Source organism: Solanum dulcamara, chromosome 4 (assembly GCF_947179165.1).
Source record: "Solanum dulcamara chromosome 4, daSolDulc1.2, whole genome shotgun sequence".
Classification (NCBI taxonomy): domain Eukaryota; kingdom Viridiplantae; phylum Streptophyta; class Magnoliopsida; order Solanales; family Solanaceae; genus Solanum; species Solanum dulcamara.
In genome coordinates, this window is record NC_077240.1 from 28,183,037 (window position 1) to 28,250,959 (window position 67,923).

Here is a 67,923-nt window from a genome sequence, read left to right on the forward strand (position 1 = left end):
CCCCCTCCCACAATCCCCGTCCTTTTTTAAAAAAATATTTGTATAAAATATTTTTAAAAAATTCTTATTTCACCCCTACCCACTCCTTCCTAAAAAATATTATTATTTTTATTTTTTAAAAAAATAAAATTATACCTACCCCATCTAACCCCCGCTCTTAATTTATATTTTTTATATATTTTTTTATTTTGTGTTAGATATGTACATATATTTTTAGGGAAATATATTTCTTACTTGCTTACCGAATATAACAGAAATAAAAATTTTATTTTAAGAAAAGTTTTGCAGCAAGTAAAAAATACTTTTCTAGAATCATATGTATATATTTAACACAAAATGAGAAAAAAAATTGTAAGCGGAGGGTTAGGTGGGGTGGGGTAGATTTTTTTAAAAAATAAAAATAAAAATATAGAAATTATTATTTGAAGGGGGAGGGGGAGATGAATTAAAAAAAAAATTAAGAGCTTTTATAAAAATAATAATTAATAAATAAAAATAAAACTAAAAAACTAGGGTGGAGGTGGGGGTTGGGGTATGATGAGAGAAAATGATGGAGTGAGGTAAGAAAAATATTTTATATTTTATTTTATAATTTTTTTGGAGCGGGAGATAGTAATATTTTAACCTTTAATTTTAACTAATTTTAATAATTTATTTAATTTTTATTAAGGTGGAATTGTTTTGTCCATGTGAAAGAGACTAAGAGAGAGTGCAATACACACACCATGATGAGGATGGAATAAAAGACAGACGTGTGCTTCTCAAACTAATAAGTGATAGTTTAGATATGAAAATCACACTTCTAATAATTTAGGAATGAACTCAAAAAAGAGAGATAGTTCAGATGTGTTTTTGACACTTATCACTTTTTAATATAACCCAATTCATAATATTATTTCATCTACATTACAAACATCAAGATAAAATTAATTAAAATTTTCCTTTACCTCTATAATTATTTTTTAAAAGTATAAACAAATTTTGTAAAGTTTTGAGAAACTAAATTAAGGGGTAAATTTGCAAAATTATCCTTCTTATTTAGGAGATTTCTTAAAGAACGCGTAAAATGAGACAAAGAAAATAATGTATAACATAGAAAAATTAACTTCTTAAACTTCATACACATTCAAGCAGTGTTATACAAAATAGGACAATAAATATGTAATATATTGTAAAACAAAAGCAATATAGAATATGAAATATAGATCAAAGATATAGAGAGTAGAATGTAGAGATCATATTATTCAAATGTCTTTAAGTGTCTTGCAATGGTGAATGACACTCCTATTTTTAGGTTGATAAATCACTCCAAAAAAATTATTATTTTAAATGTCCAAATCAATAATACATTCTTATCCAAAAATAGTTCATAGAACCTAGGAAATATATATACATGATTGTAAGTAGTTCATGTATTAACTAAATGGACAATCCACTCATTCAATTGATTTATAACATATATTTCCTCTGTTTTAAAAAGAATGACCTAGTTTGACTTGACACAGAGTTTAAGAAAATACAGAAGACTTTTCAATCTTGTGGTCCTAAATTAAAGTTATGTCAAATATACCAAAATATCGTTTAATTTTGTGGCCTTCAACATACCACGTGGAAAGTTAAAATTAAAGTATTGTCAAAAAAGGAAATTTTATCATTTTTGTTGGTATATTATGAAGAATAATTTGCTATTAATAGTTCTTGATTTCTTTGTGGGTACACCATTACCAAGATCATTCACTTTGTATGTCTTACAATGATTTTTAAAATATAGTGTCCACGATTGTATTCTGAATGAACACCTTTCAATCTTATTAACTTTTCCTGCAAAATCATTTCTAAGATTATGAATCATAGACTATGACCTCTCACGCATAAAATGATTTCTCCTTATCAAATTGATTTTATTAAAGAAAGATCAATTACTGACATATTCTTTTGACACAGAAGATGGTCCATAACACCAATCACGATTAGGGGTGCAAAAATCAAATCGATTAATAAATCGAATAGAAAAAAATATTATTGGGTTATTGCTATTGAGTTTTGGGTTAATAGATTTGTAATAATTTATAAAAAAAAAAGATTTCGGGTTAATATTGGGTAAACTGCTAACCCATTAAAACATATTTAATTTATTACTTTATACCTACATAGATTTAAATATTAACATCAATACCTTATTGGTTAATATTATTGCCCTTTAGCCTTCAATTCACATTATTGTCTTAGTTCTTTTTATGTGTTGCACTTGTATAGTTCTTTTCATGTTAGTTACTACTAAATCTATTTTATAAGCATTACATAAGGTTATGTTATTGTCTTGTCGTGTCAAATTGTTGGAGAAGGCATATAATTATTTTATGAGTATTTTTTTATTGGTTAAATCGAAAACTGAACCGTTAAGGACCAAATCCGTTAAGCATTCCATGAGGTTATGTTATTGTCTTTTCTTATTTAAAAACTAAAAATCGATAAATCGAATCGATAATATATAAAATCAAACCGAACCAATCGATGCTGTCACGATCTAAATCCAGGTGTGATGGCGCATGTCCTTTCCCACCGGACAAGTCAGCCTAAAAACCAATATTTTACGGAAAATAAAATGGAAACAATTTAAATAGGTACATAAATAAATCAAAAGCGGAAGTCTTTTAAACTTAAATAACCCCCAAAAACTGATTGTCACATGTACAAGCTACTAAAATGGAACTGGAATGCAAATACAAGTCTCAAGTATGTTTTTGACTCTCAAGTAGAGTAAAACATAAAATACAGAAATAAGAGGGTCTGACGGATGTCAATAGCTACCTCTCTCAATCTCCTAGAAGCCTCAGATAATTAGAAAAGTGAATACTCACTGTCTGGATTCAAAACTTATACAAGTGTAGAAGAAAGGGGTGAATACCAAACAACATGGTACCTAGTAAGCCAACTAACAAAACAAAATAAATCTAATAGTATACACGAACTCCTTTTCAATCCAACCGAACCTCCATAACTACAACCTGCACAGAAAATCAGCCAACCTAACAGTTCATACTAAACAGTTCAAATAGTGTCCAAAATCACAGCTCAACCTCACAAATCGTAACTTACAAATAGCCATAAGTCAAGTACAAGTATCAAGTTCACCGCACAATATATACAGGAATGTATATGCACACTCAATGATCGTGCAAGTTTGCAACCGCCGCAAAGACTTCGGCATCATAATCACGTCGGAAATGACCTCGGCATCACTCATTCCCACAGAAAATGACCTCGGCCTCACAATCATGTCCATCTAATCACAGTGTTCCAGAACAATATACAATCAACATGCTCACACATGTAATGAGGAAAATGACAAGTTTAAACAATCCGCAATCACTATGAGGCTATCAAAGTATTCCAACAAATACACATAGATAACAAGATCACGACATATCACAGTTTGAATCACAACATTAGCACATAAAACCTTTTATTAACCCCATCGATCAATTAAGATTAGTTCACGAAATAATTCAACTCGTAATCTCGTCCCTATTACTTTCCAACACATACGAGAAAGGAAATTCAAAATTCTACAAGATTAACAGAGTTTTAGAAGTTCACTTGCCTTAGTCAAAATCACGATCAATCAATAACGTGAGCCTTCCCCTTCTGAATATACTCTGAAACACCATAATCTAGTCAAGTAATGATTCACAATAAAAAACCGAGTGTATTGACACCAAAAATAAGAAATTCGGGAAGAAATGTCAAAACGGCTCAAAAATTCAATTGTGAAAACGAGGTCTAAATTAGGAAATTTTTGGATGAAAACGTTTCTCACAGTATTACGAATCTATTGGTGAAAACCATTTCAAAAAAGGAGTTTAAATCAGATCATAATCACCATTTAAATAATTTTTCCAATATTCTTGAAAGACCCCAATTTCAGCAATTAAAATTATCAAACTTTAAGTTAAAATCCACAATCAAGCAATGGGTTATGAAGATTATGGGTTAAAATCACTTACCCAATAGGTTTGCCACAAAAATTTCCTTGAAAATCGCCTATCCAAGCTTTCCAAGTTCGAAAATGGAGAAAATGGGTCTAATTCCTGACTTTTGGATAGAACATTGTTCAGGCTATAATTACCCTTTGCGATCACAATGAACAATATCTCGCGATCACGAAGAGTCAATGGGTCAACTCATTAAATCGACCCTCGCGATGGCGACTAACATCACTCGATCATGACTCTCTTGGACACATAGCTTCGTGATCGCGGTGCCCACCATGCGATCGTGAAACACAGAAAAATTACCTATGCGATCGCGACCAACACCCTTCACGATCGCGATGAAGAGTGCGTCAAACACCAGAACACAGCAACGCATAAAACTCCTTAAGTCCAAGTCCCGGAGTATACCCTCGGGATTCGTTCAAAATATTGAGCACACAAACCTTATATGCTACCATACTAAATTTGATATTTCGAACTCAATGTAGCAGTCGAAATTTGAATTTGAGGTCTCCTTGACCCACAATCCAAAAAGTCGCAATTAAACTAATTCTATGCCTCAAAAGACCAAAATGCCTTCGGAGCTTCTGAAAAATACATAGGATCTTTCCCTAGGCCTAGAATCATCTCTCGAATCCAACGAAGTCATCGGAATTTTATTCCAAACAACCGATCATCGAATGTTGACCAAAGTCAACTCTATGACCAAAAACTCAAAGATTTCCAACTCTACACCTCAATTCCACGATATAACCCTGAATCTGATTCCGTCAACTTGCTTTGACCAAATTCAACATTATGGAGCTAATGAAATTGACGAAATTTCATTCCGAGACCTGAAACTCCAAATGACCTCAAATACCACTTTTAAGTAACTTTAAGCCTCCAAAACTTAAAGCTTATCAAAAATCTCAACTTTTCAAGGGATCTCACGAAACCGACTTCGGATACTGATCAATTATGAGTCGAGACAGCTATCATGAGGAGTAAAATGATCATTTTACAAAATTATCAAAATTTTCCTTTAGGATCATTACAAGTGCACACCTCTATGTATGACACATAAAATGTTGTTATGAAACTTGACATGATAAAAACGTATGATAGAGTGGATTGAGAGTATATGAGAATAAATTAAGAAAAATAAAATTCGTTGAAATATGGATAGACAAAGTATGAAGAATCATTACCAATATGTGGTATTCTATCAATTTTAATGGTTAAGAGCTCCTTCAAATCTACTGGAAAGCATCAAACAGGGTGATCCTTTATTTATTATTGGTGTTAAATTTTTGTCAAGAGTGATGATTTATAGGTACAAAATGAATTGAATTGACTTCATTGATGAAGAATAAAAATTGTTGCGTAAGCTATTTGTAACTTGCTTGGTTGCAAGTTTATTTTATTACAGCTTATGTAATTGTATAAACTTATCTAATTGCAAACTTATCCAATTACAAACTTATCCAATTGACTATGAATTTAAATGAACATTTGTTTTCCTTCTTTTTTTGTTGCTATTTCTCTTTCTCCCCCCTCTTCCCCCTCCCTTCTTTTCGCCCCATTTTTGTTGCTATTTCTTACATTTTAGATGGCTTCAATATGAGGTGCATAACTTCTCTAATTTTTAGTAATTGAACATAATTACTTTAGTTCCACAAGCTTATTTTGGATATAACTCCTCTATTTCATACTAAATATTAGTGTAAAGTAATTTATGATATTTTTTAATAACGTATAGTTCCAAATATTAATTGAAACAGTTTTGTTCTTTTAATAAATTAGAGAAGGCCAATTCAATTGTCGAAACACCAAAATTTCAATGAAGAGGTACCAATAATGTCTAAGAAATAAATTACTTATTAATATTGTTATCCTAAAATTCTCTTGATATTTATTAAATTGAAAACTTTATTTAATATTTATCTTGAACTTTCAAATTTGACATTATAACAAAGTAAATTATACCAAATAATTTCTTTTTAGTCCTCTCACCCACCCAATCTCCCTCTACCTAGAAATTAAAATGGTTCAATTGCACTTTTATTATTTCTCTTAAAGAATCATTAGAGTACATTAAGCATTCCACAATATTACTAGATAAGGTGAGTCATTGATTCGGAAGGATCCAACATTAATATAGGGATAATGCAAAGTATTCTCTGGTGTGACACCTTCAATCAGCTAAGTCGATTGCGTTTGAACAATATGTGCATGCCACATGTGTAATTATTATTATTATTATTATTATTATTATTTTTAAATCTTTTTTTATCTTGTATTTAAATTAAGTTAATACTCATAGATTTTTTTTAAAAAAAATTGTCTTGTATTTAAACTTTTTTCTTCTTATTTTTACCTTCATTCATTATTTTTTCTCTTTTTTTCTATTAATTTTATTTATTCTTTTTATTTTCTTTGTCTTTCCTTTTTATTTGATTTCAAATGCTTTGTATTTAAAATAATTTAATTTCGGACGGATATCAAAATAAGTGAAGAAAATCAAATAAACATAATTAAAACAATAAAATTAAAGGACACTTTTTTTTTAATTTAAAAAATACTTAAAAAATTAATTAAAATTGAAAAGATAAGAAACTAATGAAAGAGAAAAAAAATAAAAAATTTAAAATGAGGAAGAAATTAAAATAAATGTGTAAAATTTTTGCATTCATCATTTGCCTTTAAGAAAGTATGCACACTCTCTCTATGCCACATCAACATTTATGATATATTTATTCCGTTTTAAAATAGTTTAGGCGAGGTAAGAAAATCCTAGTTAAGTTATAGTGTGTCACTGAAATTTTGATCATAACTTAGAAGGTACATAGCATTATCCCATTAAAATATTAACATTGAATTTTAACAATATAAAAAGTCACATCCAAGTTACACATGGGTGCATAAATAACAAAATCTTCTAAAAACTAAAATTTTGTAGTTTTTTCCTTCCAATTTATTAGTTCTATATAAATATTATGTGCTAACTAATCTCCTTAATAAGAGATTTTAAATTCAAGCTCTTGATGATTAAAAAAAAAAGCGTGTTGGAAGCATTGTATCCACAACTGAACCTTATAATATATGAATTCAAATTGAATTCAAATTTATATCAAATCTCTGATAAAAATTAAATATGAAAGTGTGCTAAGTGAAAGTCAAAGGATCATAATACAATATGAGTTAGTCAATTCCAAGCAATTGCCACAAATTACGAGTGTTATCTCCTTCATGTCACTCTTTTTTAGTCCAAATTATGACCTCTTTAGTCTTTAATCAAGATTAAAAGATGTCCCAATTTAGCAACCAAAAGAGTATAGTTATTTATTAAATTATATATCAAAACAGAAGTAACTATATTTTTCTTCAAGTGTTTTAGAGAAAACAAATAAAATCAAACCAACCACTTTACCAAATAAATACTAAATTATCAGTCCTAATCCAAAATTCTCCCCCAACCACTAGTCGTTTGCAAAAATCTTTGTAATATAACTGTAAAATCTAGTGAATATATTCCAATGGGCAGTTGTGTCCTTTTCACCCCTAAAGAAGAGAAAATTATTAATATGATCCCCAAAGTTTTATGGACAGAAATTTTCCAATCCAAATTTTCCTATTGCCCCTACTCTCTCTCTCTCTCTCTCTCTCTCTCTCTTAAAACTTGAACAAACAGTAGTAGAGATATTCCATCTCCTTTCCCTTTTCTCTCTTCGTGGGTGTTTCCAAGATCTGATTTTTACTCAATTTCTCTCTCTAAAAATTGTATCTTTAGCATAGTTATTAACAGTTTCCAATCTTGGCATTGTTGTATGTGCATTTCTAGATCATTGACAACTGTTGTTTGTTTGTTGAACTTTTTTTTATTTAGTGGAGTACTTTCATTTACAGCTATATCCCAAATTTGTTGTCATATAGTGCCACCCACAATTTCCTTTTTTTTTTTTTAAAACTCATATTGGATCTTGAAAATCTGAACAAGGTTTTCTCATATTTGTGCTGACTGTTCCTGAGATTTGGAGTTGTTTTTGGGGTTTTGACTGCAAGATTGTTGGTGGGTGTTGTTTGAATCTGATCATTTCTGTGGATACTATTGGGTTTCTAGGTATACTTTTTGATCCATAGGTGGAAGTCAACTTGGTTGAGTTACTTTTTGGATAAGATTCTTGCCTTTTTTGCTTATTGCTAGCTGTGGTTTGTGGTTTTGATGCTTGCCACCTGAAGTATGCAGCCTGATCAGCGAAAAAAAGTAAGGGTCTTTTCGAATTTGTAAGCTTAGATACTAGTTGAAGCTATAAGTAGTATGGTAGAATCAGTTTACAGTACTAACCTAGTTGTTACAATCACTTAGATTTATTGTTCATTTACTGAGTAGTAATGGTTTTGATTGTGTGTTATTATTATGCCTTAGAAAATCGACATAATGACGTGATCTTTTGATTGACAACCAATTTAAATTTGGGCATCAGTTATCTGGTTTAGGACATTTGGTTGGAGGATTGAAATGTTGTGAGTTGTATGATTTTAGGAACCTAGGTAAGCGGTGACTGGATCTTCTTTTCATGCTTTGATATGTGGTGAGGTTTAAAGCTAATTGACATATTAAACCCATTTATCGAGCAACAGCTTTGGAGTGAATCAAATAGTTTAACTTATACGGTTTTGATCAAAAGGGTTTGATTGAATTGCCCATAGCTTATGCAGGTTGGAATAGCATAGCTGCACACTTCATACATTCCTATTAAGAGATAATGTGTGTAGCAATTGAAGTATATTAATAAGATCCATTTTTGGCAGGTCTTATAACCCATCTTATGAATTATAATATGAATATGCAGGGGTCTGGAGATGTAGATTTCTTTACTGAATATGGTGAAGGGAGCCGATACAAGATAGAGGAAGTGATTGGCAAAGGTAGCTATGGTGTAGTATGCTCTGCATATGATACCCATCTAGGGGAAAAAGTTGCAATCAAGAAGATAAACGACATCTTTGAACATGTCTCTGATGCCACACGTATCCTTCGTGAGATCAAGCTTCTTAGGCTTCTTCGGCATCCAGATATAGTGGAAATCAAGCACATATTGTTACCTCCTTCTAGGAGGGAATTCAAGGACATCTATGTTGTCTTTGAACTCATGGAATCTGATTTGCATCAAGTCATTAAAGCAAATGATGATCTGACGCCGGAACATTATCAATTTTTCCTTTATCAGCTTCTTCGAGGGCTAAAATATATACACACAGGTTGTATGCTGGCTACAAGATTGTGCTTTAATTACTATTGATTTTCTTCTACAAAGGACATATTTATGTACTTAGACATTTATATAGCCATATTAGGTGCCATGGTAGACTCCAATCCATGATAATTTTCCCAATTCTAACAATGCCTCTATGTTGGAATATTATGCAGCCAATGTCTTTCACCGTGACCTGAAACCCAAAAATATATTAGCAAATGCCGACTGCAAGCTTAAGATCTGTGACTTTGGTCTTGCAAGAGTGGCCTTCAATGATACTCCAACAGCTATATTTTGGACTGTATGCTTCTTAATGCTCTGGCAAAACTTTCTAACTTCGAAATAGTTCTATTAATGAGCTTAGGAACATGTGACATCTAACATCACGTGATTATTTGTTCCTGTAGGATTATGTTGCCACGAGGTGGTATAGGGCTCCCGAATTGTGTGGATCATTTTTCTCTAAGGTGTGAATATACACTTTTCTGCTTAAGATAATTATTCTGATTTATTGGTGAATTACCTATAATTTTCTTCATTTTATTGTGATAATAGTACATTCTAAGACCAGTTTATTGTGACTCGTCCTCAGTATACACCAGCAATTGATATATGGAGCATTGGATGCATATTTGCAGAACTATTAACTGGGAAGCCTCTCTTTCCGGGTAAAAATGTGGTGCACCAATTAGACTTGATGACCGATCTGTTGGGCACACCATCTCCAGAATCCATTGCCAGGGTAAGTCCCTACTTTTACCCTAGAACTCAAGATGTTCTACTCTGATGGTTTTGTGGCTAATATATGGTCGCTTATGTGCCTATAGATAAGAAATGAAAAGGCTCGGAGGTATTTGAGCAGTATGCGTAAGAAAAAGCCTGTACCTTTCTCCCATAAATTTCCACATGCAGATCCCCTTGCTCTTCGTTTGCTAGAAAGGATGCTTGCTTTTGATCCTAAGGATCGTCCTAATGCAGAAGAGGTACAAATACACTATGTATGTGTTTCCACAAAGTTGCATTATTTGTGACTCCAGCTCCTAACTGGACCTTTTTCCTCGTTCAAAATTCAGGCTCTTGCAGATCCATATTTCAGGAATCTGGCCAAAGTGGAAAGAGAACCTTCTGCTCAACCAGTTACAAAAATGGAGTTTGAATTTGAAAGGCGAAGGATAACAAAGGAGGACGTGAGGGAGCTGATATACAGAGAAATTCTTGAATACCACCCAAAAATGTTGAAGGAGTTCTTAGAGGGGCAAGAACCGACAGGTTTCATGTACCCAAGGTATATTTGTCTCAAACTGAGTTTTTTTTTTTTTTAACTTGTGTATTGCATGGATTTCTCCGCATTCATACCTCTTATTTCCATGTACATGGCAATGTGGTCATAGCACATCTGTATATTACGTTTTAAGTTCCAGTATGGCAACTTAGGTGGCATGGTCACAATTTCGCGTTTTTCCTTAGAAAGGTGGATAGAGTTGAAAAAGTTTCTATACTTCTATTTAAGCTCACGTCCTTTACATGAAGTCTTCTCCACTGTTCTCTTTCTTTCTTCTGTTTTCTTTCTGCTATTTTCTTAGTTAATTGTAGTACTGAACAGTGAACTCTTCCATTTGGTATGAATGAGAACCTCCATGTTTTCCTTTGCTTAAAAGTTAATTAATCCATGTAGCTCTGGGGCAAACTGCTTTACAAGCATTCTGAATCAGGGCAGATTTCTCGTTAGGAACTCTTAACTTCATTTCCTTGTTAGTCAAACTTTGAGAATTCTTTTAATGTAGGATTAATGGGAGTGATTCTGGTCTTCTTTTCTTTGAGGTAGAAATGGGTCAATCTAGATTTCTTGTACTCTAGGAAGGTCTTGGAATGAAAGCAACCCCATTCCATATGACGGTATACTTTTTATTTTATTTTATATTTAAGGTACTTCATCTGGATCTATAAACTTCTCATACTTGGATGTGGTAGCATCTTGATCAACCCTCATTCTGCCGATCACATATATTATGATTCATCTGCCTGATAAAAGAAAATATCATGGTTAGTCTGACATTAGTTGAGAAAGATGTAGCCAACTTTAGAAGCTTACAAACAGAGGGGAAATATGGCACTTTGACTTAAGTTTTCTCATTATCTCAAGAAGTTGTACTTGATACTATCATAGGCATGTCCAAGAATGACTGGTGTACAGTGTACTTGGTTCTCTCCTTGGTCAGTCATGTCAAGCTTATTATCAAAAACATGTTCTATTATCAAGCCTCATTCAGGCTGCTTTTAACCCATTAGACAACCTTCGTCTAAAAGAAAACTATTATTTCTGGCTTAATTGTGTATGCATGCTTAGCAAGCTGCATTACAAATTTATTGAGTGGGGCAATGGGTGAATGAGAAAATTTGGTGGCAATCATAATATTCTGCTATGGTACATATCAGTGATCACTTAGTCCTATGTCAGTTAGCTCATTATTACTTATAAAAAGTCATAATAGGGTGCTGTTTACTGTTGTTCCTTTAAAGAAACAGAATTTGGTTTCATTGCGTGACTGGAGCCAAAATGGATTACTGATAGTTTCTTGTGTCGCTCCCCAGTGCCGTTGACAAATTCAAGAAACAGTTTGCATATCTTGAAGAGCATTATGGCAAAGGAGGGGCTGCTGCTCCGCCTGAGAGGCAGCACTCATCATCCCTACCTAGGTTAGTCTCTGGCAGTCATGCTGGTTGATCAAATTCCTTTCTCTTTTGACCATTTTTTATTCTTGTCCAAGTTTTTCCTATAAAAGGAACACTCTGCAAGTTTTGGCTATCAGACGTTTCTCAATTACTGCACAACTTTAGCCACTGATAAATTTTAGATACAGGGCTTGTGTATTATATTCAGACAATTCAGTGCAAAATTCCGTTGAAGTTGCAAATGATCTTTCTAAGTGCTCTATCAACGAAAGTGAGAAACCAAATGTGGACCGGAGTTCAGTGATCCCCATGACAAGGCTGCCTCTCCAAGTTCCTCAGAATGTTCAAGGTTTGATTTCTCTAGTTTGCTAACACTTCTAGTAGGTTCCAACATTTGATCTCTTTTCATATTTCAAATGCTGGAAGTATGTTTTCTGATAGTAGTACTAATGTTTCTCCTTTAATTGTTGCCATCAATATTCAAATGATTTTATTTCGCCGAGTGTAGTATTCAGCTTTCCTCTTTTGATTGTTGCCAGCTAGCATTCCCTTTTCGTATTGATGATGGTGTATGCTCTCATGACTATATTTTTCCATCTGCATTATGGGGAAAGACATATTGGGATGCTGCATTTCCTTGCGAATTTGTTAATGAATTAGCATATGCAAATGATTTGTTGGATATCAACATGTGTAAAACCTGGAAAATACAGGTTAAAATTTCTGTCTAACCAAAATTGTGAGCACAGAAGTAGTATTCCCCCTTGTCTCTGGTGACAAGTTTTCCTTTTGGAATGATCCAAAATGTTTAATATACTAGTATTTATGAACCTTTCTCATACTGTTTAAATGTGAACTTGTATATATTAATGTTTTTCTCCTACTCCAAAAATGTACAATTGAATCACTTGGAGTAATCCTATTCGTTAGTTAATAATGTGTAATATTAGTATAATTTCATGGAATTAGCATTGTTTCAAGGACTGAATTTTCTTTGGATGTTATATATAATTTTTATACTGTTTGAAAAAGATACTTTTGAAGTATTAGATGTTACTGAAGTTTGAAGTGTTAGCGCATTATATTTAGGGGGTTGTCAGATGTTTGAGGTGATTTAGGTGTAAGTTTGAGGGGGGGAGGGCAGGGAGAGAAAGAGAAATATCTCTTAAATATGATTAAAAGAGTATACGGTCATTAAAAAGGAAAAATGTCTCTTAAAAATTAAGTCCACGATATTAAAAAGTCTTCCATCACACTGTTCATACTTCTTCTTTTTGAGGCATTTTTTCTTTTTAAAGACCGTGTACTCTTTTAAGACATTGAAATTTCAGTTTTAGGAATTAGCTCAAGACCTCTTCCATTTCTTTCCTTCCACAATGTTATATAAGACAGTGTTGGACCACAGCCCATAGCTTGTATGGAGTTTCCCATTTTCATTCCAGCCAAAGATTCAATATTAACATGTACGGAAGACATTGGCCCTGGAATTCCGTTAAATATAATATTAGGTTCTGTTTGGAAAGCCACCTGATAATTGGAATTGGTGTAATTACTAGGGTAGTACTTAGTAGCCTATTAATTACACAACCTAGTAATTACTATGATCTGTTTGTTTACCATAATGTAATTATAATGTAATTATAAGTATACTGTTTGGTTGCACAAATGTAATTACAAGGTTATATTAAATTTTAAAAATAAAAATTGATTATCTAAACTTAAAATTCATATTAGACAAATAAGGACTTTTAATAAATGATATTAAATTTTTGAAAATATATTAATTAATAAACATACGTTCTTACTAATATTATAAAAAATAATTAATTTATATTTTTTAAAATTAGTATATTTTTATTAAATTAATCATAAAAACTAAAAATACAAGATTTCTTTGAGCATCATGAAATTCATGTTTGACAAAAATATTAATATTATAAATAAGTCATAAAATTATTTAAACATTTCACAAAAAGATAATCTATCAAATCTAACTAAAAAATAAATGACTTGCAATGTGAAATATCAAGTCAATACTACTAAAATAAATGAAATTGAAAATATAACATAAGTTCTAAATTCAAAATAAATTTTTTAACATCATACTTCTAAATTCAAAATAAATTTTTTAACATAATACTACTCTTATGTCAAATTTCAACACAACGTACATAAATATGATTTAAAAGAAAAGAAAAACGCAAGCCTATAACTTTATTCAACAATGACTTCTACTTAAATTTAAAAATTAGAACACTAACAAAATTATGCTAATGAAAAAAATAAACATAGAATTAAAAAAAGGGTAATGCGAAAAATTGCATGGAATCACATGAAGTAGAATGAGAGCGAAATGAAATATAAAAAATAAAAAATAAACAATATATTTTTAGAAAATATTAAAATAATAAAAATAATGGGAATATAAAATAGTAATAAAAATAAATTAAAAGAAAAAAATTAAAAAATAATATACAATGTAATTACACCAATTCACAACCTCCCCCTGAGAATTGGAGAGTGTAATTACCCCCTGTCAATTTCACCAAATTACTTGCTTACCATGTAATTACATGGCCAACCAAACATGCCAGACAGTGTAATTACACCCAATTACACCAAATCCAATTACCAGAGTGACTTTCCAAACAGTCCCTTAGAGTTTGATATTAACAATCCTAATTTCATGCCTAGCCTAATTGTGTCGCATAAAATGGGACAAAGGGGGAGCAATTTCCTTCGTTGAAGCTCCAAGTAAATCTATTGATGTCCTTCTGTGTAAAAAAATCGAGGCATTGCCATCATCAGTTGTAGTAACTTAAATAGACAATGATGGGAACTCAAATTTAAATCCCTGGTGAAAGTGGCACTTGTGGATTCTTTTGATTTGTCTAAGCCTTGGTGAGTAGAGAGTTATTGGTGCCTATTTGACAAGAGATAACAAGTACCTGATGAATTAGTCAAAGTGAATGCAAAATGTTTTGATCACCATTGTTGTGAAAAAACAAGATGAGATCATCAGTCAAAGTGAATGCAAAATGTTTTGATCATCATTGTTGTGAAAAAACAAGATGAGAGTGGCCTCTGTGACAGACAAGATGAGAGAAGCGAGACTGAGATGGTTTGGGCATGTGCAGAGGAGGTGTGTTGACATCCCAGTTAGGAGGTGCGAGCGGTTGGATTTAGGAGTTATACGAAGGGGTAGGGGTAGACCGAAAAAGTATTGGAGAGAGGTGATTAGACAGGATATGACGCAATTTCATATCACCAAGGACATGACCTTAGATAGAAAGGAGTGGAGGTCGCATGTTAGGGTAGAAGGTTAGCAAGGGTAGAATGTTGTCTTGCCCTGTGACGGTTTAGGTTTGGTCTTAGGTCTAGGCATGCCAGTATAGTTGTATTGTTATTGCCTTTTGCTTATCACTTTATTTTGCTATTGATATTGTTCTTGTCTTGTAGAATTTGCATGATATAATTTGTATATATACTGTTGCTCTCTCTTTCTTTGGGACTGATAATTTTGAGCCGAGGGTTTTTCGGAAACAACCTCTCTATCTCTATAAGGTAGTGGTAAGGTCTGCATACATTCTACCCTCCCCATACCTCACTTGTGGGGCTTCACTGGGTATGTTGTTGTTGTGAAAAAACAAAATAAAAGGTGCGCTGTTCAGTAAATTTTTCCTTGGAAGTTGCCTCTTGTGAGCATCTTGCGTATGAATTTGTGATGAAAGTGGTAATCCTATATGATGGAAAGATCAAGTATTTGAGTTATTGAGAAAAACAAATCAAGTTTCGTGACTGGCTGCAGTGGAGACCGCTGAACAAGAATCTAGGGATTTCCTTTACTAACATAATCCACAACCTGTTTTCAAGGCTTCCTTATGTCTTTCTTTTCTGCGATAATTAAGTCTTTTGGTTTTAGTTTTTCCCCAATTTGGGAAACATAACGTCTTTTTTTAGGTTCATTCTATCATTTTTTTTATCAGTAAATAAAGGAATTTTGTTAAAATGATCAGCACTAAGTTGGTGATGTTTATGACTTCATGTACATCTAGAAAGCAAAAGTATAAACTAATACAGAGAGGAACCTATGAAGTCTATTAATGATTCTGTTTCCGTACATCTTCCTCTCTAACCCAAATGTACAACAAAAGTATACAGTTTACAAAGCTCTAATATTCTTGCATTTTTATACACCCCATGAGTCACTGTCACTGTCTAAGTGAACCCGTGTCCATGCCTTGTCATCTGTATTAGTGCGCCACTCTATTTGTAGCTCATTCTGAATTAACTGAATTAACTCTTTAAAGTGTAACTTAGGATTGCTATGCTGACAAATTCCATGTCATGTTCTGTTCTTTTCTGGCTCATTAATCTTCTTATAAATGGAAAACAGATATAGATAGGACTGATACATGATGCCCTAGTGTGCACACACTTGTTGTATAGATGAGATACATTGCTATTAAGCGATAATAGGCTGCTTTAGAACTTAGTGCCATTACTATGTTATTAAGAGGAGGATTTGTCAGCAGGTGGTGCTGCAAGACCTGGGAGGGTGGTCAGTTCAGTGTTGCGCTACAACAACTGTGGAGCAGCAGCGACAGCAGCAGAAGTCATTGAACAGCGAAGAATTGCAAGGAACCCTGGCGGTCCAACTCAATATCCCATTTCCAATACTTCATACCCTAGAAGGCATCCCAGCTGTAAAAATGAAAGGGGTGAAGATAGTACTGAAGTTTCAAACGGGGTGCAGCCAAAACCTGAACAGTACATAGCAAGAAAAGTAGCTGCAGCGCCAGGTGGACCTGGTAATCAATGGTATTAAATTTGGGATATCTGATCAGCCATGTTACACTCAACTTTCCACTTTCCTAAGGATGGTTCTCATAAAACACCACCATATGCAAGCTAATTTGACTGTCAGCCATAATTTTCTCAAACAAGGCCAAGTTCAGGATTGCTTGGTAATTGACACGGGCACTTGAAGAATCCCAGTGTGATTTTGGTTGATTGGTGCAGACATCTATGTACAACTCGTTACTTATATTTGTCCTCTGAAGTTTAAAAGATTCGGCATGGATTCTCCTCCATTGGTAACTCTTGTTCTGTGATCTCGATAGAAATGGAAGCAGTGATAAAGATGGATGTTGGTAGCTGATGACACGAACTACTACTGATATCAGTTTCCTCTACATGTTTCTTTGTTCGTTTCCCTTCTCCCTTCATTCTTTGCAGAAAAACTGTAGAGACGCTTTATACTTATGTTATGACTAAGACATTGATGATCTTAACGTGTAACCTGTAACATTCTTTATTAAATAAGGACTTCTATGTTTTTGATCTTCCTGCACTCTGTTGTAAAACAAAAGAGGGACATGAAACTTTTGCTTGAATGCATCATCCATTCTGTTACTTATCTCTGCAACATCACTCTTCTTCTGGATCCCTCCTTTCGAGCCATTGTTAAGTTGGATCAATACAACACCAGATATGTTGCAATGTGGATCCCTCTCTTAGTCAACTAGAACTTTTGAATTTATGTAGGATTGGCATATTCAGATCGTATCTTGAAGTGTAAGTGAAAGCGGGACTAAAGTAAAAAATGCTTGTAAAGTAGAAGCAGTAAATAATCTGTAATGAAATATCAGGTCCTTCAAGCATGACAACACCATTTGGAAAATCTCAACTACATTGTTTCAGTCATGATCTGATAAACTTCACATATACAATATCGACATGAAAGTACACTCTTCTCTTGGCTTCCTTTTGCTCGTCATCATCAGTACTATACTCTATTGCCGTCATCTTCTTCTTCATCACCATTCACCAAGAATCAAGTCATCGTTTGATTTTCCTTCCCTTGATCCATTATCATCTTCAATATCCCCTTTTTACGCCTCTCAGCAGGATATTGCAAAACTTTTTAGTAAGATTCATATCTACCTACACACTTTTCAATCTTCAGTGAGATAATGGCCAAAGCCCCACCAAAAATTCACAGAAAATTAAAACAATTTTAGCAAGGTGAGGCTACAAAATGCATAATAAACATCATTCTCTATGATCAGCTACTTCCACAAGAATCTAAATGTGGTCTCACTAAGGATTCTTCTAATCTGAAACAATAAATGCTACAATATTGTTATTTCCCAACTACCATATGATGGGAGTATGTACAAGGGGGTGTAGTTCCAGAAAAGTGAAGGTAGCTACGAATCAATAAAACAAAAAATAAACTGTTAGTCTAGATAATTCCTTAAGGAACTTAAAATGCTGAACCAAAACCTTTGGATGTTTAAACTCAGTTGAAAGTGAGTTGGCAATTAAAAAAAAGAAGAAAAAGTAGGAAGTAACTGATAAAATTGTAATCAGGAGGTCACGGGTTTAAGTCTGAAGAGAGTTGTGGGGTTGGTGGGTAGAATAAATAATGTATGGTGTGTGCTTAGTAAAAATATGATCCTTCAGTCAAGTTTAAATGGGATATGATGAGTGGTTAATACTCGCAATAAAATATGCGAGAAGGGCGGCAATTTATTTGTTTTTTTCTTCTAATTTTACTTTTATTTTGTTAATGATCCTTTTCCATTATCATCTTCAATATCATTTATTCTGTTCCCCAATATCCATATTGCTTAGTTGTAGGAATTTTACAAACTTTTTTTCTATATATTTTAGGTCAGCGCTGATATTTAGAAACTATTTTTTTCTTTTTCGTTCTAAGTTCAGATATGAAAAAATTACTACACAAAATAATTGATTTAGAAACTATACTCCTCTCATTCTAAAATATTTGTCACAGTTTTTGTTGAGAGACAAATGATATGAATATTTGATCAAATATTTTAAAATTCGAGCGAGAGCTTAAGTGCACCGGCCTGCCCTTTTATTCTTCATAATATTGATATTGAAAAAAATTACAATTTATAGTACTTCTCGAGAAAAGTTTCATAAATATTCTTCTTCCACTTTTTGTTCTAAAAATACACTCAAGAATACTTTTAACCTTTTAGAAATGGTTTTAAAATACTCTCCCTCCACTTTTTGGTCTAAAAATACCTTCAATCTTTGTTTTTGGTTCAAGAACACCCCTCCTTCTATTTTTTAGTTTAAAAATACCATCAAATCAAATTTAATTGAATTAAACTCTTTTATTGATTAATTAATTATTTTATTTGTTCTAATAGATGATTTTTTATTTATTCAAATTCTTAATATCAGTTCATCCCAAAATATTTAAAATGCATAATACATAAACATGACACTTAACATGACTTCAATTGGCAACTATGACCTCTAACTTTATCAGTGCACATGTAGACACTTTAACTATCCAAAACTTGAACAAATAGACACATTCGTCCTACATAGCAATTTTGCATCCTACGTGTGTTGTGCCACATAGGACATGTGTGTCTACTTGTTCAATTTTATACAAGTTTAAGTGTCTACTTGTGCACACCCAAAGTTGGAGGGCATAAATGTGAAATGAGGCAAGTTAAATGACATATTTATGTATTATGCCTATTTAAAATATTTAAGTCTAACTATATTTGAAATGAAAAATAAATTCTTTATGTTATCAAACTTTTTAGAAACAGAGATTAAAGGAAAAATGATAAAATTTGGCTAATTAATATATTTATAGACTTAACGATTTATCCTCAACACTAAAGAAAATAATTATTTATTGATTCGACTTATAAGTAGAAGATTTTCTAATAAGATGTCTATTTACTAATTTTTTTAGTCGAGTAAAAATTATATTGGATATTACACATTCTAATCGATATTTTATAGACTTAACGATTTATCCTCAATACTAAAAAGAAATATGCAACTATTTATTGATTCAAATTTTAAGTAGAAGTTCTCTAATCGATTTTAAACTTTTAGTCGGGTAAAAAAATTACTATTTACAAAAAAATTGATTTAATTCAAATAATAAAATGAAGATTTTTATATGGTAAAAGTTTAAACGATATTAAAATCATAAATATTAGATATACAAATATAAAGAGAACAAAGGTTGATTATATTTTTAGACTAAAATGTGAAATGGGGGGTATTCTTGAAATAATAACAAAGGTTGAGGGTATTTTTAGACCAAAATGTGGAGGAAGGGTATTTTTGAGCCATTTCAAATAGGTTAGGATATTCTTGAGCCAAAAAATAGATTAGGAGTATTTTTAGATCAAAAAATGGTAGAAGGATATTTATGAGCATTTTTTAATAGATGAAGGTATTTATGAGTCTTTTCCCTTTTTTAAATATATAAAAACTTTAAATATTGAATTAATTTAAACTAATTTAGCTTTTAAAAATTTGTCAAATGAACTATCGAAAAGCACAATATGACAAGTAAAGTATGTTAGAAGAATATTTAATTGACAATTTTTTAGGGTGAAAATCATTTATACCCTAAAACTTTACTTTAAAAATCAAACTCCTCCCTCCATTTTGAGAAATAATCATTCTCCCCCTTTTTCTAATTGACTTTTTAAAATATTTATTCTACCCTTACTTTATCAACTTTTATCTTCCTTTTTATACTTCTTTTAAAATCATAATATTTCTATTTTTAATCTATACTAGTCTTGGTATATGAGCTTTGCGCGTGATCAAAGCACGCACCTTATTTCATAACGAATATTAAAAATAATTTAATTACAAGTTTCATCATTAATTCATGGATAAATTGCTTGTAGATAAAAAAAAAATTATATCAAAATCTAATATAATTCTAGTACAATTGAATGTCTCACATAAATTGAGATAAACAATTACTACAACGTTAAATTAAATTGAGACACTTGAGTTTCTTGATTTTTGATTGGGTTACGTTGGAGTTTGGGGGGTTGGGGGTTGGGAGGGGGGTTATGATAAATAAATCGAAGAAGTCGATGTTATTGTACTTTGCTAATTAGTGGCCAAAAAAAAATAATCTAATTATTAATTACATACCGACTCTTCATGATAAACACTTACTATGTAATTGTTTAATCTAGCCATAATTTACTACTTGCTGCATACTTAATATATAATTATTTTTCGGGTTTTGTTGAGTAAAAAAATCTCATACGATGGTTAGTAAGATGAGTGTGTGGTCTCTTTATTAAAATTTGGACAATTCTGTATTTTTGAGCTAACTTTAGGATGTAAGTTAGTCCTGATCGGCCGATTTTTCCAATCCCGAAACAAAGAGAGTTCGGCTCTCTTTTTTCTATCATTCAGATGAAAAAATTCTGTGAAGACGACGAAAGATGCCGCCTGCTTTTTCCGTTCCTTCTCTTTCACCCCAAAACATAATTTACAGTTTCAGAGTGAAACTTTCACCAACATGAATTATGGTATGATTAAAAATTTCCATGGCTATGTTTGATACTTAATGACACAAGTTCTTCATCAATACTCAATAGCCCATATATCTTTAAAAAATAATTATTCTTTTGGGGATCATTATACTTTGCTTAAGATTTTTTTTTTTTTGCACCTTTCTATCCCTAAACAAATCAATAAATAAATAAATTAATAAACCAGTTGTTTGGCAAGAAAATTGTCTATATTCATTGTTACCTAGTGTATTAAAATTTCTAGATCTATTATTGATAATCTCAAAGATTCTATTTTTATATATATATTAAAAAAAAGATAAGTGTCAAAAACACATTTGAGCTATCCCTCTTTTTGAGTTTCATACCTAAACTATTAGGAGTGTGAATTTCATATCTAAACTATCACTTAATAGTTTGAGAAATGTTGATTGTTTATTCAGCGTTAAAGACATTCGAAATTTCATCAGACACATCTCTGTTTTAGTCTACTTTCATCATGGTGTGTTCTACACTCTCTTTCATTTAAAACAAAATATCATATTACATTCCACATGGACAAAATATTTCATCTTAACAAAAATTAAATAAATTATTAGAATTAGTTAAAACTAAGATTAAAGTATTACTATCTCCCCCCTCTCCCCTCCCCCCCCCCCAAAAAAAAAATATAAAATATTTTTCTTACCTCACTCCACCACTTACTCTCACCATATCCCCCCCCCCCCAATTTTTTAGTTTTATTCTTATTTATTAAATTTCTTTTATAAAAGTTTTTAAAAAATTCTTACCGCCCTACCTAACCCTCCGCTTTCAATTTTTGTTTGTCTTTTTGTATTATATATATATATATATATATATATATATATATATATATATAATTTTAAGAAAGTATTTTTCTAAAAATATATATACATATCTAACACAAAACGAGAAAATATATTAAAAAATATATAAATTAAGAGTGGAGGGTTAGAGGGGATGGGTATAATTTTATTTTTTAAAAAAATAAAAAAAAATATTTTTTAGGAAGGAGTAGGGGAGGGTGAAGTATGAATTTTATAAAAATATTTTATAAAAGAAATTTAAAAAAATTAAAAAAATCAATGCATGTAATGCAATATGATGATGTAATGATATCTGTGATAGTTGACCTATTTGATTAACTATGATATTGAACTGTACTTATGTGTTTACTTTAATCGCGCTGTTTTATATAAATTGGCAGTAGCGTAGCCGGAGTGAGACTCTTATGTGTATAGGTGGAAGCGTTCCTTAGTTTATTTGATAGGTTTGATTAATTTTCTTATATTCAGTCGGTTAAACCTACTAAGTACATGTGGATTGTATTCACCTTACTTCTGTGTGCCTTTTGATGCAGATTTTAGCCAGGGTATTCATCGCGGCAGTTGATTTTCTAGCGAATATACTATCATCGAATTAGTGGTGAGATCTTGGTATCCGAATCGCCGCCTAGTTCCATCTTTCATTTTCAGTCTTTATTTTGTTCGGGGACTTATATTGTATATTCAGATTCAAACTTGTATAAGATGCTCTTACACTTATGACACCAGGTTTTGGAATAATTTCTTTATTGTCCTTTTCATGTCGTTTATTTGTGGCCTGACAACCCTTTGAGAGTCTCGTATGATTTTACTTTTAGGTTTACACATCAGAATAGGGTTTGGGATGTGTGTCATCATGACTTCGATTTTTAGATTGTGACAATTTTAGAAATAAATAAATTCACTTTTAAATAATAAATATGTAAAATAGTTTATTATGATAGTTTAATCGTGTAACTGACTTTTAGAGATAAGTTCAGGGAGAATCTATGCCTTTTACCAGAAAGATAACTCGTTATAGGATGACAAAATGGATAAAATTTATAATTATCCATTTGATCCAACCCATTTTAAATGAAGTGATTGTTTAATCATTTAAAAGTGGATCAAATATAAACCAAATCATATTATTCATTATAAAATATGGATAAGTCCCAAGTATTCACCAATTGCACTTCTCTTTAAATAGGTAACAGTGTAGGATAAAAACCTCTAAAAAGTACATTTATTAGGGTGTGTTTGATATGGAGAAAAATATATGTTTCAAGTTTCTTATGTTTAGTTGGCTTAAATGTTTTTAAAAATATTTTCAAATAAATTTATTTTCCTTTAATTTAAGAAAAATGACTTGTAGACATAAAAGGACAGAAAAAATAAATTCAAAACTATCCTTAAATCAGAAAATGAAAATTTTCAACCCCGACACGAGAGCGTAATTTTGACCTCCGATCTCGACTCAGGACAATTCATTTGAAAAAAGTCCTGCAGTATAGCAGTACTTATTTCTTTACCTAATAAGAAGGAACGGATAATCCATATTAACGATTGAGTTTATCCATTTTATCCAATACCAATCGAGTCAGTTATTGTATCCTTCTCATGCCTGTTAGACATGGGTATGTGAAACAAAATGGAAACCAGAAATCATCATCAATTATACATGAGAACCAAGACACGACACAAAAAATCAGACCAGTCAGCCGAATAGGCTTTAACTTGACAAGATTAAAATGTGTACAAAAGGGAAAGAAAGAAATCACACTAAAGTAGAATCAACAGGTGTTTGGACCAACCAAACATGATTGTTGAGACTTTGTCCTAAAATGAGAATTGTTTGAGCACCTACTACACATATTGTAGGCAACTCCTCATCCACCCCCTAAGTTTAAAGATCATTGGCTCAGAAACAAAACAATATGACCGACCGACGATAGGACAGCATTCCTGGACTATATGCACTTTGGAAATAGAACTAGTGATACAATCAATTACTTTACCAATTAGAACTGCTAAAGAATGATAGCAATTTCATTATAAATTGCTACGCAGCATCAAATATGTGGCTTGCACTCAATATATCCTTTGCTTCACTCTTCTTCCATTCACATCAGTGCCATCCAGAATGTGCCCACCATGTACATAAGAAATGATTGCATGTTCATTCATCCCAGCAACATACTTCAGCAATTCCGTGATGACAGAAGGACAACTCTCCTTCAAGTGATCAAATCCCTCCGATTGCATCACAGCTGATAACAAATTAAAAAAAAGACAGATTCATTTAACAGGCCACGTTAAGTCCGTCTGGTTGCATCAAAGCTTAAACAAATCAAAGACCAGTCAAAGATTATTTAACAGGACATATAGCTGAAGTGCAGATAGATGACATCCAGTTGCAAAAAATTTAAGAACGCCACTGCTGCAAGCTAAAATGGAACTACACTTTGAAGACTAAAGAGATACTAGCAAGAACAAGATAACCAATGGATGAGTACAAATTCCAGTAGAGGAAAATATTGAAAATGCTTTGCTTGGTGGTTTCATTGGCAAAGGACTTCTCACTGTGAATAAATGATGGCTCAATAATAAAACTGATGAAAGAGTAGTTCTCCAATTAAGAGGTGTCCAGTACTTCACCTTTCAAATTTTCAGGCAATGCAATGAACTTAAGACACACAGATTTCAGTTGGACACAATGATGCTGATCTGCCAACGCTAAAGTTGTAGCAACAGTGTTGATTGTAACATCCTCACAAAGTTTAGCCTCACAAAGTGCTCTCAATCTCTCAAGACCATACTGGTCAGCTGCAGCAAGCAGATGCTGAGCCATTAAAGCAACTGCCCATTTTGTATCAAGACCCACAAGCTCTTGTAAATCAGGGAGAGCATCCCAATAGATGAAGTGGAGCAATGCCTGAAAAGAGAACCAAATACAAAAAGATAAGTTATATCAGAATAATCAGATGCCAAGATTCTTTTTTTAAATTAAAAATCACAGATGCCAAGTTCACTATGTTCATACTTACAAAATTAAGTGTAATAAAGAGTAAGAGCTATTTGATGATAAAATCTGCAGAGATATCTGAATGCATAGTAAAATGAGGAAACAGTACAAAGTAAGCATAGCAAAGCTTAAAAAGAGAGAAGTAATAAGCCTGATGGACTCTTAAAGAGCAAAAACAATATGAAGAAAGAAATCATATTGCAACCCAACATAGAAATCCCTAAGGGAATATAACAGGAGACAAACACCTTTAGAGTCAACCGATATTCGTAGGTGTTTGAGCTCCACTCCAGTATTGCAAGCCAAGCTCACCTCAAATACCAATAAGATCAAACCAGTCTGCGCTCGATGAGAATAGTTAAAACACTTGAGTTTGAACTCATTTGGCCCACTGAAGTAATGCCGCCCTCCCTCCATTAGATCTCAAATTATATTGATCCTAAAAAATAACATTTTTTGTCCTGTGAGTGTTGAAGAGAGCTCGAGCCACTCGAGTTTGGATCCCTTAATGTGTATGCTCAAAATTGAGTTTGAGAAGCCCATATAATAAATAACACAATGTTCCCCACCAGCTCTGACAATTTGTGGTTCTAACCTTTCTGCTTCTTGGATGAAACAGCAAAAAGAAATCCCCTCTCTCCAGGGCCGGCTCTAAAGCCTTGAGAAAAAGGCTAGTGCCTTATGCCCCCAAAATTTGAGGCTTTTTTATAGAAATAATAGGTTATAGGTTTTCTTTAAAAAAAACAGTGCACTATCCATAGAAAAATAAACTCCTCATATAAGAGGAAAGAATTATTAGAAGTGGCTTGACATATATGGATTCTGGAGTACTGTCTCAAGAAAGATTAAAGGGATTGACCATATTATCAATTGAAAAAGAATTATTAAAAGAAATTGATTATAAAATAGGTTATTAATAACTTTGCATCTTAAAGAGCTAGAAGAATAGACTGTTTTAGAAAAAGTTTAAGGCCTCCATTCAATCTTGGCTTTAGGCCACTAATGTGCTTGAGCTGTCTATCTCTTTCTCTCTTACACACATTGTTTTGCTATTATTTCCTGATTAAGGGGGGAACTACCTGCTTTACATGTAATTTCGTGAGAATAGAAAAAAAATATATAAGAAAGAAGAGAATCTAAAGAAGGGGTCAAAGTCCTGTTCTTTCAGCCTAATGAAGCTAACAGAGGTACTGGTGTCAGGTAAAATCATTTGATGCACGTTTAACGCCTTGAGATGCAATTGAACCAGGTTGTGTGCTTCGCTTCACTTAGCTGGAATTCTAGTATAGGCGCTACGTAGTGTTGTCAAAGGCTCATTAAAGGTGACGTGCTTAAGCCTCAACTCAGGGAGGGTGCTTCATCTAGCTTAAGTTGCCCTTCAGTGTAGGCAAGGCACTAAGGCATGTGCCTCCTTGCCCAGGAGTTCTATCTTGAATCTAGCAGTACCAAACAACAAATATAATCGGCAAACAAGTGTATTAGTTAGTTGTAAAAGAAAATATTAGAGACTTTCTACATTTTTCTTGAAAGACATATTTTTACTTCTTTTTTCCTTCATTGCACCTTTTTTTTAGCTAAAGCACACTTAAATTGCGCTTAAAACCCCAATCAACCTGGAACACTCATTAGAGCTTTTCACCTTTGACAACACCCACGCTAAGGTTCTAATGCATGTAACGGCAGTACTAGACAATAGATATAGTTGGCAAATTGGTATGTTAATTGTTGAGAAACTATATATGAAGAAATATTTCGCGATTAAGAGTAAAGTTAAAAATTTTAGTATTAGAAAACTAGCTCAAAAATATAAAATTACAACATCTCACCTAAATCAGAAATTTAAACAGTTACTAACTTGATTGACATGATTTTGCTTCATTGATTTCTCTTAATTATACGTTTTTCAATTCTTTAGTCCTAATAGTTATTGTTGTGCTTGTAGTTCCTTTTCCTTGCATTACGTGTATTTATTATTCTTCTTTAGCACCGTTCTTTGTTTAAAGGCCACATTTTTTAATTCGCTTTGCGCTTAAGCCTGCAATAGAGGTTGGTGCTTCTTTGTGCTTTCTGCTTCCAACTACTATGGTTAACAATATACTAGTACTAGTTTCAGAAAATTCAACCCAATTCCCATTACATAAACCTGATTGAACATAAATAAGACTGTAAAGTCTTATACTAATAGTTGTAGGATTCCAACTTATCTTGGCAAAACAAGACTATAAGAGTACTGATAGTTGTAGGATTCCAACTTATCTTGGTAAACAAGGCTATAAGACTACTAATAGTCGTAGGATTCCAACTTATCTTAGTAGGGTTTATTTTCCTCTCCCTAAACCTATACATATCCATGAAGCACAACCTATCAACTGCAACAAACTAAGGGTAGATAGCATGATTCCAACTAGAATATGACCCCCCCTAGGCCCTAGTTACCCTGATACGACATCATCATTTTGTCTTTTGACTTGTGCAGCTTCCCAAACAATTTCCAAGAGTTATGATGGAAAAATCCTCCCTGAGGGACCTTGCTAAAGTTAACTGCAAGAGTACAAAAACCTTCACCGGTACTTCTTAGGAGTAGACTGGCTCAGATCCAACATCCAATAACTATTATGGCCTCAGAATAATGCATGGAAAAGACCATATACCCACTGTTGATCGCTTTTTCCATAGGGAATAGCAGTATACAAGACTTTTTAATGCCTTGTAGATATATTTTTCCGGTGCCTAACTATTGTTAAGCCAAAACCAAATTTCAGCACCAATATTATTCCCTCCATCCCATTTTATGTGGAGGTACTCCCTCAGTTCCAAATTATGTGACAGTTTGAATCGGCAAGGAGTTGACGAAAGAAATGAAGATTCTTGAAATATGTGGTCTAAAACATGCAATAGCATTTTTCGGATCTAAACTTTTGAAACGTGTGGTCTTAAAATGAACATTTGTGTGTTATAGAAATTTCTCATAAAGGGTAAAATGAAAAGTGTTAAGTTAATTGTTTCCAACTTCAGAAGTGTTTTTAGAACGACTAGAAAGAATGACGTTGCTTAAACGGGAACAAAGAGTTCAGGACAGAAAACGACTTTTAAAACTTGTGGTCTAAAACATACCAGAAACATTACATGGCCAAAGGATAAATGAAAAGTTATAAGTTAAAATAGTTTCTAAATATAGCTTCTTTTTCGGACAGACTAAAAACAAAGGTGTCACATAAATGAGAAATAAGGAGTAACATACAACAGTAATCAAATGCTAACACATAGTTTCACTGAGGTAGGGGATTTAAAGGTTGTGGAAATGCAATCTCCAAAAATTCTGCTGATAAAAAATGTAACCCTGCATATTGTAGCAATAGCAACAAATATTACTCAGGAAGGGAAGGGAAAACAATCAAGTACATGTGATTTTATCAGCAAAAAAGACATAAAATCATGAACCAAAAAAGGAAAAAGAAAACTATAATTATTAGTTGTATGGACATGTCATGCGTATTTACCAGCATTTTATAGTTTTTAGATTTGAACAGACAACACTCGGAATAACTTAGAGTAATAATGGGCATAATACCTCCTTTCATAAAGAATAATACAACAGAAAGGTCAACAGACATGCGAAAGAAAGAGAAGATCTCAAACCTTGAATACTGGAGCCTGTATTTCTTCAACTTTAATACTTTGTACGTTCTCTTCCTTCAATGGACCAAAGAGTTGTGCCCGAAGTACAGGGGAGCGGGCAGCAAGAACCAACTTGTGTGCAGCAAAGACTTCACCTTCAACTTCAAACTTTATATCAGCTCCCTCTCCACTCTCTAGGAGCTGCCCAAAATGAAGCCCAATGTCTGACGGTGGCACAGGCAGGGAGAAAGTCTTCGGTGTTTCATTGTATGATCTGACAACACCAACAGTACACTGGATCAAGAGACAATCATCTTTAAGATAGTCTGATGTTTCTAGTAATGTTCTCCTGAAAAAGCGTTTATAGCCCCTGCAAAGGCAACCATGAAATTGGAAAAGGTCAATATATACACTGATGGAAAAAGCAATACAAGAGTACATGTACTATAGAACTAAAATTCCCCCAAAAAGATTTCCTAAAATGACAATAAGCTAATAAAAGAAGTTCCCAAAATAACTCTTTCACACATTACTTTCAGTATTGTGAAGCAGAAGTGTTGTTTTATATCGTAATCACCCCACCCACCCACCCATCCCCAGAAACCAACAGTTGCTTTTCTCACTCCCCCTCTTGGCAACTCAAACCCAATCATGGTTGGAGTGTAGGATCATTTCCACCACCACCCGATCACTCTCGTCACAATGAAGTGAATGTTAAGCACTATCCCTCAAACATGTCTTAATACCTCAATGAACTGATGAGGACATCCCTCAACCAAGGAAACTCTTTGAAATAAAAGTTAAGTTGTTGTTGATCCATTTTTCTTTGTCTATCAAATGAAATATTCATGTCGCAATAAGTTACTTACAAGCGCATGAAGTAAAGAACACTTTCAAATGAAGTAATCCAAACAGAATGCATAATCTGAAGAGCGACACTCATTTTACTTTTTTTATAAGAGGCCAAAACCACATTAAAGGTGACTCACGGACAATGTGATTTTGAGGCTGGTCCTAATATTGCAGCCACAGGAGTTAGGAGTCCAGTTTGGGAAGCCGTATGAGATAATGAAATACAAGGTGACCTTAATTATGGACTTACCCAAGGCGGCATGTTTCACTGGAAAAGGTGAGTATCTTTGGAAGGAAGAGGAGGAGCAAAAATATACACTGCATAGACCATGCCCAAATTGAAAATAACAAGATCTAAAACATTGACATGTTATAGTAGACAGGCATCACACAGGAACAAACCTACGTAACAGGGATCCGTATCAAATGCTACATTCTAAATGCAGTAAAAAAATAGCTTCTGGAGAGCTTTTCACAGTGAAATTGTAGATGACGAGAGGAAAAGGAAAAATTGCCAGAGGGAACCGTAAAACTAGATTGCAAAGAGAAGTAAACAAGTTGGAGACATGTAAACTACCATAACAAAGAAAAAGGAGACAATTCTTATTTTAATATTAAGCCATAATAAAAATAAAACCAATCACCCTTATAGTGCTTGTATCCTATCGGTCATTGAAATTTGAATACTTTCGCTTAAAAGAAGATTCCACTTTCCTGCGTAAAGGAGATCAGAATTTGAACGCACCAAACTCTAATCGAACCATGGGAAAGAAATAAAAAAAAGAATCTAAAGGCTATCACCATTTAGAAAAATAAAAAGACAATTCTTATCAAAATATAATTCGTGGTTCAGGAGAACTGTTCATAAACAAGTATTGGCTGACAAATAAAAGATGAATGAAAGAAAACTGAAAATCGACCAAATAGGACCATTTGGTTAAATAAAAAACAGAACCCACGAACCATTTGGCTCATGCTTAGCCCACACCTCTCTTGGGAACACTCGTATCTAGAGAGTCCATGAGAGATGAGCCTAGAGGAGTTAACATATCTAGACACCTGCTACAAGGAATTCATCCCTAATTTATGCATCACAACGAGAGCTACTTACATACCCTGTCCAATAACTCCAGCAAGCAGGGAAGCTAATTATATGGCATTAGAGCCAAAAGCAAGCCAGCATAGTGGTTAAAAGGTATAAAAAGAGAGGAAAATTTTGCAAAAATATAGCTCCTAAAACAAGAGTGTATTTGCGCAGCCATATTTCAGTTTACACCAGCATAGCTAACCTTTGTTTTCCCACGACACTGTTCATGGCTTCTTTGCTATTGTATTTACTTTAAATACTTTTTTATGTCTTATTTGAGCAGAGGGTCTACCAGAAACAGCCACTATACCTTCACCAAATAAATCAAATTTTCATGAATAACTTCAACTGACATCCCCCAACGAACCCCAATTATATAGTTGTCAAACATTTCAACAAATCAAAAAATCCATTTGTGTTTTCGAGCTTTTAAGAACCCCAACAATAGAGGTTCTAATTTTTCACTTCAAAGCACCCAACAATGTTTGAATTTGTAACAATAACCATGAATTCCACCCTTAATCAATTTCTAAGCATCAAAAAACGGAAATCATTATCACAAAATAAGGAATTATTGTTTTTTCCCTAAATATTTCAAGTTATATACTAAATGGGGCTAAATAGGGTAAGATCTGAAAATCTGCGCTCATTTTGGTTATAAGAGAGTGAGGGTTAAGTCTCAAAAAAAGATAGCTTACAAGAAATAGACCAACTTAATGATAAGTCTAGGGATGGCAATGGGGCGGAGCGGGTTTAAGCTTCTGCGGGTGGGGGGCGGGTTTAGATGAATGCGGGGCGAGATGAGGCGGGGTTCAAACATTTTTAAAGAGAATAAAGCGGGTGCGGGTTTGGGGCAAGTAATTTTGCAGAGACTTATTTCAATAACTAAGTTTGTCATTTACAAACATGAAAACCAAAACTGCAATTATAATACTTCCATAGCAGCAATTTTTTTTTTTTTTTGAAAAAAGAAACTGAAGCAAATTTGTTTTATTTATTTCATGGATTATTGTTACCAAAGACAAAAAAGAAAATAAAACAGGACTTGTTCATTGATTGTGTGATACAATAGTTGAAATAGTTGTTTTAATAAAGAATAGTCAGTTTAAACTTAGAAAAATAATACAGTTACATGTTAACAGAGAAAAATTATTCATTAAAATAATTTGTTTTGATATGCAGGGCGGGCGAGCATATGCAGGGTGGGGCGGGGCAGTTTGAAAATAGAAAATCTTACTATGTAGGGCGGGGCGGGGCGGGTTAAAGTTTTTGGGGGTTGAAGCCGAACTCTCTACGCAACCGCCCCAACCCACCCCGCCCCATTGCCATCTCTTGATAAGTCAAAGAGATTTCATTAATATCGCACTAATTGGGATTTTACCACGCAACTCCAGATTAGTCGGCCCTAAAGTGGGCACCAGACACCAGGTGGGAAACCTAAAGAAAACATCGCACCAAGTTTGTATTTGCGTTCCAGAGTAAGGTTTACATCTAAACTCCAAAACATTCATCCAACTACATACACAAAATAAAAGACCCCTTTTTGCACCAAAAATCTAAGTGAAACAAAAGGAAGATTATGATTCTCCAAAACATTATAAATTTCAAACCTTCCATATTTTACAAACCACTTATCCTCAACATTCAACTTCAATTTATGAACCTTAGTACTCAATTCACATAATTCAAAAATGTAAGTGTACCAACACAGCCCATGATGTAATCCATTAAATTACAAAAATACTTTCCAAATCAAACAATTGGAAGACTAGAAATAATCTATATTAATGAATAACTCAACTATGCCTCAATCTAAAGTACTTGGGGCTTGAGCATCCCTTGTATCCATTCTATTTTCATGGACCCACTTTGTTCCTGCACTAATGAATTGTCATTTAACATACAACTTACTTCCCAAAACATGAATCTAGTGTAAATGTATACCAACCAATGTCAACAAAAACACAAATCAACTCAACTAAGATTAATAAGAGATAAAAATGTGCAAAAAAATTACCACATGCTACCGCGGTATTTGAGAGTGTAGGGACCCGTTTCCAACACCCTACCAAAGTGGGTATGAACCTTATGCCTCTCATTACCGCTCTGATCCATAAGAGACAGCTCAAACAAAGCTCTAACATCGGTAGCATCACTAGCAAGGGCGATGAAAAGAGAAACATAGGTACCATTATCCTCAGAGCTTTTTCCATCGGGATAAAAGTAAACAGCCCAAGAATGACCACCAACCGTGAAAATCTCAGAAGTTACATATTTCCCAATTCCCATACCTTTGGATAAGGCGTAACCTTCTACCTTAAATTCATGGGACCCATTAATCGTATCGATCCGAGAAGTTGATGTGGTGGTTGTGGGTTGAGAAGATGATGAATTTTGGGGTTTTGAAGGTTCCGATGGAACCCTAAAGGTACCCATATGGTGAAAGATTAGATTTTTTTTGTAGAATTGAAAGAAAAGAAGATCCTTTAAGCTAATGGGTCGCAAAAAAATGGGTGGAATTGAGGAAAAAGATTGAATCTAATCGGTGAAAATTGGTGGAATTGAAGAAACGGATCGACCCTTTGGCTTAATGGGTCGGTGAAAAATGGGTGGAATTGGAGAAAAAATGGAGAAGAAGAGGTTTACGAAGATGGAGGATTAGGGTTTTGACGATATGGGAAAGAGGGGTAACGGTGTGAGGTGATCAGAAAAGGAAGCAGCGAGGCGGATTACCAACAATAGATGCATATTTATAATTAAAAAACTACTATTATTTAAATTTTTTTAATAAAACTAAATAATTTATTAAATTGATATAAAAATAGTATGGAGTATTCCATGTTCACACTATGAAGAAAAAGTTTTTCTATTTGACAAATAATCTTTACTTTTTTATTGTAAACTATAGGTTATTTCTTAGATTAGAAAAGAGGTTGTTTTGTTTCAAGGAGCTGAAATAAGAAAATCAACATTTTTTTTATACATACAGGTGGTCAGTCATTCTCTTCAATTTCACTAATTTTTTTATTTTTGTTTTTGATTTGAGGCATTCGTTATCTAAAATCATTCATGGAAAGGAAGTCAAAATGAGCACAAACATAAATGACTCCCTTAATTCGTTCATAATTTTATGTATTTGACATAAGATAATTTGAAATTAGATTAAATTTTAATACATTCAAGAGTAAATTTATTTTAAAATGATCATCAGCTTAGCCTAGTTTAATTGCTCCATTCATTCCTTTTTTCAATCTTTTATCGTAGTTTTTTTTCGAATATTAAGCAGTTTTTAACTAGTATTTGATTGTAGATTTGGGATTAGAATTTGAAAAAAAAAAATTCAAACATCTGTTTGATCATATATTTTGGATCAACTTTAAAAATGTGTCTTCAAACATTTTCAAGTGGGTTGTTGGAACTTTCATTCACGAAACTTTAAAAAAATCTAAGTAAAATGCATGTTTAAATACAACTTCAACTTTCAAAAAATATAATTTAAAAACAAAATCAAATTTGTAAGTTCATCCCTTCAAGAAAAATACTCATAAGTCCTCTATAATACCCACATGATATAATACCACATACTAATATGGTATAATAGGTGACCGACAATCTATTGCTTCAAGAAAAACACCAATCTTCTATGATACCAGCCCAGTATGTATCATATATTGGCACTGTATCATAGATAGATTCATTCAAACACTACTTAATCCTTTAAAATGTCCAGGTGATATATATCACACACTAACAAAGTATCATAGAGGACTAGTTCATTTCTTTAAAAAAACAAAAAAAAACACTCCTCAATCCTCTATGATATCCATATAATACATGTCATAAACTGGGTATCATAAAGATTTAATTCATTTCTTTAATAAAAACACAATTTAATCCTCTATGATACCCACATTTTATATATCATATACTAATAAGGTATTATTAATGATTGTCTCATATGATATATCATATATTAATAAAATATAATAGAGTGAAAAAGAGCTCGATCCTCTATAATACATATATGATATACATCATATATTGAAAGAGCATCGTAAAAGACAAGTTCATTCCATCAGAAAAATACTCATATGTTCTCTTGATACCCACATGGTACATATCATATATTAAAAGAGTATCATAAAGGACTATTCATTCCTCAAAAAAAATATTTATCAGTCCATTATGCTAAATATATATATCATATTAAGAGTGTATCGTAGAGGACTGGTGCATTCCTTTAAGAAAAAAAAAGCTCCCTGGTCCTTAATGATACCCTCCAAAAAGTAGTATTTTATAATAGGGTATTTTATTTAAATCTCATAGTGAAAAAGTTCAATTATAATTTATTCCGATTTTTTTGGTAATTATCCGAATTTCCTCCTTTTTCTAGATTTCTGATACATACGAATGACGCTGATACATCGCGATTTGATACATAAGTCATTTTCATGATACATCGCTACTTGATATAAACCAAATATTGTAATATCAATAAAACTTATGAATCAACTTATAACACCTAATATATCATGAACACAACAAAAATAACAGTAAAACTTATGTTTTACTGATACATTTTGTGTTTGATTTGTATCAACTAGCGATGTATCATGAAAATGACTTATGTATTAAATCGTGATGTATCAGGATCATTTCGATGTATCAAAAGGGGATTTTTGAAATTTTTACAAATGGTAGGGAATAATTGAAAATATAGGAATATAAGGTGTGTAATTTGATAATTTTTCCTTTATAATACCAATATGATATATATCACATATTTACATTGTATCATAAAGAACATATCAATTTTTTTTTTAAAAAAAGATTTGTCATTCTCTATAATACTCATAGTATATATCAGATAGATAGTGACATGGTATCGTAAATGGCATATTCGATTTTTCAAAAAAAAAACCTATAAAAATATGAAATAAATAAAAATAGATTTAAGCTCAATTTTGAGACTTCAATTTTTATCATTATTAGCAAATTTTACTATGTGAAAAAAAAAGATAGTCATTTTAGATATAAATTTTGATATCATTTGTATACTTTTTTATATAATTTTTTTCTATTAATTAAAATTTTAACAATAAGTTAGTGACTTTAGTATCTTTCTTAAGTATTTCTTGTTATAGTCAAATTATTTAGTTTTTCTATATTTTACTAGTTTAAAAATAGTTAGTTAATATTTTTATCATTATATTTTATTTTAATCTTTGAAAAAGAAAGATAAAAAGAAAAAGAAAGGAAAAATTACAAAAAGAAACAAGAAGATAACTCAATGGGTGTTTGGATTTACTAATTTTAAGTAGTTTTTGGCTTTTAAGCTCTTTTATTTTTGGTGTTTGGAAAAAATAAAACATGCTTTTAAGTACTTTCTTTTAGGTTAAAAAGTACAAAAATAAACTATAAGCCAAAAGATGGATATTACCAACCAATGATTTTGAATTTTTAGCTTATAAGCAATTTTAAAAAAACCAACCCAAACACCTCCTTAGTATCGAATGAAAAAGTCCTCTCTGTTTATATAATTATCGCTCTATAAAAAGATAACTTAAAGCAAATTGACTTAAAAGTTGATCAAACTTACTTTTAAGTCATTTTTAGCTTTTAGGAGTGTTTGACAAAATTAAAAATAACTTAAAATAAGTTTAAAACAACTTTGAAAAACTTAAAAATCAAAAGTAGGACTCTTCCTGTTTTTTATTTTTTGACTTAAAAGTCATTTAAATTTGACTTTTTATTTTTTTGAATTAAAAATTTATTTTTTTCAACCAATCCAAACGGACTCTTAATACCGAATAAAAAAGTCTTTTATATTTGTATAATAATTGTCTATAATCAAGAAGATAACTTGGAAACAGTCTACTTTTCTATAATTGTTGACAACCATTTATTCTCAAATCTATATATATATATATAATAGGAGAGGTGAAAACACTTACAAGTCATCACCACAAAAATATAATTTATAAATTATTAACATTAATTTAAAATCTAAAAACCCAAAAAAAAATTGCAAACACAAAAAAAATAATCTGAAAAATGCTAAATATCTATTTACTGTTACTTTAACTTTTTACCTTTTTTGGTAATTCAAATTTTAATAGTAGTTAACTACGTAATATTCTTCCTAAAAAATGCTCCTAAATCATTGGAACACATTTAAAGAATAACTGAATTATCTATATGTAAAAAAAAAATTCTCCTAAATCATTGGTATTTGAAGGATTTAATAGATTTCAGCATCTAATTAATAAATTTAAATTGATAAAACGTGTCACGAACAAATGTTTTTATATCTTAAAATAGCAGAAAAGGAAAAAAAATCAAAACATTTGTGCATCGGCCATTTTCAATAAATAAAAAGTAAATAATTCTAACTCGCAGAAAAGAAAAAGAAAATCAAAACATTTGTGCATCAGTCATTTTCAATAAATAAAAAGTAAATAATTCTAACTCTCATTAATAAAAAAAAAAAGAAGCAAAAATAGCCACTACTTAAAAATCTGTCAAATGAAGATATACTTTCTTTTTTAAAACAATAAAATTGATTTTAAATTTTAAATTAAAAATTAATTAATTTATTTTTATTTCAAAACTGTTTTACAAAGAATATTAAAACAGTTTTGAAATAAAAAATTTTAAATTAATTTTTAATTTTTATATAAAGAGAGAGAGAAGAGGTTATATTAACAATATATATATAAGCGAACAAGAGTAGGACGAACGCCGCAATTACTTATTGTACCAAAAGTAATGAAAATGGTACTTTATACTTTGAAAAGCTGTTAAACATGGCTTATCATAATTTAGCCCTTTCTGGCCTAATTTGATTGTCTATGAACTGAAGTGTACCCTTTGTTGAAGTGTTGTACCTGTTCTCAATCACATGCATTTCTTTTTTTTTTTTGCATACAATACCTGTATTCTAGACATTAAAAGATAATATGGAAGATTATTCTCTCAAGAACCGGAGAAAGTTTACTTTGGGTGACTTCATCTTTTTCCTTTTTTTCCCTTCTTCTCCTTCAAAGGTAATGCTGAAATCTCTACTTTTTTCCATAATTTTTTTTGTTGATTGTTTGTGGTAATTGTAAAAGCTTTTCTTTATTTCCTTAGCTCTTTTCTTTTTATTTTTAAAAAAATGTTTCAAATTTAGCTCTTCTTTGATGGTATGTGATAAATTTACTATTTTTTTGGAGTAGTTTATTGTGAAATTTTATGGTTTCATGTTCCTAATTTGATTTGATTTACTTCATGGATGTTTGGAAAATTGGTTCCCCCTCTGTAGCTCTTGAAATTGCAGACACACATTAGATAGATGGAAATCATTTCTTATGCACTTGATCTGTTTGATAGTATACCAAAGTAAATTTCCGTTGGACGTTTCTTTATATTTGAGGTGAATGAGAATTCATCTTTGAACTTATGTTTATATGAACCAAAATAGGTCAATAAAAGGAGAGGTAAAATACAATTAGATCTATTATCTCAATCACGTTGTCTTCCTCTTTGGTTACTCTTAATAAAAGGCAATCAATAAGATATCACACCTGTTTCTATGGATCGAAAATCAGGCGAAAAACCTCTTCCTTTGATCCTAATGGAAGGTACTAATTAACTTCTGCATAAGTAAAGTTCTACTCTTAATTATTTAGTCTGTGTTTTTCGAAAGTTTTCATTGATGAGTGTGTACTTATCTTTTCATTGTCTTTTGGATCGAGAAGTTATCACCGATGCGACTCATGAGTATGAAATTCATTGTTATGTGCAGAATGCATGTCGAAATATAATAAGCGACTTCTTGTAACTGTATATATTAATAAATGAAAAGGGTCATGATTTGGGAACAAAAAATAGTTTGGTCATAAAGCGATACTTGATGGAATTTTTTCAATGTTCTTATATTTCTAATTGAGCAAAAAGATCATAGTATATCACAAGAGTAAATCTTTATGCACCTCCTTATTCATATAATTGCCTTCATTATCTGGTAGACTTTTTGATGTCTGAAGCTGTTTTTAAATTGTAAAAATTAAATTCTAACACACACACTACAATTATATTATTTTCCTACTCTTTTTTAAATAACAAAAATGTCTTAAAATTTATGAATTTCGTTTATATTACGAAAAATTCACTAAAGAATATATAAGAAATTAATTGACATAAAGCTAGTTGTCAATAGTCTGTCCTTGATCTTTGAAAGTGAAAAAACATTCTTCTTTGTGAATGCATTTTATCTTTTTATTCTTCTAAGTCCACTATATATCTATATTCGCTTCACGGTGTTAAAAATTTATAATATTTAACTGTTGTGGCTCTTTGGCTCTCCTTGCCCAGATTATTATGAAGATATCTTTAATAGACAAATGGCTCTAAGATTCAATATTGAAGGAATAACAGAGACACACCCAATTGGACTTGTAAAGTTTAAATTGTGGACATGAGTTGAGCGTGACAAAGTATGGAGAAGAAAATTAGGTTTCAAAATTTGATTTTGCAAGATGAACAAGTACTCTCGCTTATAATTGTGACATCCCATCTTATATGCATAATTATACTATTCATTTGCATCTCTAAAAGTACGTCAACATCGACTTTTCAGGAGAAACAAATCAGGGCAGTTGTATATGGTAATGATATTGACTATTATGCAGAGAAACTTAGACTGTTAAATACATATCTAATTTTCACTGTCAGAGTCAAAGTTTCACCAACTTCGTACGGAAGAGTGATAAATAAATTTTACTGGGTGCTTGATAAAGAAACTTTAATTGAACATGTCGAACTAACTGACGAGCTTGAGAAATCACTGTTGCCTCCGACCAAGTTAAATATCACATCTTTTGGTAGTATTGCTCAAATGACTCCAGGTCCTGCTGTGGAAATTGGTATATCCCTCCTACCAAGCATTAGATGGCTAAAATTTATGCCCTGACATGCAAAGAACTCATATTTCTTTATTTATTACTATCAGATATTATGGAAATTGTTCTCCATTGTGGCCTTTCAAAGTATGCAAGCCGTAGTCAAAATAGGTGTCGTGAGGTTATTGTTTCTGATGATCAGTAAGTACAACCTTCTGTGTTATACATTGTTATTTACGTTTTCAAATTTTTACACCATCTTACAATAGATTCTGAAAAAAAAGATATTTTTTTTCTTCTAGACAAAATCAATTTTTGCTCACTTTATGGGACGACTTAGGAGAAATTGAAGGAACTGAATTGGAGGATAAAATAGAAAAGGATAAAGAATTTCCTATAATCCTTGGAAGGAACATTGGAATATCTCCTTATCAAGGTATGAATGAATTACAATATTATACGTAAATATCACCCTTTTACACCATACACTATTACACTATCATTCTATATGTACAAGTTTATCATTGCAAACTAAATTTAACTCCACAATCCGCATAAATCCTACTTATTCACGGGCATTAGAGCTCATCAGCTGGTACTGACTTCTTACTTTGCATCTCTACCTTCAGCGTGCCATAAATAATATATTTTATATATATAATAATTCATTTGGTGTGACAATAGGGCAAAAACAAACAAAGTCATTGTAACACCCCTCAAAATTTTTCCCAAGATTCGGGCCTTCTTTGTACACGTGTGGGGCCCATCGTATTTATTTCGAAGTACGTGCTTGAGTTAAGATGATTCCTTGAGGAGTTTAAGAGCGTTGGAGGTGATGTGGGGTCATTGAGGACCCCTAGGACCGAGCTAAGTCCAAAAGATCCGTCGTGGCTAAGTTTAGGACGAGTTCACGTAAGGGTCGACTTTCAATGACCCTATCGTTTGAAAGACTTCAATCCAGGTGGCCCACGACCTATCAAATTAAAGGTCGTCGAGTCTTCTTTCTAACGCCACCAAGAACGTAGATTTTGGAGTTCGGGGCCAAAAGATATGACGATCCGAAGACGAACTAGCACGACAGGGACTTCATTTTGGCCTGGGTTACCACTGCTGGGGAAATGGCCCTGGCGCCGTAAGGGCGCGACGCGCCACTATCGTGCCAGGAACATGCCTCAGTAGTTTGGTCCCTGGCGCGACGCGCCACTAAAAGTGTGTAGGGTTTTTCAGGCCAAATTCCCAGAATTTGGAGCAATAGGCTTGGCGCTGTAAGGGCGCGACGCGCCACTATCGCGCCAGAAACATGCCTCAGTAATTTGGTCCCCGACGCGATGCGCCACTAAAAGTTGTGCAGGTTTTAAGCGTAATTGGCCTTGGCGCTGTAAGAGCGCGACGCGCCACTATCGCGCCAAGAGCATTTTTGCCTAATTTTCAGAATTTGGAGGAAGGGCAATTTGGGAAATTTCCCAAATTATATATACACAAACCTTGTATATTTTGGGACCATTTTTCTTCAGCCCCATTCTCTCTCTAGAAAAAGCCCTAGCTCCTCTCCCTTCTCTCTTCCCTTCTTCTCCATTTCCAACCAAAAAGGAGTCCAAGAGCTTCAAGACCTCAAGCTCCCATTGAAGACCCAACATCAAGGTTTTTTCAAAGTCTTCACTAAGATATGTAAGGCTAACCAAAACATGGGTTGAGTCCACCCATGTGCCCTATTCTTGTGATGAGGTTAGATATCCATGAAAATGGAGTTTTTGGTATGGCACATGTTTGAATGAGTTTTGTTTCCATTTTGTTTAAGTATTTATGTGCCAATGTTGTTGAACTAAGAGATTCCTAAAATGAGCCCTTATGTAAGTATGAGATGATGAGGAAATGAGTTGCTAAATATGTTTTGTTGGTCTTGTTAATTATATAGATTCTATAAAGTATACTATTTTCTTAAAAATATTGCCTATTATAAGAATGTCGATTTGAAGTCTTGGAGATGTGATGAGTCACAAAGATTTTTTTTTCAAATAGATGGAGGTAATGATTGATTTTATATCTAGATGATGTTATATATGTGCATTTAAAGCTTCCTTGAAGATATGATTGAGATTGAGCATTGAGATTGAGATTTGATTGTGATAGAGTTGATGAGTCGACAAGGTTGTAATGAGACTTGTTGATATGAGTTGATTTAGTTGAGTTGATGGAGTTTTATGAGCATTGAGTCTTGGGAGGATTATCGAGCACCGAATTGGGCAAGAGTATAGTCCATACTCGAACCCAATACCTGTGTTGCCAAACGTAGGGGGGATTGAACTGTTAAAGTCGAATGCTTCCTCGAGAGCTTTTGTCCTGACATTATAGGACCTGGTTGGATTGGATCCATGAGTGTTCGTCGTTCATGCCCTGGCAAAGTATGAACGGGCGTGGCAACGACGTCGTTTCGTTGTACCTTCACTGGCTCATAAGTGTTGGTTGTCGGTTAAGAGAAACTCCCAAATAAGTTTTGATAGCACTCTGAGTCAGATTGAGTTGAATTGTATATGATTGGTCCAGTCTAAATCATACTCTTGTTTAGACTTAGGACATTTGATTGAGTTGTCATTCCTTTTGAGTTGAGCTCCCGAGTTGGTTGAATTATTCTTCCTTGATGTTCGTTGTATTCGGCCATTTTACATACTCATACATTCCATGTACTGACGCCATTTGGCCTGCATCGTTTCATGATGCAGAGACAGGTACTAGAGATCATCAACCGGCGCTCCGTTGAAGATCCACTTACACTTCCAGCCAGTCGGTGAGTCCTCCTAGTTCCCAGAGGATATTAGGCCTTCCTGTACAGTTCTTGATTGTCCTTTTTTTTATTTAGATTGTCGGTAGCCATGGGCTTGTCATTGGCACCTTTTAGACTTGAATAGAGGCTTCATAGACTGAGATGTGAGGAGGTCGAGCGGTCATCTTGAGGATTTCTATTTTGATTATCGTCTTGATTGTAAATGTTTGGCCTTCGGCCCTTATGATATGAGAAGTATTTCTTAAATTGAGTTTTCTGCTAATAGAATGTGCTTGAATGAATGAGTGATTGTACCAAGTGGTTCGCTCGGAGGTCAGAGATGGCCTTCGGGTGCCGGTTACGTCTAGGGTACCCTCCCTGGGCGTGACAAACATGGTATCAGAGCACAGAGTTCAAGTGTCCTAGGGAGTCTATGAAGTCGTGTCTAGTAGAGTCTTGCTTATGGGTGTGTTGTGCACCACACTTATGAGCAGGAGGCTATAGGACATTAGGAATTGTTTCACTTCCTTCATACTCTGAATTCGTGCGATGGAGTTGAACTCCATGAAACTTCCTTTCTAATTCGTGCGTTCATACGTTACAGCTAATGCCTCCTAAACGTACCGCTAGCCAGAGGAATGTTGATAATGCAGGGATGCCACAGTCAGAGGCACGCCCAGCAAGGGCTAGAGGCCGACTCGCGAGATTTGCGGAGGCACCTCAAGTGCCATCTACTCCACCTGCACCCACATCAGAAGCTGAATTTCGAGGGGCAATTGCCATGCTCACTCAACTAATGGCCGCCCGAAGCGGCAATCAAAGTTCGCCGACTCTCAGCTCTAGTTCCCAGGAGCCATCTGCTGCCACTAGAATTAGAGGCTTTCTGAGGATGAACCCACCGGCATTTACGGGTTCTAAGGTTGATGAAGATCCCCAGAATTTCATTGATGAAATGTGGAAGATTCTAAAAGCTATGCACGCTACAGAAATCGAGAGGGTCGAGTTGGTGTCTTATCAACTCAAAGATGTGGCAAACATTTGGTATAACCAATAGGAGCAGAGTAGGGGTGAAGATGCTGAACCTGCTAGATGGGATGAATTCGAGGGAGTTTTTCTTGACCACTTCTTTCCCCGAGAATTGAGGGAAGCGAAGGTGGAGGAATTTGTTAATCTGAAGCAGGAAGGTATGTCGGTTAAGGAGTATGGCCTAAGGTTCATCCAGCTGTCCAGGTATGCTCCAGAAATGATTCCTAATGTGAGGTCGAAGATGAGGAAGTTCGTCTCCGGATTAGGGAGGCATGTGAAGAAGGAATGCAAGGCAGCATTGTTGATCTCGGATATGGACCTTTCCAGATTAATGGTGTATGCTCAACAGGTAGAGGAGGAGAAGAGGAAAGACAAAGAAGAGCACCTGAGCAAAAAGGCAAGGTCATCTAGGCATGAGAATGAGCAGAGGCAAAGCAAGGGCAACAGGTCCTTCTTCCAGAAGAGGCCTTCCACCTATGCCTCATCTACCGCCAGTGCACCGATGCCGCAGGACAGGTATGATCGGCAGGGACAAAGTCGCCAGAATTTCAGACCCCAGGTTTCTCAATCCCCGGCCAGTGTAAGTCAGGGTTCGAAGGGAAAGCCACCATGCGGCAAGTGTGGTAGGCTACACTTGGGAGAATGCAAAGCAGGAAGGGTTGGTTGCTATAAATGCGGCCAAATGGGCCATCTTCTGAGGGAGTGTCCAACATGGGGGAACAGGGCCCAGTCCTCTGCCATCGCACCACCATCTAGAGGAAATCAGAGGGGCGCTACTCCAGGTACGAGTGGAGGTACAAACCGCCTATATGCCATGGGTAGTCGCCAAGATCAGGAGAACTCTCCAAACGTCGTGACGGGTATGATTCGAGTCTCTTCCTTTGATTGTTATGTATTGATGGATCCAGGTGCCACCTTATCTTTTGTAACTCCCTATGTGGCTAGTAAGTTCAATAAAATCCTTGAACATCTTCTTGAGCCCTTTTGTGTGGCCACTCCTGTCGGTGATTCTGTCTTAGCTGAGAGAGTCTATAGAGATTGCACTGTGTCAATTCATCACAGGGACACCTTGGCTGACTTGGTTGAGTTTGACATGGTTGATTTCGACGTGATCCTTGGTCTGGACTGGATTTATGTCTGCTATGCCTCTATTGATTGTAGAACTCAAATTGTCACATTCAGATTCCCGAATGAGGCTGTCATAGGATAGAGGGGTAGTCCTATTGCACCTAAGGGTAAGTTTATTTCATACCTTAGGGCCAGGAAGCTAATCTCAAAAGGGTGTATCTATCACCTTGTCCGAGTGAAAGATGACAGCATTGAGTCTCCATCCCTTGAGTCGGTTCCGATTGTCAATGAATTTCTGGATGTCTTTCCTGAAGATCTGCCTGGAGTCCCTCCTGATAGGGAGATCGACTTCGAGATTGATGTTCTTCCTGATACCCAGCCTATCTCAATTCCCCCATATAGAATGGCTCCGGCCGAGTTGAAGGAGTTGAAGGAGCAGCTGAAGGACTTGTTAGATAAGGGATTCATTAGGCCGAGTGTCTCGCCATGGGGTGCTCCGGTCCTATTTGTGCAGAAGAAGGATGGGTCCCTTAGAATGTGTATCGACTATAGGCAGTTGAATAAAGTCACTGTGAAGAACAAATACCCTCTCCCCAGAATAGATGACTTATTCAACCAACTTCAAGGTGCCACTTGTTTCTCAAAGATAAACTTGAGATCCGGCTACCACCAGTTGAAGGTGAGAGAATGCGATGTTCCGAAGACTGCTTTCCGGACTCGTTATGGCCACTTTGAATTTTTGGTCATGTCTTTTGGGTTGACTAATGCTCCCGCCGCTTTTATGGATCTCATGAACCGAGTATTCAAACCGTACCTTGATATGTTTGTGATTGTATTCATAGATGATATTCTGGTTTACTCCAAGAATGAAGAGGAGCATGCCTATCATCTTAGAGTCGTTCTACAAACTTTGAGGGACCAGGTATTGTATGCAAAATTCTCTAAATGTGAATTTTGGCTTGCATCGGTGGCCTTCTTAGGCCACATTGTATCTGGAGATGGTATTCAGGTGGATGCTCAGAAAATAGAAGCTGTGAAGAATTGGCCTAGACCCACATCCCCAACAGAGATAAGGAGCTTTCTGGGCTTGGCCGGGTACTATCGAAGGTTTGTAGAGGGATTCTCATCCATATCATCACTATTGACTAAGCTGACCCAAAAGAAGGCTAAGTTCTATTGGTCTGATGCTTGTGAGGAGAGTTTCCAGAAATTGAAGACCAAGCTAACCACTGCTCCTATTCTAACCTTGCCCGATGGAACAGAACATTTTGTGATTTATTGTGATGCCTCCAGAATTGGTTTGGGTTGTGTGTTGATGCAAAGGGGGAAGGTGATAGCCTATGCTTCAAGACAGCTTAAGCTTCATGAGAGGAATTACCCAACTCATGACCTTGAGTTGGCAGCTGTGGTGTTTGCACTTAAAATCTGGCGCCACTACTTGTATGGAGTGCATATCGATGTATTCACCGATCACAAGAGCTTGCAATACGTCTTTAGCCAGAAGGAACTCAACCTTAGGCAAAGGAGATGGCTTGAGCTACTCAAGGACTATGATATGAACATCCTCTACTATCCAGGTAAAGCTAATGTTGTTGCTGATGCTCTTAGCAGGTTGTCCATGGATAGCACTAGCCACGTGGAGGAAGGAAGGAGGGAATTGGCGAAGGAGGTACACAGATTAGCCCGATTGGGAGTTCATCTGGAAGAGAATAATGAAGGCGGAGTTACCATTCAGGATGGGTCTACGTCCTCACCTGTGGCAGAGGTGAAGGAGAAGCAAGACCAAGATCCCGTCCTTCTCCAATTGAAGGGAGGAGTTCACAAACAAGAGGTAATGGTTTTTACCCAAAGGGGAGATGGTGTGTTACGGTACCAAAATAGATTGTGCGTGCCGGATGTTGATGATGTTCGAGAGAGGATTATGGCCGAAGCACATAGTTCTAGATACTCTATTCATCCGGGTTCCATGAAAATGTACCATGACTTGAGGGAGATCTACTGGTGGAGCGGGATGAAGAAGGATATTGCGGAATTCGTTTCCAAATGCCCGAATTGTCAACAAGTGAAGGTTGAGCATCAAAGACCATGTGGTCTAGCCCAAAACATAGAAATTCCAGAATGGAAGTGGGAAATGATCAACATGGACTTTATTACAGGCTTGCCGAAGTCCCGAAAGCAACATGATTCCATTTGGGTAATTGTGGATAGAATAACGAAATCAGCTCACTTCTTGGCGGTTAAGACTACTGACACCGCAGAAGATTATGCGAAGTTGTACATACAGGAGATAGTTAGATTGCATGGGGTCCCTTTGTCTATCATCTCAGACAGAGGAGCCCAATTCACTTCCCAATTTTAGAAATCCTTTCAGAAGGGATTAGGTTCGAGGGTAAACTTGAGTACAGCCTTCCACCCCCAGACAGACGGCCAAGCAGAGCGCACAATTCAAACATTAGAGGATATGTTGAGGGCGTGTGTGCTTGACTTCAAGGGAAATTGGGATGATCACTTGCCTCTCATAGAGTTTGCGTATAACAATAGCTACCATGCAAGCATTCAAATGGCTCCTTATGAAGCCTTGTATGGGAGGAGGTGTAGATCGCCCATTGGGTGGTTTGAAGTTGGTGAAGCCGAGTTGATTGGGCCTGACCTCGTCCATCAAGCCATGAAGAAGGTACGAGATATCCGAGAGAGGCTAAGGACAGCCCAAAGTCGCCAAAAATCGTACACCGATGTGAGGAGGAGAGACTTAGAGTTTGAGGTGGATGATTGAGTGTATTTGAAAGTGTTACCCATGAAGGGGGTCATGAGGTTTGGAAAGAAGGGAAAACTTAGTCCTCGATACATTGGCCCGTACCAAATTTTGAGGTGGATCGGGAGTGTCGCTTATGAGCTGACCTACCCTCAGAACTAGCTTCTATTCATCTGGTGTTCCACGTTTCAATGTTGAAAAAGTGCTTGGGCGATCCCTCATTGGTAGTCCCTATTGAAAGCGTTGGAATTAAGGATAGCTTATCCTATGAGGAGGTCCCAATCCAAATCCTTGATCGCCAAATCCGCAAATTGAGGAACAAGGAGGTCGCCTCAGTCAAAGTCTTGTGGAGGAACCAATTTGTTAAGGAAGCCACGTGGGAAGCGGAGGAAGCCATGAAGTCTAAATACCCACATCTATTCGTGCCTACCGAGGAGAGCATTGAAGGTAATGAGTACTTTCTTGACTCGAATTCATTCGTACCTTTTTGAGTTTTGATTGATATTTGATTGAGAATTTGATTGATTGAATGACTGAATTTTGATTGTGATTTGTACCCCGAGTCTATTCTTGGTTGCTCGTCATTCGAGGACGAATGATCCCAAGGCGGAGATAATGTAACACCCCTCAAAATTTTTCCCAAGATTCGGGCCTTCTTTGTATACGTGTGGGGCCCATCATATTTATTTCGAAGTACGTGCTTGAGTTAAGATGAGTCCTTGAGGAGTTTAAGAGCGTTGGAGGTGATGTGGGGTCATTGAGGACCCCTAGGACCGAGCTAAGTCCAAAAGATCCGTCGTGGCTAAGTTTAGGACGAGTTCACATAAGGGTCGACTTTCAATGACCCTATCGTTTGAAAGACTTCAATCCAGGTGGCCCACGACCTATCAAATTAAAGGTCGTTGAGTCTTCTTTCCAACGCCACCAAGAACGTAGATTTTGGAGTTCGGGTCCAAAAGATATGACGATCCGAAGACGAACTAGCACGACAGGGACTTCATTTTGGCCTGGGTTACCATTGCTGGGGAAATGGCCCTGGCGCCGTAAGGGCGCGATGCGCCACTATCGCGCCAGGAACATGCCTCAGTAGTTTGGTCCCTGGCGCGACGCGCCACTAAAAGTGTGCAGGGTTTTTCAGGCCAAATTCCCAGAATTTGGAGCAATAGGCTTGGCGCTGTAAGGGCGCGACGCGCCACTATCGCGCCAGAAACATGTTTCAGTAGTTTGGTCCCTGGCGCGACGCGCCACTATAAGTTGTGCAGGTTTTAGGCGTAATTGGCCTTGGCGCTGTAAGAGCGCGACGCGCCACTATCGCGCCAAGAGCATTTTTGCCTAATTTTCAGAATTTGGAGGAAGGGCAATTTGGGAAATTTCCCAAATTATATATACACAAACCTTGTATATTTTGGGACCATTTTTCTTCAGCCCCATTCTCTCTCTAGAAAAAGCCCTAGCTCTTCTCCCTTCTCTCTTCCCTTCTTCTCCATTTCCAATCAAAAAGGAGTCCAAGAGCTTCAAGACCTCAAGCTCCCATTGAATACCCAACATCAAGGTTTCTTCAAAGTCTTCACTAAGGTATGTAAGGCTAACCAAAACATGGGTTGAGTCCACCCATGTGCCCTATTCTTGTGATGAGGTTAGATATCCATGAAAATGGAGTTTTTGGTATGGCACATGTTTGAATGAGTTTTGTTTCCATTTTGTTTAAGTATTTATGTGCCAATGTTGTTGAACTAAGAGATTCCTAAAATGAGGCCTTATGTAAGTATGAGATAATGAGGAAATGAGTTGCTAAATATGTTTTGTTGGTCTTGTTAATTATATAGATTCTATAAAGTATACTATTTTCTTAAAAATATTGCCTATTATAAGAATGTCGATTTGAAGTCTTGGAGATGTGATGAGTCACAAAGATTTTTTTTTCAAATAGATGGAGGTAATGATTGATTTTATATCTAGATGATGTTATATATGTGCATTTAAAGCTTCCTTGAAGATATGATTGAGATTGAGCATTGAGATTGAGATTTGATTGTGATAGAGTTGATGAGTCGACAAGGTTGTAATGAGACTTGTTGATATGAGTTGATTTAGTTGAGTTGATGGAGTTTTATGAGCATTGAGTCTTGGAAGGATTATCGGGCACCAAATTGGGCAAGAGTATAGTCCATACTCGAACCCAATACCTGTGTTGCCAAACGTAGGGGGGATTGAACTGTTAAAGTCGAATGCTTCCCCGAGAGCTTTTGTCCTGACATTATAGGACCTGGTTGGATTGGATCCATGAGTGTTCGTCGTTCATGCCCTGGCAAAGTATGAACGGGCGTGGCAACGACGTCGTTTCGTTGTACCTTCACTGGCTCATAAGTGTTGGTTGTCGGTTAAGAGAAACTCCCAAATAAGTTTTGATAGCACTCTGAGTCAGATTGAGTTGAATTGTATATGATTGGTCCAGTCTAAATCATACTCTTGTTTAGACTTAGGATATTTGATTGAGTTGTCATTCCTTTTGAGTTGAGCTCCCGAGTTGGTTGAATTATTCTTCCTTGATGTTCGTTGTATTCGGCCATTTTACATACTCGTACATTCCATGTACTGACGCCATTTGGCCTGCATCGTTTCATGATGCAGAGACAGATACTAGAGATCATCAACCGGCGCTCCGTTGAAGATCCACTTACACTTCCAGCCAGTCGGTGAGTCCTCCTAGTTCCCAGAGGATATTGGGCCTTCATGTACAGTTCTTGATTGTCTTTTTTTTTATTTAGATTGTCGGTAGCCATGGGCTTGTCATTGACACCTTTTAGACTTGAATAGAGGCTTCATAGACTGAGATGTGAGGAGGTCGAGCGGTCATCTTGAGGATTTCTATTTTGATTATCGTCTTGATTGTAAATGTTTGGCCTTCGGCCCTTATGATATGAGAAGTATTTCTTAAATTGAGTTTTCTGCTAATAGAATGTGCTTGAATGAATGAGTGATTGTACCAAGTGGTTCGCTCGGAGGTCAGAGATGGCCTTCGGGTGTCGGTTACGTCTAGGGTACCCTCCCGGGGCGTGACAGTCATGCCTTCAGACGCATCGTCAGGCAACTTTGTCGGGTTGTCCACCGTTCTTACCATGAATCCTATTCACGAACGAGTTATTCCTATTGCAGAACTTACCTCAACAACTTCAGTAAGTTTAACAAATATCTAGACTTAATATCTATTCTTACTTGATTTACTGATGGAGCGGAGTTACATATATTATTTTTTGGTTCTACAGGCTGGAGTCTTCTACATTGAGGCCGAAATGTCAATATCAGATGATCTTCAAACATTCTGCGTGTTAGAATGTTCAGGGTGCAGACAGAAAAAACGCACAAAAAATAAGAAACAGTTTGATTGCGTAAAATGTCAAAAAAAGACAATATTGGTGCCTCAGTATTACATTTACAACATATATACACATTAATTTTAGTACAGCAAAATTCAGCATATATAAATAATATTTAAAGTATTAACTCACTACGATTGCAAGTGTACCTTTCAAATTGATTTGATTGATGGTAGCGGTTCGACAATAGCCTTCATTTCTGGTCATCTTGCCGAAAAACTTCTCTCCATGAAAGCAGATGACATATTTGACACAACCTGCATCAAGGTTACCCCTTATTTATATGTCTTAGCGTGTTTTTGTGTGTGTGTGTCTCTCTCTCTCTCTTTATATATATATATATATATATATATATGATATTTGCTTTTACAAATGAGTTCTTCTATTTTCAGAACCAACTCCTCCACGTTGATCATGCCCAACCGATGTTGTCAAATAGGCTATTTCACATTCAATTCAAGAAGTCAGCCTGGATAAGCTTTAATGTTACTCAATCAAGTCTAACAATTCTATCCTACACAGAAAAGGAACATCATTCTCCACCAAGCACTAGCAAGAGGAACATTAAAAAGGTCAAATCATTCGACGCAAGTGAGGTGAAGATAAAAGCGACAGTTATTGACTCTGAATCTTCAAGCATCGGTCTGTCAATTGAACCACCCACGCTAATAAAAAAACTATGAAAAGTTAGTGAATCAGTAATTCTTTAGATACTTCTAACCTAATAACTAAGTAACATTGAGTAACTGATACTAAACATCTACAACAAGAATGCACCTCATCCTGCACAATCAATTTCCAACGCATATTAATATATAAGGTATATTATGATTTCAATTTCTGAAATTCATCTCTCATATGAAACTTTAACTTTTTTGTCTTTGTTATTATCTAATTAGTGTGACTAAAATTTTAGAAGTGGATTGTGCTTTTTCCCTTTCTTTCTTTGTACTTTCAATGGATTTCTTAGTGCTTCTGTTATTGCTCTCGATTTTCAAGGGTGTTTGTGTTCATGAAGCTTCTGCTATGCTGTTGTTTTCAAAATGAAAAAACTAACTACTACTCCTCGCGTTACAGTAGGTACTCATAGAGAAAAATGTATTAGCAAGTATATTGGTGTGCTTGAAGATATTGAACAGTTACTATTATATCCACAAGATGTGAAAAAAAAAAAAACTCAATTGGTAGACACAATATTCTTATATTCACAAGATGTGAAAAAAATAAAGTCAAATCTATCTATCTATCTATATATATAAAAAGTATGTTTAATAGGCATATATTTTAGTAACAATGTTTGACCAATATTGCCAGTATGTTTAATAGGCATATATGTTCTTTCCTTTTAGCTTTATTATAACAGGTAGTTTAATAGGCATATATTCCAAAGCTTTCATGTCTAAAAGGCTTGAAAAAGACAAGATAAATTTATAAGATAAAAATTATATGGCTTTGAATTTTTTTAGAACATTGTTGCCTTTTGGAGAAAGAATCGTTTTTCTTGTAAATCTAGAGTGTCAGGGCTTACAAAGAACGACTACTGAAAAGAAGGAGAAGATTTGATATTTGTTTATTTGTTTTCCTCTGTTAATATTTGGTGAAAGAAATGAGTTAATTGGTGAAAATTTATCTCACTCATTTGAGTTGAGTGGAAGTAGACGTATAAAAAAGAGTATTTGTTCGATTTAAAATAAAAATTAAAGTGAACAAAATATTACGATTAGAAATCAGTGCAAATTAACCAAATTTAAATGCAAATTCTAAATGCAATTAATAAAAAAAATTACAATTAATTGTAATCTCCTCATCTACAAGTGAATCTATTTGATTTTTGTTGACAGTTGCTTTCCCATTTGATCATTGTTGTCCTTCTAATTGCTCTACTAGAAACTCATATTGTAGTGATTTACATTTATGGTTCATTCTTGAAATTGGTAAGTGACTTGTGAAAGTTGAGGATTCAGTTTTTAAGACTTCTCTAGCAACTATGTTGTGCTCAACTATTAGGATCAGCAATTTCTAGATGATCTATTGTTCTAAGATGGCTTCTGCTTTTCTTTTTACATAGATGAGACCGTAAACATTGTGAAATTTGAGGCTTTAGTCACATCAAAATTTTCAGATATCTTATATCTTGTGTGAATACATAGAGCACGATCAAGTTCGTCAAACCGTATGTAGTTCTTCTACTTATTATTTTACAAATTCTAGGGAGTTCATTATTTATAACATGAGGTTACCACAATTTGATGCAAGAAAAAGAAAATGAGAAGGTAGATTGAGTTTTGTCGTTTGGACATTCAGGTGATTTAATTCCTTCTCTAAATTATTGGCCTTTTTGTATTAAACTTGATTAGTGGCTTGAAAAATGTATATCAGTGTGTATTATTTAACTTATTTAATTTATGCTTATGCAGTGAAATTTAGCTTTCACACAAGGGTCTATGTAATACTCTAAATGACTGCTCACAAATATTAGTTATATTAAATTGCGTTTACACAACATTTCATTTGTGTTTGTCTTCAACATTGCAAAATATGAATTATTTGTTTCACTTTGGTAAGTTTCACTGAGTGGATGAGATTTTTGATCAGTGTTGGCCCATGCTCATAGTATTGTGAACTTAACTTGCAGATTTTAGCTACGGGATCTTTTATAGTTATTGCCAATTTTCATCAAATGTATAAGCACTTCAAAGATGTATAAATATTTTGCAGAATCTTTGTAGAATTATTAAACCTTAGCTTCAATTGTTGATGAGTTTAATCCATTGATAACTTCACATAGGCAAAATATGTTGTGCATGCGAATGTTTCAGTGTATGGTTAAGCCAACTATGTTGTCAATGGTTAATAGCTTCCATAGATATATGTATTTTAAACTTTCAAGTTTTCCTTTTCAAAAGATTGCAAAGTTTCCCCATAAAGAAGATAGGAAATAATAGCTTATCAAATTTGGTGATCCCTTGGCACAGATAATTTTCAATTTTTTTTTGAATAGCTTAATCCCTATTCACAGCAGTTAATTAAAAATTTAAAAACTTGGGTTATGAATACTTAAATGAAAGTCAAAGGAATATCAATTAAAAGAATACCGAAATGAAGGGAATGGTCAATATTAGTTATGGACAACCTTTAGGTATTTTAAGTTCTTGAAGTAGAAAAAGAAAGTTATAGTACATCTATGTCTCTGTTTATAATAGATTCATTTTACTGATCTCAAAGATATAATTTTGCCTAAACAAATTTAGATGACTATTATAGTTTGACTCTTACGTTAATTTAAAAGTCAGTAAATCAACTATTCAACTTTTTACTTACCTTAGTATCCTTACTCTTCAGTGATATACCACTTTCTTATGTAATATGCCACTTTCTTATGAGTTTCCCTTCCATCAACAATTGCCTCAACTTTGTAGGATTACTAATGCAACACATTTTTGTCAGAAATCTCAACAGCTCCCTATGCCATGGCCTTTTGAAATGCAGAAGAATGGATACTAAAATTAGAACTCCGACTCAGCACTTTAAGTCTACTAAATTGTGGGTATATAACAATGTTTACAGATGGCTTAAGAAGACACCATGCTTGTGTCTATTGTACATATTGTGGATATTTCTAATAATATAATATTATCCATATTTTGAAGTAGTCTTGCATTATTAATATTTTCAAGTTATTATCAACCAAGTAAAATGGTTGTCCACTTAAAATGGTGGATAGTCCATTTACTTTTTAAGTGGGTAAAATACCCACTAATATTTTCCTCCACTTGTAAATATAGCTATAAATATAGCCTTAAACTTCAATGTAAAAATACACAAAACATATAAAAGAAGAGAATTACTATTACTCTCTCTATATTACTACTCTCTCTATTAATACTTTCTATATTATTCTCTTGTTCTTCTTCCTTTATAAAATTGTCAAGTTAGTTAATTTATAACACGTTATCAGCACGAAGCTCTAATTTTTCAGAAAATTAACTTCTATATCAGGTATATCTACTAAAGAAATTTAATTTTTAAGTTATCTTTGTTACTTTCAAATTAATTTTCATCATGTCAAACTTGTCAAAATTGGAATTTGTGGCACTTGATATTTCTGGTAAAAATTATTTGTCATGGGTACTTGATTCTGAAATTCACCTTACCGCTAAGGATCTTGGTGATGCTATAATTGAAGGAAATACAGCATCAAGTCAGGATAAAGCAAATGCTGTGATTTTCCTTCGTCATCATCTAGATGAAAGCCTAAAAATGAAATACTTAACAGTGAAAGATCCACTTGAATTGTGGAAAGACTTAAAAGGAGGTATGACCACCTCAGGGCAACGGTATTGCCAAGGGCTCGTTATGAGTGGATGCACTTACGGTTTCAAGATTTTAAAACCGTAATTGAGTATAATTCTGCTGTATTTAGAATAACTTCCCAATTAAAATTATGTGGGGAAAATATAAATAATGAGGACATGTTAGAAAAGACACTAACTACTTTTCATGCCTCTAATGTAATATTACAGCAGCAATACCGTGAAAAGGGTTTTAAAAAATACTCTAAATTGATATCATGCCTTCTGGTGGCTGAACAACATAATGCCCTTTTAATAAAAAATCATGAAGCCCGTCCCACTGGAACTGCTCCGTTACCGGAGGTAAATATGGTAAAGGCACATGGCCAGTCTGAAAGAAGACAAAATAAAAATTATGGCCACAATAATGTGCGTGGACGTGGTAATGACAGAAGACGATTTAATAATCGTCGAGGTGGTGGTCAACATAAAAGGGAGAACAATATCAGTTCTCAAAATGGCCCTTCAAAAAGTAACTGTCATCGTTGTGGCATGAAAGGCCACTGGAAAAATGAATGTCGGACGCCTGAGCATTTTGTAAGACTTTATCAAAATTCTTTTAAAAGAAAGGCAAATAGAGGTGGTGCCTCTTCTTCTAATGCTCGGATAGAGTCACACTTGGCGTTCGAAAATAATATTGAGGCAAGACCTTTGAATAATGATAATATTGAAGCAAATCTGGCCTTAAGGGATGATGATTTTAATGACCTCAATGATATTACTCATTTGGAGGTTGAAGATTTTTTTAAGGATCTTAATTGATGTTTAATTTCATGTTTTTCAATATGTTATCATGTACTTCGAATTATTGTGTTTTTACGTTTATGTATTTGAAGAAAAAAAATAATAATCAAGGTCACATTTTTATGATAATTGTATATTGTTTATTACATTGTGCTATTTTACAATGTTGTAATTAATTACTATTAGTGTGCTATTATTTAATCTTAATATCATATTGTTACTAAAAATAATATTCGCCTTATTTAATGTCATTATACTAATTGTTTATTCTTGTTAATGTTTTAGACATTAATAATATATAATGATTGTATTATTTTTGTCAATAAACAAATTATCTATACATGATGAATAATATTATATTAATGTTTTATAATATTTTATATTTGTTTTTAATACTTGTGTATAATATTTATTTAAGGTTAATAATTATATAATTCCATAAACTAAATTATTGTAACATTCATCATAATTGAATCATATAATTTTTTAAATTCTAAATTACCATAATTTAACTCAAAAAAAAGGACTTATGTTTTTCTAGCAAAATTGTTACTTATTTTATTTCTTATAATGTATTTTTATTTTATGAAGATAAATAAATTTATCAGTCTTCAATTGGATTCAAGATGAATAATGGAGATATGTGCATTTTGGATAGTGCCACAACTCATACGATATTAAAAGAAAAGAAATATTTCTGTCATTTAATTATGAAAAAGGCCTATGTCAATACAATATCTGGTAGTACAAAGTTGATTGAAGGTTCTGGAAAAGCGGCCTTCTTACTACCTGGAGGAACGATATTGGTAATTGATAATGCATTGTATTGTAGTAAGTCTCAAAGAAACTTGTTAAGTTTCAAGGTTATTCGCCAAAATGACTATCATATTGAGACTGCAAATGAAGAAAAAGTTGAATACCTTTATATTACTACAATAAATATGGAGAAGAAAATTGTGCACGAAAAATTACCTGCATTTTCTTCTGGGTTGTACCATACAAATATTGGTACTGTTGAATCACATGCCATTGTAAACAAAAGATTTACTGATTCTAATGATTTTATCATTTGGCATGACCGGTTGGGCCATCCCGGTTATAATATGATGCGCAGAATTATTGAGAATTCACATGGACACACTTTGAAGAATCAGAAAATTCTTCAATCTAAGGAATTCTCTTGTGTTGCTTGTTCCCAAGGAAAACTGATTATCAAACCATCAGCAACTAAGGTTGGGATTGAATCCCCTGCGTTTCTGGAACTTATACAGGGTGATATATGTGGGCCAATTCACCCTTCATGTGGACCATTTAAATATTATATGGTCTTGATAGATGCATCTACAAGATGGTCATATGTGTGCTTATTATCAACTCGCAACATGACTTTTACGAGATTGTTAGCTCAAATTATAAGGTTAAGAGCACAATTTCCAGATTATGCAATAAAGACAATTCGTCTTGATAATGCTGGTGAATTCACATCTCAATCATTTAATGATTATTGTATGTCGGTTGGAATAAAAGTTGAGCATCCGGTCGCTCATGTACATACTCAAAATGGTCTAGCAGAATCATTGATTAAACGCCTCCAATTGATAGCTAGACCATTGCTAATGAGGACAAAACTTCCTATTTCAGTATGGGGGCATGCTATTTTGCATGCAACAGCACTTGTGCGCATAAGGCCAATAAATTATCATGAATTTTCTCCATTACAGTTGGCGTTTGGAAGGGAGCCAAATATATCCCATCTTAGAATATTTGGGTGTGCGGTATATGTCCCAATTGCTCCACCGCACCGCACAAAGATAGGTCCCCAAAGAAGGTTGGGAATATATGTTGGGTATGAATCTCCTTCTATTATAAAATATCTGGAACCTATGACTGGAGATTTATTTACGGCAATATTCGCTGATTGTCATTTTGATGAATCAGTATACCCAACATTAGGGGGAGAATATAAGCAGTTGAAAAATGAGATAGATTGAAATTCATTGTCACTATCTCATTTAGATCCTCGAACAAATCAATGTGAGCAAGAAGTTCAAAAGATGATTTATTTGCAGAATATTGCAAATCAACTGCCGGATGCATTTACTAACCTTCCACGGGTTACTAAATCGCATATCCCAGCTGCTAATGCTCAAGTTCGAGTTGATGTCCCGGTAGGACAACTTGTTCAGGCAAATGAGTCTAGACCACGCTTAAAATGTGGAAGACCATTTGGTTCCAAAGATAAAAATCCTCGAAAAAGGAAAGGAATAAATGATCAAGATGATCATAATTTGGAGGTGAGTGCTCAAGAAGAGCCCAGAGACACAACAAATGGTGATACCACCGAGGAGGTCCAAGTACCTGAAAATAATGAGAATGAAGAAATCTCAATAAGTTATGTCTCGACAGGAAAACGGTGGAACCGAAATGATATTGTGGTCGATAATATTTTTGCTTATAATGTTGCCATTGAAATAATGCAACAAGATAAGGATCTTGAACCAAAATATGTCGATGAATGCAGACAGAGAAATGATTGGCCAAGATGGAAGAAAGCAATTCAAGTAGAGTTAACTTCACTTGAAAAACGTGAAGTTTTCGGATCAATAGTTCGAACACCAGAAGGTGTCAAGCCAGTAGGGCACAAATGGGTTTTTGTGCGTAAACGAAATGAAAAGGGTGAAGTCGTAAGATATAAAGCACGACTTGTAGCCCAAGATTTTTCGCAAAGACCTGGCATTGACTATATGAAAACATATTCCCCTGTGGTGGATGCAATTACTTTCAGGTATCTAATGAATTTGGCAGTTCATGAAAAGCTTGAAATGCACTTAATGGACGTGGTCACTGCCTATTTATATGGCTCATTGGACCACGACATTTTTATGAAAATTCCCGAAGGGTTCAAAGTGCCTGAAGCATACAAGGATTCTCGAGAAAATTGCTCAATAAAACTTCAAAAATCCTTGTACGGGTTGAAACAATCAGGGCGAATGTGGTACAATCGTCTTAGCGAATATTTGTTAAAAGAAGGATATAAAAATGATCCAATTTGCCCTTGTGTCTTTATGAGAAGGTCTGGATCTGAATTTGTCATAATAACAGTATATGTTGATGATTTGAATATTATTGGAACTCCAGAAGAACTTTCAAAGGCAGTAAAATATCTGAAAAAGGAGTTTGAAATGAAAGACCTTGGAAAGACAAAATTTTGTCTTGGTCTACAAATTGAACATTTTACAAATGGGATATTTGTCCATCAGTCAACATATACTGAAAATATTTTAAAGAGATTTTATATGGATAAAGCACACCCATTGAGTACTCCAATGGTTGTGAGATTTCTTGATATTAATACAGATCCGTTTCGGCCTTATGAAAATGATGAAGAATTTATTGGTGCTGAAATACCATACCTTAGTGCAATTGGTGCATTAATGTATCTTGCCAACAATTCTAGACCAGATATAGCTTTCTCAGTAAACTTGTTAGCAAGATTTAGTTCTTCACCAACACGGAGACACTGGAATGGAATTAAGCATATATTCAGATACCTTCGAGGTACCATTGATATGGGATTGTTTTACTCAAATGATTCCACGTCACAATTGATCGGTTATGCAGATGCGGGATATTTATCTGATCCCTATAAAGGTCGGTCGCAAACAGGCTATTTATTTACATGTGATGGTACAGCTATATCATGGCGTTCAACAAAGCAAACTATGGTTGCCACTTCCTCAAATCATGCAAAAATAATAGCCATTCATGAAGAAAGTCGAGAATGTGTTTGGTTAAGATCAATAACTCAACACATTCAAGAAACATGTGGTCTTTCTTTGACAAAAGACGCTCCAACAATATTGTATGAAGACAATGCTGCATGTATAGCTCAACTGAAGGGAGGATACATCAAAGGAGACAGAACAAAACATATTTCACCAAAATTCTTTTTCACTCATGATCTTCAAAAGAAGGGTGAAATAGATGTCCAACAAATTCGTTCAAGTGACAATTTGACGGATATGTTCACCAAAGCATTGCCAACTTCAACCTTTGAGAAAATGAGATACAAAATTGGAATGCATCGTCTTCGAGATATTAAGTGATATTTTTATCAGGGGGAGCAAAATACGCGTTGTACTCTTTTTTTCTTAGTCAAGGTTTTGTCCCACTGGGTTTTCCTGATAAGGTTTTTAATGAGGCAGCACTCAAGGCGTATTATCAGATATGTGTACTCTTTTTCCTTCATTAGGCTTTTTCCCACTGGGTTTTTCCTAATAAGGTTTTAACGAGGCACATTTCTCGTGGACATCCAAGGGGGAGTATTATCAACCAAGTAAAATGGTTGTCCACTTAAAATGGTGGATAGTCCATTTACTTTTTAAGTGGGTAAAATGCCACTAATATTTTCCTCCACTTGTAAATATGGCTATAAATATAGCCTTAAACTTTAATGTAAAAATACACAAAATATATAAAAGAAGAGAATTACTATTACTCTCTCTATATTACTACTCTCTCTATTAATACTTTCTATATTATTCTCTTGTTCTTCTTCCTTTATAAAATTGTCAAGTTAGTTAATTTATAACACAAGTGGAATTGTTTGATCTGAAAATAAATTGTTAGTGTTGGACCCGTGCTCAGCAAGGGCCCTTGCCAATCTAATATATATATAAAGGGAGAGAAAAAAGGTAGAGCAGTTTTAGATAACCACTTTAAATTTAAATTCAAAAAGTAATTATCTTGCCATATTGTAGGTTTTTTTTTTTTTTTTTTGAAAAGGCCACTAAAAATCCTCAAACTGTTACGGATGGATGCAATTTTCCTAGGATAAAGATTAAAAAAGACAAAAGTGGCATAAATTATATAAATATTAGATAAGTAGAATTCAACCCCTAAAATTATTCCTACAGTTTCATCCCAACGTGTATAATTAGCTACTGCTTTTTGAATTTAAGTTTAATAATAATAAAATATATTTTTTAATCGACATATATATTAAAAATTATTTATTCTGAAATCTGTTTTATTTGAAAATTGGAAAGTTATCAAAATGTAATATAACTCCCCACTTTCACGTTTATGAAACTCTCTAGCACGATTAAAGAGGTATCTTCACAATTACCACTTATCACTATTCCTTTCCAGTTTTCATGATGGAGTTATTTCTTATATGAAATATAGGAGTGTATGAGTATTTGAGATAATTTTTCTTTACTGTTTATTTTTTGCAGATTCCATTTCGTTGGACTTCACCAGCAACCACAATATCTCCATCCATAAACTTCTCGAGTTATATCAAAACAAAGCGGCAAACACCCATTTGAAATCGAATTAGAGCCGTTTGGATGGGCTTAAAAAAAGTAACTTTTATATATAAAGTGATTTTAGAACTTTGAAGTGCTGAAAGTTATTTTTATAAATAAGCAGTTGAGTGTTTGGATAAAAGTGCTTATGATGTGAATTTTAGGGTTAAAAGAATAAAAAAAGGTAGTTTGAGAATTTAGTTAAAATATAAAAGATATAAAAGTAATTTCCATGGTCAAAGAAAATGACTTTAAGCACTTTGGAAAAAAAAGTTAGGAATCCTAACTTTTCATTTCTAGTCGACTTTAAGAACTTTATGGCTTAAAATCAGCATTAGGCAAACACGTCCAAAAGCTAAAAAGGGGCTTTAAGTTGGTTTTGACCAACTTAAAGCCAATCCAAACGGGCTCTTAGTGATTAACGGTTGGAAATGAATTTTGGTTGAAGAGCTAAGATATTTTTCGAGTCTTTGGCCCATTGTACAGGTTTGGTTCGATGTGTTGATTTTTGTTGGTTAGAAGAATGGATATGCCCTTTTTCCTATGAAGTAATTTGATTCGTGTCTTTTCACTTGAAATTTTGGATGCATGTGTGTACCTCAAGTGAGTTTTTTCATTGATTCATTATATCATAAGTATGAGGTTTTCTTATGTTTCCTTCCTTTTAGTTTCGATCTACTCAAACTTTTTATGAACATTCTCTTTATTAGAGAATAAAAGTCTTCAAGAAGTTAATAATTTAATGGTTCTAATTTTGCTCAATTGAAGATTTTGATAATTAAATTCTTTTCCAAAGGAAAAAGGCAATTCAGGAGGCTTCTATTATTATATTTAATGCAACAAAATTGAAGCTATTCATAGAGTTGCTTATACACATCTATAGATGCAGATTGAGTGTAGTTGGGATGTTCTTTTCTCCTTTATTACAAAGTTCATATGCAAAAAATGCAGGATAATATGGTTCCTCATCCCTCGATATAAAGAAGTTTAGAAGGGAAGAATGATAAGCATCCAGGCCTCTAAAGCAAGATTAAAGTGGAATTATCTGATCTATAACCCCAAAAGAAAGAAAACACTATAAATACAAATAAACTGTTATTTTATTGGTAATGAAACCTTCTTTTCTTAATTCAGACAGCTTTTTGGGTAAAAATAATGTATCAATGAGGCCTTATTTAGAAATGGGAAAGAGGATATTTCTTGGTAAAACAATAAACTTTAAACCACTATAAATGTTTGTAAAAGATTTCTACATTTATTTGATAATTACATGATTCCTTACTTCTATTCATATAGATTTGGCTATGTAGAGATAGAAGGGGGACTACATCTCATTGAGGAACAATATAATAATTGAACTTTTTAAAAGTAATATGATAACATGCTCGAACAAGACGTAACAATTTAAAATAATTAAAATAATATTTTAATATCTCGCGCATTGCGCGGGTACTTATACTAGTTTTCTTAAAGGAAGAAGGCGCATAGGTAATAATTTAATAGCGAATGGATATCTAGGATAATTAATTTTAACATGGACATATACGAGTAATTAATTAGGCTTAAATGGGTAATTTCTATAGGGTTTTCGAAAAAAAAATCAACAATCTCATTTCACTTCTTTGTAATTTTATTACTAATATTTTTATGAATAAGACTTCTAAATTTGTTTCTCCCTCCACCTTTGGCAGCATTTAAGAAAAGAAAAAAATATATGATAAAATTGTTATCAATCATTCTTCCATCAAATGTAACTAAAGCAACATTTTTACTATAATTAGCCTCCCCTAATCAAATCGATTAAATTTTCCTTTTTATTAAAATATTTATGAATCAAAATCACAACAAAATTGTAATAATATATATATATATATATATATATATATATATATATATATATATATATATAGATAGATAGATAAATACATACTTACTTTTATAAACTTAAGCTTAATGCACGTCAGGATCTTTAACATGATAATCTTATAGAGAGGTGTAATAGAAAATATACCTTGATGTCGAAGACATTATCGCATAAAAACACGAAAACGTTAGTTGTAAAACTGATTTTACCTCCTTGCCTAATCATATGTTGCCATAGCCGTCAACGATGGAAAATGTGTAAAGAATATATGGTAATCCTAGTAGGTAGATGGAGGATCAATTTATAAACTCTAAGACTTAATTTGATAGGTCCATCAAATAATTGATGTACAGACATGATATATTCTTTATTAAATATTAGTTAGGGGTTTTGCATTTGTTGGGCCACACATAAAATAATAACTCTCACATTCTCCCACTTGGCCCAATGACCACATAAAATTAATATTTAATGACATAAATATTAATTGCGCATAATACAAATCTCTTTTATAATGTTCTGTCACACATACCACAATATAACAAATCACTAATGCAAGTTATGGTGATTATACATAATCTGGTACTACATACTTCCTTCCATATACTACTACCTTATCAACTTATTATACCAGTTTCATAAGCTATAAAACATCTATCATTATGGTCCGTAATAATGTCCATTGAGACACTATTACGAAAAAATAAGAAATTTATTAATGTATATCAGAAACACATAATTGAGCTCAGAGTATCAAAGCATGATAAATGCATCAATCATAAGCACAACCAAGACCCATTCTTTGAACATGTTCTTTAAATATCTTCGATTGTAAGTCATTCAGTAACAGATTTTACAATCGTAAGATCAGTTTTAATATTCTCAAGTAACAATCTTTGTTTACGAACTTCTTCCTTAACTGTAACGTATTTTAATTTCATATGTTTGACACCTTTGAAGTACTTATCATTTGTTGCTCCCAATTCTTCTATTCGAAGAAATGATTCATCGAAATAATGAGTCACCATTGATATCGACACATCTGAGATCGCCAAATGCTCGGGAGTATACGCACACAAGTGTACGTGATCGCCAAGTAATATAGTGACTAAGCAAGTCAGATATCAATCCCATAGGGACTTAATTTTACAATTTATCAAATCCAGCTATTATCAATCAATCATGCAAGTGTTTTTACCGCAAGTTTTATTTTGATTATTATAGGCTACTGTAGAAAATAAATTAATTAATTATACTAACTATTATATTGGCTAATATTGAGACGTAAGAATTTAATGCAATAGAAGACAATATTTTTGTATTAATGTATTAACAATCATGATGAGTAATCACTTGAATTGACTTCATTAACAATCATGATGAATAATCAGTTGAATTGACTTCAATTTGATTAATGGTATTGATTTGAGAGAGATAGATATATGTGGTGGTTGTGAGTTTGAGAAAATGATGAATTTTGGGAATTTGAAGGTTATAGTACAACTCTGAAGGTGCCCATATCATAAAAGATGGAATCTTTTTCTGAAATTAAAGCAAAACATGTTCCTTTAGACTAATGGGTCAGCAAAAATGGGTGGAATTAAGGAAAAAATTGAATTTATCGGTGAAAATTGATTAAATTAAAAAAAACGGATCAACCCTATGGATTTACGAGTAGGTGAAAAATAGGTGAAATTGGAGAAAGAGAGGAGTGGATGGAGAAGAAGAGGTTTACAAAGATGAAATCTAAGGTTTTGTGATATGGAAAAGAGGAGTAATGTTTGAGGTGATCAGAAAAGAAAGAAGTTTTGTGTAGTTTATAAAGTACTGTCAATACGCCATCCAACTATTATTATTTTTAAATTTAAAAAATTGATTTATCGAACTGATATATGAGCGTGACTTATTTTAATTTCTTTTAAGTTAATATTGCTTTGAAACATTTTTATAGCGTTTGCGTAAAATTACAAAAAAAATTAAGCACTTGTTTTAAATTAAAATAATAAAAATAAGCCAAAAAATTATAAGTTGCGATTTCTAAGCTATAAACCTATTCGAAAAGACTTTAGGTCAGTTGGTGACGGTCAGGACTACTAAGAGAAAGCGAAAGAGCAAAGAGATTGTCACCTCTATCAAACCTCCCAAGAAAAAGGTTACCAGACATGCTTCATCAGAAACTCCATTGCGATCTAGCCTTCAACATGAAAAGACTGATAGTGAGGATGGACATGAGGTACTCTACTCTTTTGAATCTCTTGGGGAGGAGAATACTGAAGATGAAATTGAAAACTATGTCGATGAAGTGTTTTAGATCCTTTCATGGCTAGGGTAGTTTAGTTCAGTAAAAGACCAATGCTTAGGGGGGGTGTCATTACTAAATTTGATGGTGTCGAGATGGGTCATCTGTTCACTTTACTTCACGCTCAAGGTTGGAGCAACCTATTCCGTCAGGGAGATAGTTGAAGAAAAATGTGTAAGGCTAAAGTTGCTCATATCTATATCAATGTCAATAGGGTTGCTGACTCAATTATTAGTAAAGTTGAGAACATATTGAAATCTCTCCAGCCCTGTTAGCTCAAATTCTTTAAGTTCCAATGGTCTGCCTTCTGCTCTTGATATCACTAGGAAATTTGAGAATGACCCCAAGCTTCAAGAATATGGTCGGGTGGACACAAATGCCATGCCTACCTTGCATAAACTGTTGTTTAATGTCATGCACAAGATGATCTTTTCAAGGCAGCAGAGGCGGACTGAGCTGAGCTTCTGAATTCAATGATCCCTATTATTCTATTCAGGCTAATGATGCATCACATTCTCAAAATCATCAAATTGGACAACAAAGTTCATGCATTGGCATATAGGTTATGGTTGGGAGTTGTGTATGAATATCTTCACTTCCATGTCCAGGTCTAGCACGGTCAACCGAATTGTTGTATTTGATCCTTCAAAGGGGTCCAATTCACCTTTGTAGCGCTTCCGAGCCTCCTTGGCAGCTAAGGATGATGAACTCACAATATGTGCAGGTCTCACAGAGAAGCTTTCGACTTTCTCCACGGAAAGTATGCCATTAAACAACAAGAGCTTTGGGCTAAAATCGAACGCCTAAAGGTTGAACTCATCCAAGAAACGACCACTAACAGTGCCAGCTTGTAGAGTATTTATCAGCTTCTTCAGAAGAATTGCTCCTCATCTTTCCTTCATCCATCGTATCCATATCGACTCCAATAGCTAGTCCTTCTTCTGTTTATATCACGGTCTTGCTTGTTTTTTAATTTTTGGTTAAAAGATATGTAGTGTCGCCTACTGGGTTTTATCAATATGTTTAATAAGTTCATGAAACAAATAGGTGATACATGTTCCAACATTCAGAGTTCAACTCATGTTAGGACCCTCCAAAAAGGAGTCTCAAGTAGAAAAGATCATGTGTCTATACAAAATCATATTGAGGACAATCCAAAGACGAATAGACTTAAGCATCCAAGTAAAACAAGAGTCCTTGTCAAGCAAGAATTCATAGCAAACTAGGAAGGACGACCAAATAAAGATACAAGGTCTTCCACATGAGACTCACGCACTTACATTGAGAGCAAGGGTAGAACACAACCAGATAAGAAAAGGCAATATTTGAGAGAGTCCTTACTGAAAATCGAAGTGCACTTGATACAAAGAACTAGCTTGAAAAACCTGTTCTATAGTCATATGTTATATACTCTCTAAGTCTAGTATCTAAGTATTAAAAAATTCAATCGAATTGTAATTTATTGCTTTCTAGAATTGTGTTTAGATGAACAATATTGAGTGTGTAAACTTTAAGTTGGGGATAACTTGAAGTAGGGTTCAAGAGTCCGGAAGTTTGTTGAAGTTTAGGAATTAGACTTAGTTCCTTGAATTGTCAGAATTGTAATCTGAATTCAGTTGAGATTCATTAATTTAATGAAGTTTACAGAAATTCTATAGAGGTGTAGGTCGTGGTTTGTTCACCAGGTGATTTTCACACATAAAAATACTGTGTTCGTTATTTTTTCGCTGCATTGATTCTAGTTCAGTTATTTGGTGAAACACATAACTTAACAAGCTCCTTATAAGAAATAAAAGTGCATAAAATATCTGCCCCTCATCTACACTGCCTCAATGCGATTTATACCCTCCATCATTTATGTTAGATTTTATCATATTTCTTCTAATTAAATATTTAGTTTATTCATTTTAATTTTCTCCATCTATTTATGATCCTTCTCCGCATACTCAAATTACATATATCTAACTTATTATACTCATTTATTATCGATTAAAGTTTATTTGCATTTGATGTCTATTCTAAAAAATGCATCCCCACAATTGATGAATGATTGAGTTGCATAGTAATGTCCAGATCATGTTTATTTCTTGCTTATGTCTGAAAAAATTCTAATTATTGGATATTGTTGAAGCTGGACAAGCAACCAATTTTAATGACTAAAACAGAAATACATTTGTTTATTAGACGACAAGCAATGTATTTATGGACAAATAAACAATATGTATACATTGGTTTATTGAAACTTACTGAAATTTGAATTCGGAACTTTATGATTTTAAGTTGTGGTATTTCAATTCAAAACTGCTCCCTTGATAACAAATGTAAATTTTAGTTATTTCTTTTGTTGGACATAAATTAAAAAAACAACTTTAGAATCTCTTTTGTTTTTTCTTTTCATACTTTTGCATGTATTTAAATACGTAATAAAATTTGTTTATGACATACTTATAAAAAATGACTCATTAATTATAAGACTTTAATTTGACACATGAAGCTAGACTTCTTCTTCTTGTATAGTCCAGTTTTGCAAGCCACAGGACCAGCTCATTTGCCTGTTTTGCACATTATGATCATATCTAAGCGATCTTCACTAATAATCACATAATTAACTAGTCAAATTATGCACAATTTATCATAGAAATGACCTAAAACAGTACCCAATTAAGTTAATTGTTTTAATGTCAAATTTGGTAAATGCATTAACGATAAATCTCTCTTGACTTAGAATCATTAGCTTTGTATTTAATCGACGTGGCCTAAAAGACGCACTTGTATATAATATACTAACCAATTTGCGAATACACTACTTATATCCTTTCCTTTGTTTTTTGGTTTTCTCACGT

The 67,923-nt window shown here is 33.9% G+C and overlaps 3 protein-coding genes across 6 annotated transcripts; 2 read left to right on the forward strand and 1 right to left on the reverse strand.

Annotated features, from left to right (window-relative positions):
- The first annotated feature begins 7,608 nt into the window (after positions 1–7,608).
- Positions 7,609–17,255, forward strand: LOC129887181 (mitogen-activated protein kinase 15). Of its 4 annotated transcripts, none has more exons than XM_055962166.1 (10): positions 7,609–8,241; positions 8,831–9,239; positions 9,409–9,536; positions 9,643–9,702; positions 9,828–9,977; positions 10,063–10,218; positions 10,309–10,520; positions 11,828–11,932; positions 12,091–12,257; positions 16,441–17,255. In XM_055962166.1, exons 1-10 carry the CDS (start codon positions 8,218–8,220, stop codon positions 16,734–16,736), a joined length of 1,707 nt encoding a protein of 568 aa, XP_055818141.1. In that variant the 5' UTR covers positions 7,609–8,217; the 3' UTR covers positions 16,737–17,255. The 4 variants fall into 4 exon arrangements, with proteins under 4 accessions (XP_055818141.1, XP_055818142.1, XP_055818143.1 ...); XM_055962167.1 differs by having other exon boundaries at positions 7,611–8,241; positions 16,444–17,255; XM_055962168.1 differs by having other exon boundaries at positions 7,611–8,241; positions 12,097–12,257.
- Positions 17,256–23,718: 6,463 nt separating this feature from the next.
- Positions 23,719–33,389, reverse strand: LOC129887182 (BTB/POZ and MATH domain-containing protein 2). Its single transcript, XM_055962170.1, has 4 exons — positions 32,664–33,389; positions 28,729–29,077; positions 24,723–24,999; positions 23,719–24,334 (listed from the first exon to the last, which is right to left on the reverse strand). Exons 1-4 carry the CDS (start codon positions 33,080–33,082, stop codon positions 24,156–24,158), a joined length of 1,224 nt encoding a protein of 407 aa, XP_055818145.1. The 5' UTR covers positions 33,083–33,389; the 3' UTR covers positions 23,719–24,155.
- Positions 33,390–39,030: 5,641 nt separating this feature from the next.
- Positions 39,031–40,130, forward strand: LOC129884148 (replication protein A 70 kDa DNA-binding subunit B-like). The gene is made up of 5 exons (XM_055958496.1): positions 39,031–39,084; positions 39,267–39,552; positions 39,639–39,729; positions 39,831–39,989; positions 40,046–40,130. Exons 1-5 carry the CDS (start codon positions 39,031–39,033, stop codon positions 40,128–40,130), a joined length of 675 nt encoding a protein of 224 aa, XP_055814471.1.
- The last annotated feature ends 27,793 nt before the right edge of the window (positions 40,131–67,923 follow it).

Coding starts and splice junctions, on each gene's coding strand:
- LOC129887182 (XM_055962170.1), bottom strand. CDS start 33,082: ATGGGTACCTTTAGGGTTCCATCGGAACCTTCAAAACCCCAAAATTCA. Junction 25,000..28,728: donor TACAGGCTCCAGTATTCAAG/GTTTGAGATCTT, acceptor TTCTCTTTTCAG/GCATTGCTCCACTTCATCTA. Junction 24,335..24,722: donor ATTGCCTGAAAATTTGAAAG/GTGAAGTACTGG, acceptor ATTTGTTATCAG/CTGTGATGCAATCGGAGGGA.
- LOC129887181 (XM_055962166.1), top strand. CDS start 8,218: ATGCAGCCTGATCAGCGAAAAAAA. Junction 8,242..8,830: donor AGCCTGATCAGCGAAAAAAA/GTAAGGGTCTTT, acceptor ATGAATATGCAG/GGGTCTGGAGATGTAGATTT. Junction 12,258..16,440: donor AGTTCCTCAGAATGTTCAAG/GTTTGATTTCTC, acceptor AGGATTTGTCAG/CAGGTGGTGCTGCAAGACCT.
- LOC129884148 (XM_055958496.1), top strand. CDS start 39,031: ATGGCTCTAAGATTCAATATTGAAGGAATAACAGAGACACACCCAATT. Junction 39,085..39,266: donor AGACACACCCAATTGGACTT/GTAAAGTTTAAA, acceptor TCGACTTTTCAG/GAGAAACAAATCAGGGCAGT. Junction 39,990..40,045: donor AATGAATTACAATATTATAC/GTAAATATCACC, acceptor TATATGTACAAG/TTTATCATTGCAAACTAAAT.